Source organism: Astatotilapia calliptera, chromosome 10 (genome assembly GCF_964374335.1).
Source record: "Astatotilapia calliptera chromosome 10, fAstCal68.1, whole genome shotgun sequence".
NCBI lineage: Eukaryota > Metazoa > Chordata > Actinopteri > Cichliformes > Cichlidae > Astatotilapia > Astatotilapia calliptera.
The window spans coordinates 16,409,679-16,478,281 of record NC_137431.1 but is presented as its reverse complement, the minus strand read 5'-3'; the positions used below and the strand labels follow the sequence as shown (position 1 = coordinate 16,478,281).

At 40.6% G+C, this 68,603-nt stretch overlaps 7 protein-coding genes across 14 annotated transcripts in view; 3 read left to right on the top strand and 4 right to left on the bottom strand.

Moving 5' to 3' along the window:
* The window catches only part of pitpnab (phosphatidylinositol transfer protein, alpha b), a 16,222-nt gene extending 4,841 nt beyond the window's left edge, over positions 1–11,381 (top strand). Inside the window, exons 2-12 of the mRNA XM_026182439.2 lie at positions 725–755; positions 3,827–3,972; positions 5,036–5,127; positions 5,728–5,735; positions 6,228–6,302; positions 6,679–6,762; positions 6,876–6,953; positions 7,497–7,607; positions 8,455–8,577; positions 9,458–9,540; positions 10,924–11,381. Of these exons, the coding sequence (XP_026038224.1) occupies positions 725–755; positions 3,827–3,972; positions 5,036–5,127; positions 5,728–5,735; positions 6,228–6,302; positions 6,679–6,762; positions 6,876–6,953; positions 7,497–7,607; positions 8,455–8,577; positions 9,458–9,505 (796 nt within the window). The 3' untranslated portion in view covers positions 9,506–9,540; positions 10,924–11,381. The remainder of the gene's footprint in view (positions 1–724; positions 756–3,826; positions 3,973–5,035; positions 5,128–5,727; positions 5,736–6,227; positions 6,303–6,678; positions 6,763–6,875; positions 6,954–7,496; positions 7,608–8,454; positions 8,578–9,457; positions 9,541–10,923) is intronic.
* A 4,018-nt stretch (positions 11,382–15,399) lies between these two features.
* On the top strand, positions 15,400–23,231 carry inpp5kb (inositol polyphosphate-5-phosphatase Kb). 4 transcript variants are annotated; one of them, XM_026183240.2, is made up of 14 exons: positions 15,400–15,593; positions 16,982–17,024; positions 18,881–18,985; positions 19,211–19,319; positions 19,694–19,810; positions 20,123–20,298; positions 20,393–20,504; positions 20,577–20,686; positions 20,779–20,805; positions 21,719–21,932; positions 22,015–22,152; positions 22,254–22,337; positions 22,425–22,529; positions 22,746–23,231. In XM_026183240.2, the coding sequence occupies exons 2-14, from the start codon at positions 16,990–16,992 to the stop codon at positions 22,812–22,814; spliced, it is 1,401 nt and encodes a 466-aa protein (XP_026039025.2). In that variant the 5' UTR covers positions 15,400–15,593; positions 16,982–16,989; the 3' UTR covers positions 22,815–23,231. The 4 variants fall into 4 exon arrangements, with proteins under 4 accessions (XP_026039025.2, XP_080163224.1, XP_026039023.2 ...); XM_080307098.1 differs by lacking the exon at positions 20,779–20,805 and having other exon boundaries at positions 15,454–15,593; XM_026183238.2 differs by lacking the exons at positions 15,400–15,593; positions 16,982–17,024 and adding an exon at positions 18,122–18,513.
* Positions 23,232–26,276: 3,045 nt separating this feature from the next.
* On the top strand, positions 26,277–32,250 carry nle1 (notchless homolog 1 (Drosophila)). 2 transcript variants are annotated; one of them, XM_026182087.2, is made up of 13 exons: positions 26,277–26,443; positions 26,988–27,142; positions 27,295–27,515; positions 27,691–27,770; positions 27,860–27,936; positions 28,023–28,120; positions 28,927–29,119; positions 29,868–30,003; positions 30,343–30,389; positions 30,474–30,676; positions 30,815–30,974; positions 31,058–31,128; positions 31,240–32,250. In XM_026182087.2, exons 1-13 carry the CDS (start codon positions 26,290–26,292, stop codon positions 31,250–31,252), a joined length of 1,608 nt encoding a protein of 535 aa, XP_026037872.1. In that variant the 5' UTR covers positions 26,277–26,289; the 3' UTR covers positions 31,253–32,250. The 2 variants fall into 2 exon arrangements, with proteins under 2 accessions (XP_026037872.1, XP_026037873.1); XM_026182088.2 differs by lacking the exon at positions 26,277–26,443 and adding an exon at positions 26,510–26,648.
* A 1,071-nt stretch (positions 32,251–33,321) lies between these two features.
* On the bottom strand, positions 33,322–37,958 carry slc25a1a (solute carrier family 25 member 1a). Of its 2 annotated transcripts, XM_026182092.2 has the most exons (10): positions 37,578–37,958; positions 37,078–37,185; positions 36,902–37,001; positions 36,067–36,205; positions 35,902–35,986; positions 35,699–35,803; positions 35,458–35,573; positions 35,304–35,377; positions 35,081–35,204; positions 33,322–33,743 (listed from the first exon to the last, which is right to left on the bottom strand). In XM_026182092.2, exons 1-9 carry the CDS (start codon positions 37,807–37,809, stop codon positions 35,090–35,092), a joined length of 1,074 nt encoding a protein of 357 aa, XP_026037877.1. In that variant the 5' UTR covers positions 37,810–37,958; the 3' UTR covers positions 33,322–33,743; positions 35,081–35,089. The 2 variants fall into 2 exon arrangements, with proteins under 2 accessions (XP_026037877.1, XP_080163682.1); XM_080307556.1 differs by lacking the exon at positions 36,902–37,001 and having other exon boundaries at positions 33,322–35,204; positions 37,578–37,884.
* Positions 37,959–38,675: 717 nt separating this feature from the next.
* On the bottom strand, positions 38,676–44,066 carry LOC113030550 (F-box only protein 39). Of its 2 annotated transcripts, XM_026182089.2 has the most exons (7): positions 43,929–44,066; positions 41,406–41,942; positions 41,113–41,284; positions 40,167–40,475; positions 39,729–39,953; positions 38,963–39,142; positions 38,676–38,871 (listed from the first exon to the last, which is right to left on the bottom strand). In XM_026182089.2, exons 2-7 carry the CDS (start codon positions 41,849–41,851, stop codon positions 38,746–38,748), a joined length of 1,458 nt encoding a protein of 485 aa, XP_026037874.1. In that variant the 5' UTR covers positions 41,852–41,942; positions 43,929–44,066; the 3' UTR covers positions 38,676–38,745. The 2 variants fall into 2 exon arrangements, with proteins under 2 accessions (XP_026037874.1, XP_080163681.1); XM_080307555.1 differs by lacking the exon at positions 43,929–44,066 and having other exon boundaries at positions 41,406–41,975.
* A 540-nt stretch (positions 44,067–44,606) lies between these two features.
* LOC113031239 (uncharacterized) lies at positions 44,607–46,306 on the bottom strand. The gene is made up of 6 exons (XM_026183252.2): positions 46,170–46,306; positions 45,863–46,001; positions 45,573–45,732; positions 45,354–45,427; positions 44,882–45,112; positions 44,607–44,790 (listed from the first exon to the last, which is right to left on the bottom strand). Exons 1-6 carry the CDS (start codon positions 46,208–46,210, stop codon positions 44,746–44,748), a joined length of 690 nt encoding a protein of 229 aa, XP_026039037.1. The 5' UTR covers positions 46,211–46,306; the 3' UTR covers positions 44,607–44,745.
* Positions 46,307–57,788: 11,482 nt separating this feature from the next.
* On the bottom strand, positions 57,789–64,092 carry LOC113031208 (uncharacterized). Of its 2 annotated transcripts, none has more exons than XM_026183188.2 (2): positions 63,751–64,092; positions 57,789–61,540 (listed from the first exon to the last, which is right to left on the bottom strand). In XM_026183188.2, exon 2 carries the CDS (start codon positions 61,509–61,511, stop codon positions 59,481–59,483), a length of 2,031 nt encoding a protein of 676 aa, XP_026038973.1. In that variant the 5' UTR covers positions 61,512–61,540; positions 63,751–64,092; the 3' UTR covers positions 57,789–59,480. The 2 variants fall into 2 exon arrangements, with proteins under 2 accessions (XP_026038973.1, XP_026038974.1); XM_026183189.2 differs by lacking the exon at positions 63,751–64,092 and adding an exon at positions 62,420–62,918.
* Between the last annotated feature and the right edge of the window lie 4,511 nt (positions 64,093–68,603).

Below are 68,603 nucleotides of genomic sequence, written 5' to 3'. Positions count from 1 at the left end.
GCTGCTGTCACATACTTTGTATAGTTCAGTACTGCACATCCAGATAAAGACTATTATCCTTTGCTCACACGGCACAGCAAAAAGGGTGTGTATATGAGAAAAATTGGTATTCCAATAAATATTAAGTTGAATAGTTAAACATGGCTTCTCATGTTGTCAGCTTGACATTTTCACAGAGGAAGTTCATTTCCCGCCAAAGGCACAAGAAAACACCTTTCTGGGGATTTGTACTCAGACAAGTTCAGTGTGCTTTACAAGGGCAGTTAAAAAAAACTCAACAGAGATTCTGAGAAACTTGAATTGTTCCAATGTAGCATGAAAACAGCAAAAGATCTGACTTCACAATAGCAAAATTGTCCATTTCCTATGAGAAAACCCTATGAGGAAACCTGTGGTGACAGTGGGGAGGAAGAACTCACTTTTAAAAGAATGAGCCCAAGTCTCCAACATGCCCCTGAGTCTGTCAGGGGCATGTTGGAGACTTAAGCTTCAACTGTTACATCACAACCAAAAACATTTTGAGTTTTTAGCGCATTAAAAGAAGCATCTTAAACAGTTTAAACAGAATCATCTGGATTTTCATGTCTTTTTTTGTTCATCATATTTGGTGTGAATGGAACTGTGCTGCATGTCTGCCCATTGTTCAGTATACATTACAAGCACGAGTTCAGGAGTTTTAGTGTAACATTTTGAGTAATTTCACGTATTCTTCCCTCTTTTCCAGTCGAGTGATTCTTCCTATTTCCGTGGAAGAGGTAAGTGCTATCTCAGTATATTTCAATGTGTGTAAGTGTCTCTGTGTGTTAGCGAGATTTGCTCAAGGCTCAGCCTATGTTATCTGATTTTTTTTTTTTTTTTTTTAGCTCTGTTTCCTCAGAAGCTGTGTCAGTAAAGCTCCTCTTCTTTGGATTGTTTTGTGTGTTTACATTTTTGATGCCCACATGTTCTAACACATTTTTCATATATCCACACACATCCAGCCTGCATAGGAAAATCCAGCTTAAGAGAATCTCTTATCTTAGATAGACCATTGAATCCACACAGTATTTCACTGTCCTTACACTCTGTGTCTGTGTCCATCTGTCGTGTCTTGTCATCACTTCCATTGCAGTCTGCCTGTCTATTCAGGCCTGCATTGTAAATGAGTCACCTGAAACTGCTTCCATGACATCACGCTTACCCCCCACCTCCTTTTTCCTCTGCCTTTATATTTTTGGAAAATTAAAGCAGTCTAATCTACTTTTGCTAGAGACCTATGACTAATACTGCGCATTTATTACAAAATATTTAAATACATTTAAATCACTTAATCTTACTGTAGCTTAAAGCATCGGTGTGAAGCACCAGTGCGTGCTCAGACGCTGCAGTGTGCCACATAAACGCCAGATCAGTCACAGGAATTCAAGAATTCAAATCGGAGACTTGACCAAATCATACTGTTTCATATTTTCGTTTAAAATCAAAACCACGAAGCAGTGGAATGAGAAATAAGTAATGCTGATTTCCTCCGAAGGCGTTTTCAGATTTAAATGTTTCTTCTCTTAACTGTGTCTGTTTGTAGACATTATCTTATTATCTCCAATTATATCTCTTAATAATCAGGCAGATTTCCTCTAAAGCACAAGAAGTGGACACTGTGTCACAAGCAGATGCTGAAAAAGTACTGAAAAGGAAATATTTGAGTTAAATGTGACAAACCTAATCCTAAAGACAGTTAACCAACTGAATCACATCCCTCGAGCATGTCTGTTTCCTTCTCTAAATTCAGACTCTCTGAAACAGCAGTCTTCAGTTATTTGCCATTTCACTGAGTGAAACAGTGTTTTTTTTTTCAGTGAGACTACTGACTGTCAGAGCCTGGTGGTGGTAAAACCTCCCTGAAGAGTTTTGCTGAAATTGAATTTCCTGTCTGCTAACTTCTTGCCAAGGGCCACCGTTTAAGATAAAGCTTATCAGTACTTTATTTGCATGAAAAGTAGAAAGTTCTGGCGTAACTGGACAAAGACTGATCCCACAAGGCAAGGTCGAGTTATAATTGTCCAACGCTGTTACCCAGGAGGCTTTGCTGTTCCTGCATCCCGTTTTTTCCGTGGGTAGCTACAGTATCCATGCCTGTTCAGAGGGAACCGTCTCCAGTGTCCATTTGGCTTTCCAGTTTTTTTTGGTTTGTTTGTGTTTTTTCTCAGCAGATGTGTCTAGTCATTGAATAAACTCTAAGAAGCAATCATGGTCACACTCACTGCTTATTTAGAAAATGTAATAGTTTGCATATTTCAAGAAGGTCAATTAAACCTCTGTGGCTCATTTCATCTTTTTTTTTTATTGCGGCTGCTGTTGCAGAGTAATCCTTTTTTTCCAGATGAACAAAACCAACTTTCTGAAATCTAAAACATCTGGCAGTCACAACTCATCACTATGTTTTTGCACTGAACAGAGTGATCTGTGGGTACCTAAAGATGAATCCACCCCCACATGCTGGTCTTGTTACACTCAGCAGAACTAGTGCTGCGAGATGAACCAAACTTATCTTTAAACATTTGGCTTCCATTCACCATCCCCATTCATTTCATAGCTCCTGCTCTAATTATACGAGGTATCTAAAATTACTACCTAAGTCATGACTTGCCTAAGGCCTCTCACTGGACTACCAACACCAAATTTCAGAGAAGGCTCATCTTTGAGCTACAAAATGTACCGAAGACAGACAAATCATTTGATAAGGGAGAAAACTAAAAGTTGTTGACTACATAAAAATGTAATATAAAGTGCAATGTTTTAATGTTAAAAAGTCAATTTACTAAATTTACTATTTACTAGCTTTAGAGCCAGGCAGAGGCAGGAATTTTGCTGTTGATTTACTGTACACCAACATTCACTGCCTGAAAGTGAAGTGAGATCTTGTCTACCATGCTCACTTAAGGTTCATGGAGTGACAGGGGAGCATTAGATTACCACTTGACTCCATCGTGAGATGTTCTGTCAAGCTTAGTTATTTCTGTGCCCTATAAATGTATGTATATGTATACAAACGTGCCGTGGCAGGCGCAGCATATTTCTTCAGCCTAAGCATGAGTTTTTGTTGAGATTACCGCAGATTGTCAAATCCTCTTTGTTTCCTGCTTGCCAGGTTTTGCTGACCGCAAGAGAAACTTGCATTGTGTGTAAACACATAATCAGCGTTTTCATCATTTGAATTTAGTGAATGACACAGAAGTGCAGGAAGTCATACCTGGCAACGTCTGAATACAAAGAATAACTTTTATATGTCTCCTGTTAAAAGGTCAGAATACATAATAAATCAACTTGTCCCATCGTTGCGATGTTGTAAGCGTGTCTGCGTTCTGGTCCAGCTTTGTGCAGAGGTTATATGTGGATTAGAGGTGATTAAAAAATGAAAGAGCCATTGTCCTGTGCTTAAACAATCACATGCATACTTGGGATCAGGGAGAGGGGGGTGAGATGAAGACAGAGGCGTGAGACTGAGAAGTCGTGAAAGAGAAAAACAGTCGGGTGCGACATAAAAGTAGACAGGATGAAAATAAAATGTGGAGAGCAAGCATAAGTATATGGGAGATTATGAGAATTCAGGAAGAAGGAGAGGAATATGGAGCAATCAAGGAAAAGAGCCAAAGAAAAAGATGAAATGCACATGAAAAAATATACCTGTGTTTCACTGCGAAAGCGCTCTCATCTGGGTAATAATACATTGTAACTTCAGCATGTGTTCTTTTAAGGTAGACTTGAGAGGAAGTAGCTTTTTATTTGTCCCTTTAAGCCATGTTTTTACATCAATCCAACTATTTTTATATATTTTTGTTTTTTCCAGTACCAGGTTGGCCAGCTGTACTCTGTGGCTGAGGCCAGTAAGAATGAGACGGGTGGAGGAGAAGGAGTGGAGGTGCTAAAAAATGAACCCTATGAGAAAGATGGAGAGAAGGGACAGTACACACACAAAATATACCATTTGCAGAGGTAAGTATTTGTACAACAGGTTTGCAGTGTCAGACGATGCAGAAGAAGAATCTTGCATTCGATTCATTCATTTTTCTATTTCATATATTTGTACGTCTATTATCCCGTTACTTCAAAGTCTTAATTATATTTACTTCAGCTTCATTATATAAAGCAGCAGTTAACAACAAGGACACCATCAAGAGCCCTAATAATCTGATGATACCCTATGAGCAAACTCTTGGTGACAGTGGAGAGGAAAAATTCCCTTTTAGAAGGAAGAGCTGTCTGGCAGAACCAGACTTAGGGATCGATTGGAGAGGAAAGAGAGTGCATAAAATAGTAACACAGCATAGCATGCAAACTGGCAAATAAACACTTGGGCAGTGGAGACATAATCAGTCAATTATAGCAACACTTAGCACTTCCCACCCCAGAGAATATTTCTCGTGAATCCCAAGTGGGAGCTGGTTTCACAGGAGAGAAGCCTGATAGCTGAAGGCTCTGCTTCTTATTCTACCATAGTAAGCCTGCACTCTGACAGTGGGATGCTTTACTGGGATAATGTTTTACTATGAGGTCTTTAACATTTGGCATGATCATTCGGAACTTAGTTTGTTTAGAAGGAGAAATTTGATCTCTCATTCCAGTCCATGTTAGCACTGTCACTGCAGTGTTTTGGATCAGCTGAAGGCTTTCCAAGAAGCTTTTAGGAAAACCTGATAGTAAGGTTGGGGTTCTGGACTGTTTGTTAACCTACAAAGATCTAAATATGCTGATAGCACACTGATGCATGTAAATAAGCTACCAGAAGCAACCACATGTAGTTTCTGCCTATCAAGGTTTTAGTGCTTTTGTTGCTTTAGATCTTTATAGTGGGCATTCATATGTATTATAGCTATTCATGTTTATATTGCAAAGCTAAATCTAAAGCTTAATATAAAGGACTTGGTCAGGTAAAGGAAGGTTTTGCTGTGATGCTTAAGACCTCCAATATGAGAACTTATAATGAAGTTAAATAACTGAAATAAAAATGCTTTAAAATTAACTAGGCTTGTTTTCTCTTCACTCCTCTGCCCTGCAGTAAAGTGCCATCATTCGTCAGAATGTTGGCTCCAGCTTCAGCTCTCAATATCCACGAGAAAGCCTGGAACGCGTACCCATACTGTCGCACAGGTACGACACACATACACGCAGAGACACTTTATACCAGCACACAAAATGCTTAATCTCTGTGCTTTTGGTAATATTCATCACATAAAATACAGATTTGATTTGTGACATTTATCAGAATCACGTGTTTTTGTAGCTCAGGGATGCCTCGCTCAGTGGATTTTATTTGTGAAAGAAATATACCTTTTTTTTTGTTTAATAGGGGTTTAAGATAACTGATTTAAATAATGGCGCACACTCTTGCTAACTGTGTGTCTCTGGGTCTTTGTCACCTTGAAAGAGTAGCTGAATAATTTACTGTATGCCCAGAGAGAAGAGCCGTGCAATCACTCGAGCCTTTCAGGCTGAGATCACACACAGCCTGCCAGTTGCCAGACAGCCATCTGTCACACAAACACACAGAACAGGCAAAGGCACAACCTGTACCTACACACACACACACTGACAACTGGTGTTTAACAATTCCTCGTGACATCTGTACATTGTCCAATACTGTTAATGCGTATTGGTAGTGTTTCGTAGTGTTTTCAAATGTTCCTCAACTCAACTATTCTTGTGTTTCTCTCTGTCTGCTCCTGCGCTGTCTGCCATCGGGCTCTGCAGTCATCACTGTAAGTATGCGTGTTTACTTTGGAAATCGTGTGCGTTGACACAAAAGACACCTCAAACCTTGATGCTGAGAGAGAGAGAGCGAGTTAACCTGAAAGTTGAGAAAGACATGTGATCTATTTCAGTGGTGAAGCAGCAGGCGTAGTCAGACACCATTACTTTGTGTGTGCTTCATGTATTACTCAAGCTATGGGGACCTAAATCTGTTCACACAATATGGAGATGTGTTCTTCTATTGGGGCGGGGGGCTCCCTATTACAGAAATCATTAAAAACTTTGATGAGGACATTTTTGTTAAGGTTAAGTTTAGAAATGTTTAATTATGATTAAGGTGATTAGGGTTACAGTAAGTTAATGTAATGTCCTCTTAAGTCCTGGATACACAGCTGTATGCGCTGGTGTGTGTGTGTATGAGAACAGGAGTTAGGTGATATTTTAAGATCCTTTGCTTACTCTTCCTGTTTCACTCAATTTTACTTGTGTTTTCTCTGCAGAATGAGTATATGAAAGATAACTTCTTGATCAAGATTGAGACATGGCACAAACCTGACATGGGACACCTTGAAAATGTAATTATTAATGGCAATAATGACCTTTGGTGCTACATGCAGCAAGTTGAATGTCCATATTTTGAGTGGAAACAATGCAGATGGCACAAATGTGGTTGGGTTTTTTTTTACAAAATGTTTAATTTATCGATGGTGAGGTTTATAGTCTATTTTCCTCTCCTTGTGGTTGTGTTTTCTGTTGTTTAGTGGTTTCCTAATCAAAATCTGCTTCATAATTCTTATTTGAAATCCAAATTGCATCCCCCTTTTGTAGGTGCTCATATTTACTGGGACAGTGCTACTATACATGCATAAATGTAAATGTTATGTTATTAAAAAGCTATTTTATTGCCTTCAGACACAGTATCTAGTTTTGTTCTCTCTGTCTCTGTTTCAGGTACACGGTTTGGATGCCGAAACCTGGAAGAAAGTGGATGTAGTCTATATTGATATTGCAGACAGAAGCCAAGTGGAACCAAAGGTGAAAACATCACCTTAAAATCAATGAGACCATCACAGCATCTAGCTTTCATACTTACGTGTCACCTTATACATGTTGTTTATTGTTGGGGGGCTTTTGCCATTTTTCTTCAGGATTACAAGCCTGAAGAAGATCCTTGCAAGTTCAAGTCAGTGAAGACAGGACGAGGACCTCTAGGACCAGACTGGAAGGTGCAGCTTTTTTGTTGTAAACATCTCAGTAGGCAGAGGCACATTTTTCAACCACTTTAATGTTAATCACTGATGTGCAAAATACAAAATATATTTGCACTGATACTTGTTGCTTAGCAACTATGATGTTTAGCCAGTGATGCCTGATCTGTGCAGAACAAAATTTGGTCATATGCAGCAATATAATGTAGCCACAGCTGCTTCTAAGGACATTAGGGTCCTGTCTTTTATCAGTTTTTCCTGAGTGGTTTTATTTAGTTGAATGGTTTTAGAAGCCAGCCCTTATTTACAGTTAGTATATATTATAGTGGATTTTTTAATCAATACTTTTAGTTTTAGAGCCTTTTTATTATTGTCAAAAGGTGTTGGAGAAAATCAGGAGAAGTGATGACCTCTGGATTTCTAAAACATTATTTATAGCCCTCAGTGTATCTTTATTGATTAAATATTAGTTGAATAGAGGCAAAGGTCCAGACATACAGATGTGTTATGCCTGAGGAACATTTGGTAACGTAAAAAAAGAATGTGTTTATGTACTTGCAGAAGGAACTGCCTAACAAGAAAGACTGCCCACACATGTGTGCCTACAAGCTGGTCACTGTCAAATTCAAGTGGTGGGGCCTGCAAAATAAAGTGGAGAATTTCATTCAAAAGGTTTGTTGAGAGGTTTTTTGTTTTATTTGCTTTTTACCTTATTATCATTTTGACACAACCAGGAAGCTACAGGTGATGGCCTGCTACTGAGGAGGGTTTATTGATAAAAAAGTCATTTACATTGTTTATCCTGCGGGACATATCCTTTTTTTCCTTCCTTGACAATATCTGTTAATGGCTGTTGCACCACGGTGTGTTATCCTTTGCACACATACAGTAAATCCTGACCGCTTGAGGTAGTAATGGAAAAAGGCACCACTCACTATCATGTCTTGACGCATGCTCATTCATCCAGGTAAATAAATACCAAAAGACTGATTCTGTTCACCTTGATGAAGCATTTTTAGTGGGAGGAATGGTACTCCGTGAATTGTACTTATGGCCATTGATCCATGGTCATTGATCAGTGGAATTTGATCAGTGGTTGTCTGTGAAGGTTCTCAGTCAGAAGGTTGATCAGTGGTTGTTGATCAATGGTCATTACAATTTGCTTATTAATGATCAAGAAACTGACCTCACAGCCCATTGTTCCTTCAGTGGTGCTGGTTTCAGTCGTTATGCAAATGTACTGTTTATAAGATCAGGGAAACCTGGAGTCAGCTCAGACTGAAGAAGTCACTTGAATGAGTGATGAAATGTTTCTCCCAATGAAAACTCTACATCCAGATGAACAGAATCAACCTTTTGGGACTAACTATCATGTTCCACATGTAAGCTGCCAGGCTCTCCGCGATAAACGGGGTAAAAGATTGGAAACAGGATGAAATTACACATCTCTTACGTTAAGAAATCCAGCTCCTTTAACTAATCCATAACTTTTCTCTTTATTGTTTCTGTTGTCTCACAGCAAGAGAAGCGTTTGTTCACTAATTTTCACCGCCAGCTGTTCTGCTGGATTGACAAATGGATTGAACTGAACATGGAAGACATACGTCGCATGGAGGAGCAGACACGTAGGGAGCTGGATGAGGTAAGCCAGGCAAGATTAAATTGAACTTGATACAGTGTATCTTTTAATGTTTTCTACCACATACCAACAGTTCGTTTTCCCCTATCACCTCCTGCAATTCTTCTGTGGGGACACAGAAGCGTTCTTAGGGCAGCCATGAGACATGGTCGATCTGGCGTGTTCTGGGTCTGCTGCACAGTTTTCTTCTAATTGGGAAAAGACCTTGACTGTCTCTTTTCGATGTAGAGTTCCTCTACATGTAGTCTCTCTTAGTCCCTCTCATAGGATGATCACAGACACCCCTTAAAGCAAGCTAGTTTATGCTGCTTGTGTATTATTCTTTTGACCAGGATCAACCAGTAGATATGTAGCTTTGCATCCGTCATCAAAACAACAGACCTGTACAGCACTCAGCTGTTGTACTGGTGCTGTACCATATTTGCCTGTCATTCTGTCTCACTCATGAACAAGCCCAAGAGGTACTTGAACCCCTCCACTTAAGATGACACCTTAATCCCAATCTAGAACAGGAAACCCAATCTTTTCAGGCTGAAAACCATGACCTCAGTCTTAAAAGTGCTTATTCCCTGCTATTTAACACTTAGTACAGACCAGGTCAAGGCCATGCCACAGTTTGATGAAGCCAACACCATGTAAACACCTTGTTATAAGTAAGGCTATGATTGTAGTCCTTTGCAGACACACACACAGACAGCTGTGGAGCAGACAGACATACTTTATTATACTACTTCTGTCTGCTTGGAAGATGCAGTTCTTTCATATGCAGCAGCTCAACTTCTGCGTATTTCACACACATATTTCGTTGCCTTGAAATGTTGTGATTACTAGACACTAAAGCAAACAATTAAAAATTTATTGTGTGATTTTTCTCTTTTGTCAGATGAGAGTGAAGGACCCTGTGAAAGGGATGGTCGCTCTAGAGGACTGAGGCTGTATTGGACCGTGAATGCTGCTGCTCATCAGGTGAAGTTATTTTTGTCCTTTGTGTGATTGTAAATTAGTGCCATGACATGTTAATTGGAATACTGAATTTTTTTCCCCAGTCTAGCTGCTCATTGTAATTTCCCAAATCCAAGGTGATGTGTTCAAATTGTTTGCGTTGTTTGACCAGAAACCTCAGTGTTTTTTTTCTTCCGTAGTTAAGAAATTAATCAATTAGCAAAACCTTTGTCTTGTTTTAAGCTAAACCTTAGTGTCCAAGAGCCCTTTAAATGATCTCAGATATCAGTTACAGTGTATAAGTAACAAGAAATTGCAGCCAGTGAATGAAGTTATATGGTTATTAGGGATCACAAATGTTGGATTATTGAATCTAAAACAGCAGAATGTGACCTTAATAAGTCGCCAATTAACACATTTAACAGGCTTTTTTGTTGCTAAATTCTTCACTCTGATTATCGGCTAGTTCACATGCATGTTGTTGCTGGAAATGAGGTTCACAAGAGCAGGCACGCTTGAATTCTGAGTACATTTGAGAAAAGCATCCAACTAAATTTACATATATATTTAGTTACATGCTAACTAAATAGTATGCTTTTAGCATGCCACTAACTGCATGCAATTTATTTTAGCATGCAATAAACAATAAAGCAGAGGTGTGGACTCCAGTCACATGACTTGGACTTGAGTCAGACTCGAGTCATTACTTTTATGACTTTAGACTTGACTTGAAAAAATGTTCTAAGACTTGTGACTTGACTTGGACTTTTACACCAGTGACCTGGGACTTGAATTGGACTTGAACCGGTTTACTTGAAAAGGCTTGATATTTCACCCCAAATCTAAAATTTAACACGCATATTATGTAGAAAGTGTGCGCCATTAATTCAGTTCATTCATTCATTTATTCAAACCACACTCCATACGTATGTGTGCATGAGCTGTAGCACAGCCAATCAAATTAACCAGATTTTTTTTAAGAAGGAAAAAAAAACGCTCAAAAATGCTGCAAGGAGTTATTTTTTTTCAGGTACATAAATTATGAAGTAGTCAACACAAAACCGAAATGCAATATGCAAAACATGCAAGAAGAGAATCACAGAATCACAGACAGAGATGGAACAACTTCTTTTTTTTTTTAAAGACTCAAAAGGACTTGAAATTCAAAGTTTCAGACTTGTGACTTTACTCGGACTTTTACACCAGTGACTTGAGACTTGACTCTGACTTGCCTGACATTACTTGAGACTTGACTTGTGACTTGAGGATAAAGACTTGAGACTTACTTGAGACTTGCAAAACAATGACTTGGTCCCACCTCTGCAATAAAGGAAATTAATTGTTTTTTAGGCAATTAAAAAAAGCAGACAATGTAAGTGATGACTGTCTTTCTGTCTTCTCTTTTAGATCAGAATATCCAGACACCAGCGGATTCACATCCTCCTTTTGTCTCAACCAACGCAACATCCGACCGGCCGGTCCAAAGCCCACCTCTTGCAGTCCAATTTGGTTTCAGGGACCTGGACCCAGTAAACTTCCAGTTTTCAGCTGATGTTCTCCGTCCTTCCCTCCTCTCACACTCATCTGTACTTTTGGTTTCTTTTTTTGATCTAGTGTCCCCATGTTAATTGCTCTGAGGCCTCCAGTAGCAAAATTATAGATCTTGTCAGTCAGTCCTCTCTTTCTGTCTAAATTGTTCTAAACTACAGAGAATAGTGTCATTTATCTCTGCAATTTAGGATTTATTTCTATTTAGGATATCCCAGTAGTGTATATATAAAGTATATCGGAGAGTTGAATAATTGTACTGAAGTACATATATATGTGTATATACATATATATATATATATATTAAAAAAAAACAAGATTTTTAAAATGATTCAGTACATTTTCTGAGTGGATGTTTATTTTTTTCCAGATCAAGCCAAGCTGTATGCTCAGTGCTGTGTTGCTTGTTTGATCCTTTAATTTCTTCTTTTTTTGTCATTGTATCTCCTTTTCTCCATTTGTGTCATGCAGTGTTTCCCTTTCTTATTGAAATCGATTTGCAAATCTACAAATCCCAGCTGCAAGGTTGGGATTGTGCTAAGAGTTTTGTGTTATCTCTGCTATAAATCTGACCTAACAGATACGATTTTTGCCCCCGTAAAGATGTTGACAAGTTCATTAGCTTTTCTGCTGCTTTGTGAATGTGTGTTTGCATATATATATATATATATATGTGTGTGTGTGTGTGTGGTTGTGGCAGGGCTTAGTGGTGTGTGTCTTTGTAACATTGCTAGGTCACCAAGTTTTTCAGCTGTATTTTTCATGCCTCTTTCAGCAGATCCTCCCCAGTTTCATTTGGCTGTTCGGGGTGCTCGAAATTGCCGTAATTGAAGATTGTGTCTGAATAAGTATAGAGTAATGCATATAAATAGAAATACAGAGAGAGCAATAGCTGAGAGGGGTGCTGGTAAAATGTGTCACCCTGCAAAATAAAAAATATAGAGCAGACAACTGGAACAGTCATAAACAAGTGTAGGCCTGTGTCTTTTTTTATTCTTCTGTTGGTGACCTGTGCTGTCATTCTGCATCAGGTCTTGCCTTGTCATCCGTTGTGTCATCTTCAGTGGATAAATGGTGTTATCCAGCAATAGCAATAACTATCATGACACACTGGTCTCTCCTTGGTCATTGCAGTTTTAGTAAACTGGAGCGCCTCAACTCAAGAGGGCTCAAGTTGCTTACTCATCATTAAATTCCATGTTTATTGTCTTTGCATGGGTTGATTTCTCTTGTGGGATCTAAAGGTTGCTATTTAAATTTGTGTTTTGTTTTGGAGGGGATTTTTCTGGGTGTATGCATGAGTGTGAATGTGTCATGCAGGGTAGTGAGTGTCTTTGTAGAAAGTTGATCCTAGTTACAAACAAGGAACAAATTAAGCTACAGCGGGCACTATTTTGTTTTTCTTCTTGCTGGTGTTTGTTTGGCCTCCTTTGCCTTCCTTCCGTCCTGTCATCTACTTCACATCCTGCACATGTTTTAACAGTATGGAAAGCTTAAAGAGAAAGCAACAGGTAACGAGACAAGAAAATGATTATGGACATTTTGCACTAACAAGCTAATATTAGTTCATGTAAAATAATTTAGAAACTTTAAAATAATAGATAAATAAAGCCTATTTTTTGTAGTTTATGCACAATCATTACTAAAGTACAATAATGCATACTTACTGAATTTTGTAGTATAAATATCAATTTCACTATTGGGTTTTTCATTTGCAATTACTAAATAAACATGGTATCGATCAAGTACTGTCATCAGTCAAAATGACGTCTGTCCCAAGCATTGCAAGAATTATTTCTTCCATTGACTCTTTAATTAGGATAAGTTATTTGCAGAAATTCTTAAAAATGCAAAAGTTTTCTGGAAGACTTCCAGAAGTTACTCTCATGTTAAGCTACATTAATCTAAAGGACTATTACGCTGAATCTGGTTAGATTCAGGTTTTCAGTTTACAGGGAAACGTGGAGCTGAATTGGCTCAGCCCTAACCCTAATTAACAAGAAAGGTAAATGATTGACAGACATTTGAGCATTGTCTTTGAGCCTAATCTAATGTGCACACACATTACTGATGAATTATTAAAAGGGACTGTTCTGAGGATCATTATCAACCTTGTGAACTATAAATTTTAAAAGGATAATGTTTGATCTTTTTATGTTTGCATATGCCAGATTACTTGAATAAGGCCATCGTGGCAAACATTTTTCTGTTGCCTCCTCTTTGACTCCAAAACACTGGCCCTGGATATTCAATCCCTGCACCTCTGTGTCCATCAAGTGTCTCACTCAGTGTCTGTGATGGGGCTACCAACTGATTCATGGAGGTTTGTGGATGTACTGTATGTACTGACTTTGTAAATAGTAAATAAATTATTGTAGATGAACACATATATATAGATCAGACTGTCCTGCCAAAGCCAACAGCACACCTCTTAACACTTGATCCTCTTAATTAATCGCTATCTACTCAGCATTACACACCCCACGCTGGCCACAGGGTCAGAAAATGTTGAGTTCTAGTTGCTGAATTTAGTAGTGGTAAGACATTTTGAGGAATATTGTCAACTGTAGTCATAAAAAGGCATTCTTACATATTGTTATAGATGTTTAGGCTGCTCAAGTGAAGCAGAACTTCACATTTGGAGGAAAAAATAAGAAAAGAGCCTGTTTACTATTTCCTGTCTTTCATTATTCCCTCACAGGTACCACATCTCATTGGCAGGACAGTGTATAAATATATATTTTTGTTCTGAATGTTGTACCTCTGTTGTCAGTCTCTGAACTACACTGACTTCTCTCTGCAAAGGAACGGCAGCTTGGGTCACTTCATTGATCCACATAATTAGCTGATGGCGTCGGCCCTTCGTGACGCCGGGGCACGAGTTAGACTTTGCCCTCCTGTGGTTAGCAGTGGGGGAATCGAGGGGAAATTATTCTACATTTCGGAGCAGCTTCAACTGGGTGCTGGAGTGTTGGAGCTTAAAGCTACACATGAGAAAGGACAAAAATATGTGGTTGTTTGAGAACAGATACTGATGTTTTTAAAAGTCTGAACCTACAAACTTGTGAGAGAACGTGGTTTAACAGAGACAATCTCATAGTTATCTGTTGTTAGATTCCTCGATTTATAATCAGAGTATGAAACCAAATGATTCCATAATAATCCCAAACTGTTTTTAAATCGTTAAATCTCTCTTTCTCTCTCTTACTTTCTCTCTCTCTCTCACTCCTGTTAACTCGTCTCCTGTTTTTCTTTCTTTTATTGTGAATTTGTGCCTTTTTGTCATTTTATCTTCTAATAACACTACTGTACATTGGAGACATAAAGAACTAAATAAAAAGAAACAAAGCAACTGTACATAAGTTTGATGTGAATGCTTTTTTTAAAATTATTTTAATGGATGTCATCGGTGTGAGATTATTTAAACATGGAAGACAATGTATGTTTCCTAAATGCAAGGGAAAAGTGACAGACAGACAGACAGTCAAAAAACGGTTCAAATATAAGCTAAAAAATGAACTTTGACTTGCCTTGGCAAAATAAATCAAAACAGTTGTTGAAATCATCAAATGTTAATTAAAGCTACAAAGTATGACTTTTGAATATTATTCTTTGGTGCCCCTGGTGGACCTATAAAACACACAGACAGCAGACACCACACACATACAGACACAAACACTGTAGGCAGGGTAGAATTAATCAGGCTTTTTGTGGCAAAGATTACTTTAAATCCTGATTATGAGGCAGAGGATGGGCTGGGGCTGAGAGCTGCTACATATTTTGTTAGATGGTGATGAAACTACACAGTGTATGGATGTTTGAGAGGGAATATTTGACTTTACTAATGAACCACTGAGGATATTTTAGCTTATCAGTAAAAAGAAAACTGAGCTTACTAGTTGAAATATGAATGAAAAATTTATTTTGGTTCTTGAATCTAAAGATCAGAAAGTATTAATCAAGTTTTATGTTGTGATTTTGTTTGTTTTAATCTTTGTGTCTGTTCTGTTGATAACCTTTCTTCTTTCTTCCTATAGATGGCTTATTTATATCATGCACAACCATCCTGCAAGACCACAAAAATAACAGAATGAATCCCCGTAATTAAAGCATTACGCAGTCAATAAAATCCTTATAAAGTAGCATTTTAATGTGTAATGCAGAGCACCTTTCACATTCCATACTGTTAAGAAAATGAAGGATTGTTTCATACAAAGCAGGCTTTAGTGAAGCAAATGCCATGTCAATAAACAGACATGTCTATTCATAAACACTTTCTCACTGGGTTGTTAACCAACCTGGGATAATAGCTTGATCCGATGTTACGCTTAAGTCCAGCGTGGGCTGTGTGTGGGAATTTGCACCCAGGAGGGGAGCAGCTGAGAACAAAGTGAGGAAACCAAAAACAGTATCAAACAGTCAAACCAGCCTCACCACAGGAAAACAGATTCCCTTTGGACATCTCTGTCATCTGTGCACACAGCGTCTACTGCTTTTCCGGATACCACAAGACAGACACACAGACAAAGGTAATGGTTTAGTTAGACAGAGGGATGCTTTTGTTCTCATAAGGCAAAACGATCTCAGTAACTTGTTTGCGTGGGGTTTTTTGTTTTTTGGGTTTTTGTTACAGCACACTAGCAGTTGGCAAGTATGAATACGGCACAACAATCTGTTTCTCTTGCAATCACTGGTCAATTTAAAATACCAAAGTTAGGACTTCGTTACTTTTTCAAGGAGGGGCTTATAATAAGGGTAAAGAAAACAGAAGTTAGTAACATTGTTATAAAGAACAAAAAACTTGTCAGTGAAAAACAACTAACTTAATTGATGCATAATTAAAATTAAATAATATCGATAACAAAAGTTGACACTAGAATAGAAGACTAAATAAAATAATTTCTGCCTTTTAAATTGTATTTTTTTCTTCTTTGATAAAAATTTGCATATTGTCATAGCCTCGATTATTATATTGTGACAAGTTGTTATTGTGGTTAATATCTACACTGATATACGATGAAATTGACCTCACTAGCTAATTTGGCTAATGTTCTAAACAGTTAGCTAGGTAAGAAATTACATATTTTGCTGTGGATCTAAATTAAGAGCACAACAACAATAAAAGAGATAAAATGTAAAGACACTGGACTTACATATGTTATGTGGGTAGTCATATTGCCAGTTTAACAGTAGACTAATATCTATATCTATATGAACTACCATCAACTACTTTGCTAAAAGAGTGTTAGCCATAACAAATATGTTAGCGTGCAGCTTGTTGTGCACCTTGTTGCCCCCAAGTGGCCAAATGAAATTCAGTTGAATTTAATTTTAATGTGTCCAATCACAGCCATCAGCAAGGGTTGGTGGTGAGGAAGAAACCCAGAAAAACAAATAATCTAAGCTATCATAACAAAGCCACAGTTATTAGACAATTTTGACACAAACAGGACAAGGTGTTGCTGTTACAGTCTAGTCACAAGTCCAGGACATTGTTGTTGTTTTCTTTACTTACTTTAAAACTAGTTCAAAGGCCAGAGCAGCCAACGGCAACAAATATGCATTGCACCCACTATTTATAATTAGCTTTAAAAAGTCAAATAATTTCTACAGCATTTTTGATAAAGTTTTATTTAAAATATGTCCAAAAATGACTCTCAAGTCTTCCTGTGTTTACATGTGATCTTCAGGGCACTGTCACTTTAACACGGCCGAGGCTAACCATGATTAGACGTGATTAAAAAGCAATTTGAGAAATGACTCCGGGGCATCCCTGTCAGGTTTGGCTTTGTCTGTTTAGTTATTTTTGCCCGGCTCTGGTCTATGCTCCCAGCAAACTGAATGTAGTAAGGATAAAGCGTATGGCATTTCTATTTGCTTACATTTTTCCCAAGCCTGTGTGTATGTGTGCCTACAGGGGAGAAAATGAACACCGGCAGGGGTGGAACAGACAAGTGCAGGTAAGACCAGCACAATTCTGTCTTTGTCTCCTAATGTAAATGAAAGGATACAAAGTAGGTAGGAACAAAGTCAGAGATGGAAATAAATGTGAGGGAAAGCACAGATCACATGTAGAGATAGTAAAACAAAAGAAAGTAACCCTCCCAGCTTGCATTTCATAATCAGTTTCATAATCTTTATAAGTAACTTGTGGCTGCTGGATCTGAGTATTATTAGATCTGCGAGAAAACTTAAATAGTATTCTATTCATCATTTCTGACCAGTGGGCCCCTTGATTATCTACTTAACACCTCTGCTTGCTAAAGAATTTGCCCTAAGTCTTTGCATGTGACACTGTTACATGAACTGAAAGGGAGGATTGGGACACCAAGGATTATAAATACTTTTCTTTATTCCTGTCCCCATTTCTTCGTATTTTCCACAGGCATCCAAATATTTTATTATTTTTGCTTTACATCCATTAATAAACCATTCAGCTACATACACTTATTCAGTAACACACAACAATCAGCATGTTATTTTTTAGAATTTAATAGCAAATTAAAAGAAGAAGCCAAAGCTGATATTTTCTCTCGTCACCAGTGCATGGGTGTAATTGTGGGTCACATGCATTGTTCTATGTGCTCCGCTGATGAAGAATAGCGGTGATAAACCTCTTAGAAAAGCTGAAGGTTTGCCCAGGTCTTGCAGCAATACTGATGGAGGATCAGCCTCCTCTTACACTTTCTTTGGCTGCACACACTCACAGCAAAACACACGCACAAGTTCACATGCCTGTCTCCTGCCTGCGATTATACTCCAAATCTGACTCACTCTTGCCTGCTTTCCCGAGTCAACCCTACTGCTTTGTCAGTCGCTGCTCCATCGGAGCCAGATCACACAAGACTCTGCCAGAGAAAGGACTCCACCAGCAACCTTCACCCTCGGCGTTTCAGTTGTTCAACTTGGCTATTTTGGAGGACTTTAAAGAAGAACTGCCTGAAGCACATGCAGAGAGAGATTTGAGTAACTAGGAATCAGTTCATATTACTCTCAGTCGAGTGGACAAAGGGACCGGTGGCCTCTCGCATCAGATGGCTACAACTATCCCAACCACAGAAGTCTGAGGAGAAGTCAAGCCAAAGGTCTGTCTTCCGTAGGATTTTCCCTCTTTCTTTATGTTTATTTTAAGTAGTTACTTTCAATACTGCTGTGCACTGAAGAACCTCCTGAACTTTACTACGTCACATACACTGGGAAGACCCTTTTTTAAGGCATAACTTCAAAGATGGAACTTTTAACAGACAGTCCACGTGTGCGCTCAGACAGCACGAGCAGCTCGGCATCTCAGGGCTCAAAGTCGAAGACGGTTCTTCGCCAGCGTTTGTCCCAGCTGCTGACCTGCATCGAGGACATGAGCTCTGACGACGAAGCCAGTGAAGAGGTGTCACGCACGCTGGAAGAAGCATTTCAGCTCTGTGGACGCTTCATTCCCACAGATGCATTCAGGTTGACTTTAACACTTTGGGCTTTTAAAAAGCTTGTAAAAGAAAAATCACTTCAAACTTTGATTTATCATGAAGAAACAGGCATACCATAGCAACTAATATAGTTCATATCAAAAAGTGCAGAAATGATCAATAGGCTCTTAAAGTGGTATTTGTGAAAATAATATCTGTGGTTCTTAGTGGGTTCCACTTAACTTGTAAGATTACAAAAGTGTGTATTTTGGAAAAGTAAATGTTATCAAGGTTTGGGTTTTTTTTGTATTTTTATGGTATAAGTGTTGCTCTTTTTGAGGACACAAACTGTTGAGCATGCACAGTGTATAGCTTTGTAGCATTGTAAATAATATTTGGGAGTTTTTTCTCACAAGGATCCACATTGTGACCTGGAATGTGGCCACAGCAGAGCCTTCTGAAGATGCCACCTCTTTGCTCCAACTAGATGCCCAGCCGCCTCCAGATCTCTATGTGATTGGGTAAGAAATAACATTTTTGACAGTTGAGTTTCAAATGTTGCTAATAATCTATTTATATATATATATATATATATATATATATATATATATATATATATATATATATATATATATATATATATATATATATATATATATATATATACATTCATAATGAATCACAGGAGTGGAATCAAAGACATTAGGCTGTCATTACTTGTCTCTTTTTATTTTTCTGTGTGTTAGCCTTCAGGAGGTAAACGCCACCCCAGTGAGGTTCATCACAGACCTGATATCAGAAGACTCCTGGAGCCATGTCTTCACGAACTCACTGGCACCCAGAGGCTTTGTCAAGGTCGGAGAAGACAAAAGAAGGAAAAGGAGAAATATTTGTCTTCATGTGTCTCTTTAGTCTCCTGTATTTTTCTTTCATCCATAAAAGAGACATAAAATATATTATTACATACATTTTTATGCTGTTGCAGTTAAACTGTTTGAGATTCAAAGAGGAAAAGAAAAAGAAAAGAAACGCTGCATAATCTACAACATTTAATAATTTTATGATTCTTTTTCTTAACTCTTATCGTATCTCCCTATGTTTTTATTTCTTTTAATTATCCTAATTGTACAGCACCTTGGTCAACAGTTGTTGTTTTAAATGTGCTATATAAATAATTTGGACTTTGACTTTGACTTTAATACAATCTTACTGTCTCCATCTGTGTCTAGGTCACGTCAGTGAGGATGCAGGGTTTGCTGTTGCTGCTGTTTGCCAAACAGATTCATCTTCCCTACATCAGAAACATCCAGACCACCTACACTCGGACCGGCGTGTTTGGCTACTGGGTAGGAAATTAGAATGGGAGCTCTGGTTATCCCTGAACCTTGTAGACAACCACACTGTGTGCACACCAGGAATCCCATTGGCATCAGATGCTGTAGGGTTTAAACGCACCATGAAAGGTCCATTGTGTTTGTTTAGTGAAATGTGCAGCAGCTTTGACAGAAAGAAATCACAAACAAAGAACACTGAAAGCAGTCAGAACACTGGGATAGAAAACTTGTGTCTAATCCATAATCCAAGTTAAAAGAGATACTTTTTTTATAATTAGTCTTCTTCACAGACTGTATTTGTTCTCCTGTGTGTGTCTGTGTTAGGGTAACAAAGGAGGAGTGTCTGTGCGCTTTTCCTTCTATGGACACATGATTTGCTTCCTCAACTGCCACCTAGCTGCTCACATGAACAACGCTTTGCAGCGCGTTGACGAGTTTGAGTACATACTGGAGACGCAAGACTTTGACATCTATGACACCCCACAAATCCGGGACCACAAGTCAGGATTCCTTCACAGAGGCACACAAATACTATGCATATACGCAACATGGGCTGCTGTGCAAGTAAAATGTGGCTCTGCGGCTTTTTCACAGGGTGGTGTTCTGGTTTGGTGATCTGAACTTCCGCATCGCAGATCACGGTTTGCACTTTCTCCGCTCATCCATCAACAGCGGCCGGCTAAATTTGCTGTGGGGCAAAGACCAGGTATTGTACTAGTGTGAGGACACACACACACATAATAACGCACGCTTGCTCATTATTTTCATTTTCCTGCAGCTCATCATGATGAAGAAGAAGGAAGCTTTCCTGCAGGAATTTGAGGAGGGACCGTTAAATTTTAAACCCACCTACAAGTTTGACCGTAACTCCGACACCTATGACACCAGGTAACATGCTAAAAAATCTGTATTATACACACATGATCTGCAAATTTTGTAAGCCTTATTTGTGTCTTCGTTTCCATTTTAATTTTGCACAGCACTCCAAAGACATGGTTGGGTTTAAAGTAAGAATTATTTTGTGTTTTGCATCCCCCACATTCCTTTATCAGCTTTTGCCACCACATCTTTAGTTGTAGCAAAACGCTAAATGGAAGCTCAAAGCAGCCATGGCATCTATAAACCTGATTTATAGATGAACAAGGTAGCAGCTCTTTCTCCGACTCATATCCATTCTTGACACAAACAAGGCCCCTGCAGCTCTGTGGCACCACCCTCTTCTTGCTCCTCACGTCTCTCACCTGGGTGCTCCTCTCTGAATGGTTGGGGACCTGGTTCTGGATGCTAGATCTGCCTAGGTGGGTGTCTCGGTCCTGTGTATAGGATAGACACCTTGAGGGTTACTTAGATATAACCCACATTCACAAAGTGTATGGAGACACTGGCATAAGCAACAGGATTCAAATGGGTTTTGTAAGCATAATATGACTGATAAATGGCAGACATGTTCTGCATATTCATTAGACCAGAACTCCCTTCTGCACCCAGCACCCCACTGTTTGCACTCCTTCCTCTTTTTGTTCCGGTGTAATCCACATTTTGCTTTTCACAGCAAATTAGTGTGTGCATAAGCTGTAATACCCTGTTAATGGTACTATCTGCTACTTAGCATGTAACCTACATCATTTCTCATACGCATGCTACACTATAGGTATAGCCTTGTACTGCATGTGTATGTGTTTGGTTTGCATTCTTTAACAGCACTTGTTTTTTCATAAGAATTAGTATGTAGATTTGTATGGATAGACAAATGTAAATGTGTTAAAGGGTAAGCAATAGAGAAAAAAAATTTTTTTAGATAGAAGTTGTAAAATCAACAGCCATGTTCATTATGCTCGGCGTGGCGCACCCATAATTTCGATGTAGATATACAATGACAATAAAGAACTATTTTATTCTGTTCTTCTATTCTATTCTCAGTGGAAAGAAGAGGAAGCCGGCATGGACAGACCGGATCCTCTGGCGCATCAAACCCAAGCCCCTGCCATCAGAGGAAGATGATGAGAAGGCATCAACTTCCACAGATGAAGAACAGGATGAGTATCCAGTCCTGGTCACCCAGGATAAATACACCAGTGACATGAGCTATGGAGTCAGTGACCACAAGCCTGTCATTGCAACCTTCAGCCTGGAGGTGAGAGCAGATGCACTGCATAGACCTCTGCTTTTTCAAATGTTCTTTAAAAATATTTTCTTTTCTCTTATCTTTCCCGCAGCTGAGAAAAGTCTTTGACACACCACTGGTGCGAGTGTCTCCTGTGGGCATATGGAGCGCAGGCCAGGATGCACTTTTGACCTACTCTGTCCTGGAGGACTTTATGTCTTCTACGTGGGACTGGATTGGCCTGTACAAGGTACTAGGACTCATGTAAAAACAACAAAAATCAATAAACAAATCATTTAAACCTTATATATTATAATTGTGTGGATTTGGACTGACTGTCTTACGCTTCAGGTGGGATTTAAGACTGCGTCTGACTATGAAACCTTTGTTTGGGTTCGAGAAAATGAACTGCCAGAGATAAATGAAGTCATACAGGTAAAGTAGAAGTGCAGCGTTTATGTCATATTAACAGATTCTTTATGAATGCATTATTCATTAACATGCACATATGTGTTGTTGCAGATTTCTGTGGATAAAGGTCAGATTCCTCTGTTAGGTGGACAGTACGTTTTGGGGTACTACAGCACAAACATGCAAAGCATCACTGGCCTCAGTGATAGCTTCCAGGTAACTGCTTCACTATCATATCTGTAGTTTTATAGTTAGATATTTTTTTTAAACTCTTAAACATACAATTTAATGCATCCACGAAAGACTATTTAAATGTAGAATTTTGTTAATACAGGTGTACCTACATAAGAGATTACTGAGTGCATGCTGTGTTTGGAGAAGGAAGCAAGCATGGCAGTGTGCTTTATTTTGCTCTCTCTTTGGTTCTTACAGATCCTGGAGTCTAAGCGTGCTGTCATGGAAGGCCTGGTTCCCGAGGATATCAATGGAGTCAACAAATAAGAACAGATTCTCTGCAGTGCCACGTCTTATTCCTCTCCGCTGCAAAGTCACACAGATCTAAATCAGGCTATAAAATTGCCCCAAGGTTAACTCCTTAATCTACTGGATGAGCAGACTCTGTCATTCATGTTGGCCCCCACAATTTGTCATCATGTTAACTCCAGTTTGTTATTTCCTACTTTGCCTTTAAGGTTCAGGCTCACTCTTGCTGAAACAAGATCTCTAATAAAAAAAAAAAAAACTTTAATGAGTAGCCTCAGTCTATCCACAGACCCTGTTAGAGCAGATATACGGAGAACACATGTCAAACTGCACAGCAGCTTGAAAACAGAAACTGCATTTGAGTTTTGTTTCAAAGTTTTTTGTTTTGGCAGCTCATAGTAGCCAGTGCAGATTAATACAAAAGGTGGAAAACATCATTGTGTAGAAGAGTGTGCTCTTTTGTTTTATATGTGCTGTCTCAGTGAAGAAACATGCACCCTGCAACTGAAATTTCTTGCAATGGGTTGTCTGCAGAAACTGTTGAATATGAGAATCTTAGAGAGGAACATGACTAGGGATGGGTATCGTTTAGGTTTTATCCGATACCGGTGCCAAACCGGTACTTTTGAAACGGTGCCGGTGCTTAAACGGTGCTCAAACCGGTGCTTAAAGAATGGAGAACACAAAATTGGTCCAAAAACCTCCCATGTTCAGCTGTTTTTTTGTAAAAAGATAACAATGTTAGTCTTTTCTGCAGCTATAGGGGATTTATGGTATCACTCTTGGCTGGAAGCAGTGCTTAAACAATGGAAAAAACACAAACTTTGTCTAAAAACCTCTCATGTTTAACTGTTTTCCACTTTTTCTTTGGTCATTTTAGCCTTTTTGTCCAGGGTGAAGGGAGTATCTGCCATCAAACAAGGAGACAGCCGCATGTAGCTATGATGATGTTTGCTAGTTCACCTTACATGCATTAATGTAATAACGTGGTTAACCTACTCAACGTAAATTACACACAAACAACATTAAGCTACTCACGCAGAGAAGAACGGCTGCTGCTGCTGCATCATCATCCATCATCATTTCTGCTACACTGGCAGGGCTAGGGGCCAGGACTCTATTCTTCGGGTTTTTGGGGGATGTTGCTAACTCCGGGTCCGATAACTAGCAACCCACCCGCAGTAGATGTGCACGGTGTGAGGTCTCTCAGCAAGCTATCAAATACAGTGCATTTCTCACCTTTTAAAAAAAAAACGCTATGCGTCGCCAGGTGTTTCATCGGATTTGAGGTGTTACCTTCTTTGACAGTATCACAGTATCAGCTTAAAGCACTTGTTGCAGGCTGTTGAGTTTGCATATAAAGCACCGAAATGTGCGCTGCTTTTCGGTCTGGTTACTACCGTTTATGTCAGAACCGGTACCCATCCCTAAACATGACACAGAAAAATATCATCCTGGGAAAATGTATGTGTCATCGCAGTGGATTATCTTTAAAATGTAAATGCAGGTTGTCTGTTTTCCTCTTGATGAAAATATGTTATATCTCCCACACTGCATACATGAATCGTATCAGCACACTAAAAATATACTGCAAGACAAACTAAATATTTTTTGTGAATGTGTTTATTTAAAAAGATCCAGTATGTTTTCAGGATATGGATGTGTGACTAATCAGTGGAAAAAGATGGGCAGTGGGTCACTTTAATTATCAGTGATTAAAGGCCTGGAGGCTTGTAATCTGAGAGTGATCGCATTATTTTGCACTAACTCATATGCAAAGTCAAATTTGCTTTAACCAGCAAAGCAATAGTAATAAGCACAACACTGATTATGGTGATATTGTCCCGAGTGTACTCCAAAGAAAACATGGAACTGTCTACTCTCTGCATTGATAGATAACATATAGAACTGTAGGATACCCATTTATGCCATCTGAGTGTTATTAAAGATTTTATATATACATCATAGGTAGTAAAATTGGATAAGCTCTGCTAAGTTTCTCTTAGTATCTAATAAGCCAATCACAAGGCAGCAACTCAGTGCATTTAGGCATGTGGAATTAATCAAGATAGCCTTTTGAATTTCAAACTGATCATCAGAATGGAGAGGAAAGGTGATTTAAGTGACTTCGAATGTGGCATGATTGTTGGTGCAAGACTTGCTGATAGTCTGTCCAAAAATATTTATCTAGTGCAATTTTCCCACAAAACCTTCTCTAGGGTTTACAGAAAATGGTCCAGACAAGAGAAAATATCCAGTGAGCAGCAATTGTTTGTGTGAAAATGTCTTGTTGATGGCAGATGTCAGAGGAGAATGACCAGAAACTAGTAATTAAAAAAAACAAACAACAAACCCTAGTTAAAACCAACGTATACATAATAGCATCTCTGAACACACGTCAAATCTTGAAACAGACAGGCTACAGCAGCAGAAGACCACACTGGAAAACTAAAGCTGCAGTTTGCACAGCCTGACCAAAATTGGAAAGTCAGACTGGTTTCTTGAACTTGATGATGAGTTCAGTGTACTCAAAAGGCCTCCACAGCCACCAGATCTCAATCCAGCAGCACAACTTTGGATACAGAAGAGTCACATCATAAATATATTATTATTAGTATTAATAATAATAATAATAATAATAATAATAATAATAATAATAATAATAATAATAATAATAATAATAATAATAATAATGTGCCTCACCAGCTGAATTATACTGATACACTTTTCCAACTATAAGTTACACTAATTCACATAGTTTGGTACTGAAAAACTGAAACACCCATATCTCTCTTAAGTTATTACAGTGCAAGCTCAGTTTAACTACTAGGATCACCTTGCTTTAGTGATTCTGCAATTTGACTGCCATGGTAAACCAGCATTTCTTGGGAGGCCAGTGAGTGGACAGTCTTTGGATAGTCTTATTCAGGTCAGAATTTGGGAGGTACCCATCTTGCCTTGCAAAACTGAAAAGAGGTCATTCATCAAACTGTGCAGCTAGTTTTAAAAGCATGAGCCTACTCGAAAAGTGTACAACAAATGGAAATCTGTTGAGGACATCCTGCACTTACAGTCAGCTCCCTTAGTGTGTGGTGAGTTCATTGATCCACTTCTGCACCTGGAGATAATGTCTCTCCTGTTTGTCTCCTGCTTTGCATTTGCAGTTTAACACGCAGATGCTTTTCTACTGTCTCAAATCCTGGCTACATTTCTCCGAGTCTACACTACGTGTATAGTTGTAATTATGCATAAGGTGTGAGGGTGCAAGCATATTTTTTCATGTATTTATTTATTTATTTAAACTGAATAAATATGGATATTTTTCTATCCATTTTTTATATATCTAAATAAATATGGAATAAAAAGTTTGAGAACATTTGAGTAAATGCCCCCCTGTGAAAATTTGTTTCCTGTCCAGTTCATAAAATAGGACATTTAAGAAAGCTCGATCTTACAGAGACGTTATGAAAGTAAAGATGACTGGACTCCGTCTATGGAGAAGGAAGTAGCACGGCTACTTCCCATAATTCATTGCGTGAACCCGTTAACTGACGTGATCTTCGACGACTTCTTTACATATCTTTCATTTAAAGGCTCTGTGGTGGTACACACGTGGGAATCTTTATCTCGCCGCTACCGCTCTAAAGGTAAGGCTTTAGCACAGTTATTTTACAGTGTAATGTCGTATAAACCCGGACGCAGTTGTCCAAACAAGTTACAGTTATCGTACTGGCCTGGGCTCGGCTATGAAAGGATATAGATTGTTAAACTGTTGGCTAACGGCAAGCTAGCTCGGTTAGCTTGACAGACTGTAGTCAGCTAGCAAAACAGTAAACCAAAGCAAATATTCAGGTAGGACAATTCAGTTGAAGTTTTCGTAATAACTTTTTTAAATGGCTCTGCAACATGCTCCCTGTTGCTTCGTTTGTTTAAATTAGCTTGAATGAACTGATGTTAGACATTGTCTCGTTGACTTTAGCTAGCTGAAAAACTGAGGAGTGCTTTGTAATTAAACTACGTTTAGGGCGATGCACAGCGATATCAGTGTATGTTAGTAATGCAGCACCACTAAGACTTCCACATTTTGAAACATTGTTTGCGCGTTGTCTATCTGCATTTGGTATTTCTTCTGAAATGTTATTGTATTTTTGTAGAAATGTTAAACATTTTTAAAATATGGTCTCTTAACAGGTGGACCTGAAGCAGACATGTCGAGTGAGGACGTGGAGCGGCTTTTGATACAGTTTCAGGACGAGAATGGGGAGATTCTGGGTTCACCTTTCGATGTGCCTTTAGACATTACCCAAGACAAACTACAGCTCGTCTGCAATGCATTGCTTCAGAAGGTAATTATACAGCATAAGTATACAGTGTTTTGTGTAAATGTATAGCCCAGATTGAAATAATCAAATATGATGGTCATGATATCAATTTTGAATTGAATATCTAGTAAACATGCTTTTTCTTTTCTTTTTTTTCCTGCTGTCATCCACTCTAGGAGGAGCCAGTCCCGCTGGCATTCTTTGTGCAAGGGGAGATGGAGGTGGTGTCCAGCCTGGGGACATGCGTTAAGGCTCTTGGGGTTGAAACTGAACAAGTTCTGCCTGTGGTGTACCAGCCTCAAGCTCTGTTCAGGGTTCGGGCTGTGACACGCTGCACCAGCACACTGCAGGGACACACTGAGGCCGTCATCTCAGTCGCTTTCAGCCCCACTGGCAAGTGGGTACCTTTGACACAAAGTGAACAGATGTCAGCTTTTCTCTGCCAGTTTGTCATAATCTCTTGTACCTTTTGGGTTGGAGTTGTGTAACAGTATATGAAAATGGAATTATGTTGTGACATCACACCTCTAATTAGATTTAAACATTGATCCATTTGTCTGTTTTTATTTCAGATATCTGGCCAGTGGTTCAGGTGACACCACGGTGCGCTTCTGGGACTTGACAACTGAGACGCCCCACCACACATCCAGGGGTATAAAATAACATCTACAAGGCAGCATGATCTGATAATCATTGAACTTCAAGTGACTGATTGCTTTAATACACCATTGTTCATTTTAGGACACACACACTGGGTATTGAGCATCGCCTGGTCACCTGATGGAAAGAAGCTGGCTTCAGGATGCAAGAACAGTCAGGTGTGCTTCAAAAACAAACACATGTGATCCATAATTAGGTTTCAAAGATGCATTCATTAAACCTTTCTATTTTTCTCTTTCTCTAGATATGTCTGTGGGATCCAGTGACTGGTGCGCAGATAGGGAGGACTTTGACAGGACACACCAAATGGATCACTTGGCTCTGCTGGGAACCTCTTCATCTGTGAGCACTCGATCTATTTTTCACTTCCCTGAATTTCTCTGTTATTTGACTGCAGACCTCTCATTCAGACCCATTTTATATACGAAACTTTAAAAAATGTACAGTACTTTTACTCCTTTCTAAAAATTGAGTTTTTTAGGGAAAAAATAGTCTTTTGCGCTTCACATGGATCTGCATGCAGATAAATCCTGTGATTTGTGAACTACAGCTGGACTACAAATAAAAGCAAAACGACTTGAGCTACCAAAAATCTCTTCCCTTGCCTGATAATCTGTATGAATGTGTTTATAGAGATGGCAGTTAGTTGCATAGCAATTACAGAAACACTCCACTGAAATATTGCACTGTAAAATGAAACTGTAACACATGAATTCTGTTTCATAAGAAGCCAAACTTAATTTAAAAGCATTTTGTAATTTACAGTTATACAAATGATATTGTAGATCAGACTTGGACTCTTAAGTTATTCAGGAAGAGGCACATCCTTTGAGTCAGGCAGCCAATATATGTTCAGATATATCTAAACTACTTATTCAACAGCAGGATGGAGAGAGTGTCTGTTTTTTAGGCTGTTGGAAAAACAATACTGTGTTGGAAATGTGCTGTAATTGTCAGAGTAGTTTTGGCAAACAAATAAACACAAGGTTTCAGAAATGCCTTAAAGTTACAGACACAAGAAGTTAGTTTCCCTTAAATGTGAAGTCACTACATTGCAACTGTGCAGGTATTGATTATAATTTGATTATCATGTTGGACTAACTTAAACTTTGTGGTCTTATAGTTGTCTTTATTCTTATCCCTTTCAGTAATCCAGAGTGTCGGTACTTGGCCAGCAGCTCTAAGGACGGCTCAATACGTATCTGGGACACAGTGTTGGGACGATGTGAGAAGATCCTGACTGGGCACACTCAATCAGTGACATGCGTGAAATGGGGAGGAGATGGACTTCTGTACACTTCGTCCCAGGACAGGACTGTCAAAGTGTGGAGAGCAAAAGATGTAAGTCTGTGTGTGAAATATATGGTTTTAAAGGGTTATAAGAGTGATATGGTATGGGTTGTTTTTTTTTTTCATTAATATGTTAAACAATATTGGTGTGTATTCTTGTGCATGAAACATGAGTAATCCAGTTCACTGTTTTTATTTAGTTATTGTTTTTCTTTTGTTTGTTTTTTGTTCCTTGTGCATAAAAAATGTAGGCTAATAATGCTAATATAGACAAATGTTATGGCATCAGAAAGGCATTTTCACCCAGAGAGCTGCTGCTGCCAGCTGTGTGGGGAAAATCCCAGCAGATCTGCAGTTTCTGAAATACTTATATCAGCTCATTTGGCGCCAACGACCACCTTCAAACTCACCTTTCTTCCCCTTTATGATGTTTGTTTTTAACTTCAGCAGGTCGTTCTGGCCATGACTTCACATCTAAATGCCTAAACCCATTGAGCTTCTGCTGTGAAGTTGATGAGATATTTGTGGTAACATGCAGTTGAGCATGTGTACCTAACAAAATGGCTGGTTATTAAATTTCAAGTATATACATACTGTTAACATAAAAAAATTGTTGCTCTTAGAGAGCCCTTGTGCAGGTTAGTTGAAAGGTTTTATGATTAGACTTATTAACAGCATGTTCATGTGTGGCTGAGACACTAAAATCTTAATGGCCACAGAGAGGATGAGGATAAGAGCAAAGAGAAATCCGTGAAGTGTTTGGATGAAACGTGTGTTTAGTTTAATCTCTTTGATGCAGGGTGTCCAATGCAGGACTCTGCAGGGCCACGCCCACTGGGTCAACACCCTGGCTCTCAGCACTGACCATGTCCTGCGTACAGGAGCTTTTGAACCCGCAAATGCCACTGTCAACCCTCAGGATCTCACTGGATCATGTAAGACCCAAAACACTTGCATGTTCTTTAACATTCTGATTTTTAGTAACTGATCATTGCCATGTATGGTGAGTTTTTGTTTGTTTTTGTTTTGGGGGTTTTTTAGCATTTACTTTTTAATAGGTTTGACTCCAGAAAACAAAGTGTCACATATGCACCACATGGTCTGACATTTTACCATTTAGACAGGTTTTTTTAGTAGCAAAAAATGTGTGATATTAGAGTGTTTTGGCAGCACAGATACAGCTAGCATGGCTGCTGTGTGTTCGGTCACCTTTCTGGTCTCACAAAGTTAAAGGGGGTTGTTTTCATATAACAAGTTTTTCTTCTTCTCTCCAGTGGAAGAGCTGAAGGAGAAAGCCTTAGAGAGATATAATAAAGTCAGGGTAGGTACCCTTTGTTGAGATTTGTAAAAAGTCACATGTCCTTCCTCCCTGTTTTAGCGCCCTGACCTTTATCTTCTGCTGCAGGGCTCAGCTCCAGAGCGCTTGGTTTCCGGCTCAGATGATTTCACTTTGTTCTTGTGGAATCCTGCACAAGACAAAAAGCCTTTGGCCAGGATGACGGGCCACAGCGCTCTGGTCAATGAAGTGCTCTTCTCCCCAGACACCAGGCTTCTTGCTTCTGCCTCCTTCGATAAGTCTGTTAAAATCTGGGACGGACGCACTGGAAAGTAAGAGAATCACCATCACAAGGAATAATAAATTAATTTGCAAGTAATACAACTTTTGTCCAGGCGATGGTGCTGTACAGCCAAAGATGTACATCTTAGAGATTATGACTCTACCTGGTTGTGTCCTTTTGCCCACAGGTACTTAATGTCCCTGCGTGGCCATGTGGCATCAGTGTATCAAATAGCATGGTCAGCAGACAGCAGGCTGCTGGTCAGCGGCAGCAGCGACAGCACGCTTAAAGTGTGGGATATTAAGAGTGGGAAGCTCAACATGGACCTGCCAGGTCATGCTGATGAGGTGGGGGAAGGAAATTTGATATAAATACTTCCTTCTAAATGCTGATTACTGTTCCTGAATTACCTTAAGTCTTATCCGTGCAGGTTTACGCTGTGGACTGGAGTCCTGATGGGCAGAGAGTGGCCAGTGGCGGAAAAGACAAGTGTCTCAGAATGTGAGTATGATTCCAGTCAACCTGTCCATCCATCCATCTGTTTATCAGAGTTTCAGCATTTCCGCACACCTAAAACATCTACCTTGCGTTTTTTTTTCTTTCTTTCTTTAGATGGAGACGATAACCACAGTTCTCTTCTATTTCTGGACTTTGACAAAGGATTGTCACATCATTTCCTTCCAAACAGCTGACAGCTGGAACAAGGGCAGCTAGACTTTATCTAATTACCCATTTGACTTCATAAGTATCTGTCACTAGTGGGAGTGTCAGAGAATGCAAATGCAGTCACAATACAAATGCCCATGTGGGAATATTAACAGTGCAAGAGCTTAAAAGCAATCGGATGAACCAGAATGTAAAATCATCTGCCTCTTAAATTTATTGCAAGTAGATTGTAAGGTGTAGTATACCTTCTCCTATTATCGTCTCATCTTGGTATACAATTCAATTTTAGATCAGGCGCTCTGACATGGCTTCAGAAACGTACTCTGTTGCCATGCACATGTGGTTAAAAGCCAAACAAGGTTGTGCATCTATTGAAACCGATCCTGACACATGTTTATGGTTTCCTATTTTGGAGCAAGGAACTGCATATTTTCAGGACCATGTTTGCTACTTTGTCACCTTAGGCCTCACTAGATAAACTGTGAGTATCGGGTGGGGGCAGTGAAGCCTTCCTCTGTGATGTAAATGCAGATGGTGCTCGCCGTGCTCCTTCAGCCTTTAATCTCCTGTCAGCAAAGCTGCAATCTGCTGATTTTTCTGCCTCTGTGGTGAAGCCAAGTGTCACCAACTCTGTTTGAGTCACAGCCTGCACTGGAAATGCCAGGTTGACCATTTTTGTTACAGGAATGTAAGTATAAATCAGCATGTTTATATTAGTTTCCTGATCACACTCAAGAATCAGCTTAAAGTGTTCATCCACTTTAAGTGATCGTTTATTATAAAAGCACTGGTGGAAACCAGCATGTGAAATATATTCATTATTTACCTAAATGGGAAGTGTATTGAGCTCTGTTAGGTATGAACTCCACCGCCAATCATCAGATTTGTTTATAAAAGCAAGATTTCCAGAAATATGTAATGGCAGTTCTTACTGTATAAATAAATATTTTTAACTAATCAGTGAAAGCAGCAGTTTTGTGCCTTCAACAGAACCTTGTCAGGTTTTAAAGCCACTTCAAACTGTCCTGTGATGTAATTAGGCTGTTGGTTGTTTGCTGGAACTTGAACTTATTCAAACTACTGTGCAGTGACTCACTGTTTACATTATGACTGTTGATAAAAATATAAACAGTTGGATATTGTTGGGATTCAGCAGTGAAGGATGTTAACCTGGTTAACAAGCATTTTGCTGCTTGGATTCTTTCACCTGAACTTTAACACGTGCCAGCTCCACATCTGAAAACCATTTTTGTGTGGCACATTGAAGTATTGGACGACAATGATGACCGGACAGAAGCAGTGATTCTTTTTGGCATTTAAGAAATGTTTATTCTCAAGTGAGGCCAAATTTAAGGAAGGTGTTTTTTGTTGGTCCTGAAATCTGTGAATAAATGTTTGAGGATGAGTTCAAAAGGAAACTAAAGCCAACTGAATCAGCAGCAGGTTTTCCAGAATTTTCTTGGCAATCACTGAGCAGAGGTTTATACTGAGCTGGTGGATAACATCCTGAAAGCTTATCAGCTAATGAGTGCCAGTTTACTGAAGGGGCACTTTTTACATTCTCCACTTTTTCCACCAAATCTCTGTGATCAGCACGGGGAAAGATTTCATCAAGATATAACAGTGATGGAAGCTGATATCAGGGAAATTTTTAATCCTGAGCATGATTGGTAACTGCTGTTGGTTCTTGCAAAGTGAGATTGATGTGCAGTACAAACGGAAAAGCAAGTGCCTCAAACATGTTTTAGCACTCTGACCTCATATTATTTTGAGCTAAATCAGCAGAAATCTGCTTAAACACGACTCTGGTATCATCTTGTGGTTTGTTTTCAAAACAAATGGATCAAAGCATCTTTAGTGGGAAATTGAAACCCAGATATTGTGCTATTTTGAACTGTCGAAACATAAATTGGACAAGCTTTCTGTAATTATTTAAAATAAGTAGACGAAGATCTGGTCTGAAGTTCCCAGTAGCAAACGTTTCTTTTTTTTTTTTTTTGGTAGACCAGAGTAATCAAACTCACTCACTCATAATAATCACAAGTTTATTAGTAATATCTGGTTATATGCATCATACATGAGCATTGATGGTTTTCAACAGAAACACCAAACCTTTAATGTGCCCAGCAGGGATCAACAGTGACTGCCAAATCTCAAATGCTGTTTCCCCTACGTATGAAAAGCAGTAAACCTTAAACACAAAGTCCAAACAGTTTAAAAAAAAAAAAAAAAGTGCATTAATAAGTGAAAACGGTGGTAGAGACCTAAACAAACAATATTTTGCTGCTCATGGTTTAAAGATTTTCTGCTATTGAGGACGTTATGCTAGAGATCCTGCTGAAGCAGTTTGGCAAAGAGGACAAAGGCTTCTGTGGTGCCACCAGGTCAATCAAATCTGAGCCTCCCCCATTGATTGAGCTTCTGACATGGTACTGTGGAAGTTTCAGGCGCTGTAGATGTGATATGGAGGGAAAAAAAATATGTTTACTACATGTTGCAGATTAAAAATTATAAATTGTGCCAATATTTTGAAAACTTGTAGTACTGAAGTAAATTAGAGGAGCTAATTAGCAATTTTAGCAATCTTTAGCTTTTGAGATGCTTGACCTTCAGTTAAAGAATCTTAAAATTGCTTAATGTCCAATTAGTCCTTTTGATGAGTGAATCCATAAGCAGAACAGCTGAAGATTGAAGATTATTAAAGTAATATGGCTTATTTTCAGCTTGGCACAACCTTTCTTCCCCCCATGCTTCACGCCTGCATTTGCTTAAATGGTTCAGACTGAGGGTCAGAATAAAGCAATACGGATCAAATATTCCCAAATGAAGCCTTCATGTGCTGCTGTAGAGAATTCAAAGCTTTAAGAATCTTACCAGATTAGCAACCAAAAGCTCACCAAATCCCCGTGTAAAGACTGCGCTACATGCAGATTTGCTTCCTACATCACTAGATTAATCATCACTTCTGACAGGTTGAGACCCTGAAATGATCCGCTGGAGAGGCACAGGCTCCAGACCAGTTTGTGTAGCCTTGAGCAGCCTGCGAGCCACTGTCAGTGTGTTAGACTGATGCCACAGTAACATACATGCAGCAATACTTTGTACACAGCAGCGGCTGTAAAATGTTCATCTCAGAGTTCATCATAGAGACACAGAAAAGATATCCTGTGAATGTTACAGTGCGATGATGCCACAAGCACAGCAGGGTAAGCAACGGCAACGCTATGATGTGTTGAAACACTGCACAGATGTGTTAAAGCATCGCCCTCTCTGTCGTTCTCTGCTCAGTATAGTAAGTACTCAGTGAGTCAAAAGACACATTAATGGTTTCGTTACAAAGTGTTCACTCTACAACATGTAAGGTCACAACAGCCATCAAAAGCTAAAACAGTGGTCATGTGTTTTCTTCCCTTTTGTTCCCCTTCTAAATTTGGACCTTTGAGTCAAAACGTTTCCATTTGTTATATCATGTTTGTGATGATGAGATTTACAAAACCGAGCTTACAAGTTAGGTCAGGTGCACCGAACACGTCCTCCCCTCGTCTCGCCCTTCAAAATCAAATCATCTCCTGTTAGTCTGACATTGAACTATTTGGTGCAACTAACGTCTCTGCTTTTCCTTTTCAGTCACTTTGTTTAGAGTCTTTTAATTTATTTAGAATGTGTAACAGTGTGGAGACTGGCCGAGACGACATGTCATCTGCTCGTGGCCATCAAATTGATCAAGAACGAGATTAGAGGTGTTCAGTTGTGCATAGCATGAGGCACTGGTCTGTGCTCCCCCCACCTCTCCCGACTACTGGGTCTTCCACACGTTGTTAAGCAGTTTGACCACCTCCTCATAGATGACGAAGACTATGGCCACATCCAAGCACACGCGGCCAAGCCTGGGAACTGTCCCTTTATAAAACCTGCAGGAGGACGACAACAAGGCGAGATGAGGTTAGATGTAAGATTTTAAAAAAACAAACACGAAGACAAGCTAGAAAAGGAGGATATCAGTTACTGACGCTTGCGGTCCTTCTTGTTTCAAGATCTGGAAGGCACAGTCCATTGTGTTTTTGTAGCGGTGAGCCTCCAAACCCTACAAACCAGTAAAACAATGGTTTCCAAAAAGATAACCAGACGACAGCAAGAAATTCATTAGAACTTATGCTTCCCTACCTGCATCCTGGTCTTAACGACATCCAGAGGTGTATTTCCAAAAACGCTAGCCGCTCCCGCTGTTGCTCCAAACATGGCTGTGACGATTGGGTGCATTTCTTTCCTGGAATCATCCCCTTAGAGGTCAAATCCAAACATGCATTAATGTCCAACCCATGGGGAGGGAAGCCCATCAGTCAACTGTGACTGCTCTAACAGGCAGTACGCTTGCATGATATTGGAGCAAAGCACACTTTCTCACCTTTGTACCAATTGCGAAGTGCGTTCATGACATAAAATCGGATGGCCTGATTCGTTCCTTGTTTAAGCACGGTTGCCGTTAGGCCTTGATACGTCCCCCTCACGCCTGAACGGGTTAAAACAGTTTGACTCATTGTGAAACGCAAGCACACGTGCACATCTGTAGTTACAACCACTCGGCTGCTTTAGATTTCCCTCTCTTACCTTGCTCTCTGATAATTTCGCTGACTCCGTGAAAGAAGCCTCTGTAGCGAGGCCGGAGGGAGCACTGGTCGTGGATCAGCTTCACCTGCAAGATTTCATAAGACCAGTTTACTCACTGATGACACGACAGACCCGTGTAGTCACACACACGCTCCTCCAACGAACCTTGAGCGTCTCCATGGGGCAGACCACTATTATTGCCTCTGTTATTCCGGCGCCCAAACCACACAAGAGGCTCCGTGTGTTGTCTAGCCGCCCTGTCGCATCTCGCATTGGATTGCTGAGCATTTCAAACATGCCAAACCTGTAAGAAAGATTGGTTGCTTGACCGGGTCACCACCAGAGCAATACTGGCAAAAGTTATCAAAACAAATAAAGCGGCTGGTTTGAAATGCAATTTATCTATTTAGTTCAATTCCATTCCATTTATACAGTGCCAAATCACAACAACAGCTGCCTCAAGGCATTTATTATTGTAAGGTAAAGACCCTACAGTTACAGAGAAAAGCCCAACTATCAGGTGATCCCTGTGAGCAACCACTTTGGTGACAGTGGGAAGGAAAAACTTTCTTTTAACAGGAATAAACATCTGGCAGAACCAGGATTAGAGAGAGGCAGTCATCTGCTGCTACTGGTTGGGGGTGAGGGGGGAGACAGGACAAAAACGTTATCTAGAGTGAGTGTACACTGCTGCTTTTTCTTTATGGTCTCTTTTCATGTTTAAAAGCCCAGTTTGAAAAACATAGATGCTGGTTAGCTAAGTACTAAGAAATGCTGTGTCACTGATTTAACATCAGTCGGCTGCTTCATCAGTTTCAAGTTTGCAACCCAGCTCATCTGTGATTCTGCAAAACAAAAGGATGCAAGAGGCCCAAGTGCTTCCCTATCACAGCCACGCTTCTTTTATTCCTTTTGAATTGTTTCGAGTGTGTGTGTGTGTGGGGGGGGTTCTCACATAATCTTTATATTAAACTACTCTATATGATGCATGCATCTTCACCTGACTGCAGACTTGGGTATTGAGCCATACAGCAGGGAGCTGAGACCTCTATACAACCCCCTGAGCCCATGGTCTTGCACAGTCAGCTTCACGCAGTCACCTGTAAGTACACAGCATGCCCACGAGTGAGTAGACCAGCACAAGACCAACTTCACATGTATGTCCCAGTGACCTACCAATCCCTCTGTATCGCGGCGGGTTTACTCTTGCATCTAGCTGCAGCTGGGTCTTGACATACTCTGTAGGGAAGGTGATACAGATCTCGATTCCTCCTGCGATGCCACCTGAATGAGGAGACAAGGGGAGAGGGAGAATCGCTCACTGTGCACAACTCTTCTTGAATGTTCTTAGGGCAGCAAAGGGGGGAAAGAGACCTTGCCAGCATTTTCTACTTCCGCATGAAAGAAAAAAACAAAAAGATGAGATGGTTCTGCAGCACAATCCCTTCAGCATCCCTTACATCATTTTTAGATTACCTCAGAGGTGCATTAAAGACTAACACTAACGTGCAGCTACATCATGCAGTAGCATCACTGCAGCTTTGACCCAGTTCTGCATGGTCAGCCTTAATGGGCGACAGATTGAGATTAGTCTGCGCTGGTTGTGTGTGGCAAGCACTAAGCGGCTATGAGAGCAGGGGTGGGGATCTGCCGGCTGAATAGGTCGTAAAATCAACCTGCGAGGATGGCCTTTCCGGGATGTGTTATTTTCCTCCCTCCGATCGCGGCAGCCGCAAGGCTCCTCCTCGCCGCGTACGACCGCTGGTGTGCCGGCACAGCGCCCAGGCCCGCCGCCGAACGCTGGGATGGAGGCTGCCGATCCGGAGCCGAGCTCTGGCATCCTCTCCTCACACCGCAGCTCTCGCAAGGCCCCTCACACACCGAAAATGGCTTAAGCAGCGAGGACATTTTTCTTTCTCGATTTTACGACGGTCCCACTCAAACAATATCAGACAACAACAACAGCAGCAGCATGGGAAAGGCGTAGCAATGTGGCGGCAGGCAGAGCATCAATATTCAAACAGCGGTCAGGTGATTGGACATACCATCGGCTGATCCGCCGCGCTGCCTAATGTCATTATTTGGTCACGTGATCTACAGGGGGCGGAGGCTTTTGGCGACCAATCAGGTGAAGGATGATGTTTGCCTGATGTGCGGAGATAAATTTATATCATCCGACTATAAGCCTTTACTGAATAAATTATTGAATATAATATAAGAATCTGAAAGAGGGGTGAATTAACATTACTGTACAGATAAATACAGATATGGTGCTTGATGTTTCAAGTAACCAAATTAAAATACCCCAGCATTTAGATAAATGTTACATTAGCCCACATCCTTTTTTATGTACGAGCTCTATACGTAATAATAATGAGGTGAGGTGTAGTGGCACAGATAATGATAATAACAGAAAAAAATTAAACGAATATGACTGAAAGCCCACAATACACTTGACTTCATGTGCAGTTAGGCGTGAGCTGTGTAAGCAAGAGTTTGGTATGTTGCTGTTGCCTCCTGTTCCCTTAAATAGAGCTCTCCCACACACACATATGCATGCATGCACACACGTGCACACTCTGCTTCCCTCATCACCCTTCGCTGAGAAACTAGGTCAGTGTTTCCATGCACACCCCCCACTGCCACTCACACCACCCCAGAGAAAAACAGGCAAGAGACAGAGAGAGCGAGTGAGAGACAGCTAGTGGGCGGGCAATCCACATAAAAATGGCCAGTTATTACTCTTTTGGTTTGATTATTTGCAAAAAAGATGCTTTTTATGCTTCACTCATTTATTTGTTTTTTTGTTTGTCCTTTGCTGGTCGACAAATCCCCGTGAAAGTGTTATTCAAACGGGTAAATTATGGCAGAAAAACACAGATCAGGAGGAAGATGAAGGTAGGAAGACAGCATTTCCTCCAGTGCTTCTTCCTCCTCTCCAGCAGCTTCATTAAAGCTGCAGATTCTTACCTGCAAGATAAAATGTTTAAAAGCATTATTGTGAGGGTGTGTGTATCTTTATTGTGTGTGCAGTCAGGTTGACATTGCTGTTTCGTCTTACGTGGATCTCTTTGAGGGAGCTTTGAGTTAAACTCATGTCTAGCAGCCTTGCAACAGTTCGGATTTCCAAGAATGCGCAGATGCTCAGCTCCACCAGACGCTCACACACTTTAACCAGCTCCAACAGCTCCTCATCCAAAGATTCACCGAAGTTGTTTGCACCGAAGTCCAGGTTTAGATGCTGCAGGATAATGATTTTGATTCAGTAACTAGGTTCATGTTAAGCCAGTTCTCCATCAGGCAACTGCTGTTCTTTAATTCAACGCTTAGTTCTTTAAACATAGTGTGTTACTAAAGACTGTCTCAGCCAATCTCTTGTAAAGTTTGTGGGACGAGGCCACATGCCCTTCAGTTCCCTCTTCTTGAAGCATCATTTACACAGTACTCATGTGTTGTATCACATTAAATGATTTCGCAAAGAAAGGCACCAGCCAGCCAGTGGATTTGAACCTTCTTGGGGATTGTTTAAAAATCTAGTAACAATCCCATCAATAATCCACAATAAATGCCATAAACAATGACCAATAGGCAATGTTATTCCTGGTTGCAGATGTAATGACATTGCTTGTGACTAACCAAGCTTGTGGACATAAGTTGAGAGAACGTCTGTTAATTTCAACTTCAGAGCCTCTGCAGATCAAATTCAAATGAGCTGATGTAATATATATAGCATACAGTAATGTGCTGATTGTAATGAGCAGGCATTCATTTTAACATATCATATCTACACTCTGAACTCTGTAATGCTGCCTGCTCAGCACCCTGACCTGAATGGTGTGTCTGTACTGAGGCAGTATGTCGCTGAGGAGAGGCTTGGGACTCCAGTCTTCGTTGGGCGAGTAGGAAGCAGACATGCAGTATTCACTCAGGGGAATCTCGGGCAGCAGCATCCTGGCGAGGCGATCATTGTTAACAACTTGGTTCACTGAAATCTTGACTTTGAGGTCTGGGCAGCTTGATGCCAAAGTTGCCCATGAGCTTCCACAAATCAGCTTGACAGACAAAAAGAAGCGGAGATGGAAATTAGACCTGTGGGGGTATTTTAAACCCTGTCTTCCTACCCAGGATCTATACATCTGCCATTACATTGTGTCCAACCACAGAAGCAGTGAATCCAGTTTTTGTTGGGGATCACAGCTACATCATTCACACATCCCCACACAATAATAAAATAAGGCCACTTGAAAGGTTCGTTTCATGCTTACCTGTTGATGTGGTTCTTTAAGACAGCAGTGCAGTAAAAATGTTTGCAGGGTATTGCCATCTCTGCTGGACTTTCGCCTCCCTCCTCCGTGTCTTTGCTGGAGTGCCATTAGAAGCTCATCTGACAAACAGGAGTAACTCAGCCTCAGATCGGTGAGACGCTGCAACTGGCTCAGGTTGTCGGGCACGCTGGAGTTGAGGTAGACGTTCACCGAACCAGAAAAGAATGCTTCCAAATCCAAAGAGGAAATATAGCACCGGGGGTAGAAGCGCGTCTCATAATGTAATAAGGCAGAAAGCAGCTCCAAACCCTTGAAGTTAAAGGTTCAGAAACCATATAAAGATTAAGAAGACCACAATCAGTATAATAATCAATCTAGCCTAGAAAGCAAACATTGCCCAGTGAGAGGTCTTAGACTTTAAACTATCAGAAATCCATTTATGAAGTAATAAGGAGTGTTACAGCTCCACTGGGCTTGATATTTAGGAGTTTGTGATTGATGTGAACCCAAAAGTCAACATTTCTAGCTTGTGGTTGTCTGGCAGGAGAGGCTTTAAACACAAACTTACTGCAGCTTTATATGGAGACCTGCAAACTGGTAACTAAAATTGTGGCATTTATTATAAAACATTAAGGGAAGAATCAAGCATCACAAAGAAGATATTTGATTTAAATTAGAATATTAAACTACTTAGCTTCAATTCAGTTCAGTAATGTAGTCTTATGTCGCTGAATTTGAACATCTTTTAGTAACTTTTCACCAAAATTTAAGTTACTATTCCATATGAAGACTGATTAATTGACACACACAATACTTCGGCTCCAGTTCTCAGCTGATGAGATCTGTTCTGTGTTTTAAATAACTCTAGCACTGTAGTGAAGAGCTGGAAGTTGGGTGGTGATATATAGCTGCTGAAACATTATCTTAGGATGTGTGCTGTAGTCACCTGATGGATGCAGTTTCGCATCCCGCTCAGACAAATGGAGTTGAGTTTTGAGCTGCCTCTCTGGAGGAATGAAATCAGGCAGCCCACCACTGAGGCTCTGAGGCTTGAAGTCCAAGCGCGTCTGTCCAACTCCAGGTTCATGACGGCTAGCGAGCGCAGTGGGGCCCTCACCCTGTGGAGGTCGCAATGATAATAAGGTTGCAGTGTGAGTTTTTACTTATATTGCACAGGGTAACAGAGTGGGGCCCTAATTTGTGTAAAACCACGAGTTGGTTCAGACAGGCCTCTTTTACCTGATGAGCTCAGAAAACAGTTGAGTGATCGCTCCCTTCAGTCTCAGGGCTGCCTGGGTTTTCCTTGGAGGACACACAGTCACCTCCAACCTCTCCAAGTAGGCGCCCAGGTGGCTCACATAGGCAATGGTAGAGGAGTAATCTGGCTTCCTGAATTTGGAAATCCGACCACTGAAGTGAAAACGGCGGTGGCGCCAGAGAGAAGGTGAGCGCATGACGTTGTGCCACTGACGACAAACAAGAGCTGCTGTTTTGCGATCCCAGTCTGGCAGAAAACTGAATACACGCTCCAAGCACAGACGAGGAAGTGACAGCCACGTGATTTTCCTGTCTAAGATGCAGTCACAGCTGTCATCAGTGAAATATTCTCCTGTCTCTGGATCACTGTATTCCTGATCAATGCCATAATTCTCTTCTTCCCCAATGCTCTCCTCTAGGTTTTCCATGTTTTAATATTTGGATCACAAGGTTTCTGCAGCTTGTACTCTCACAGTGGACTTCAGTGAAAGTAGATGTGTGGGACACAGGCTAATCCCACTGTAGTTTAAAGAAAACATTGAAAAATGTTACATCAATATGTAAGGAATGACAGGGAGACTACCTACAGCCACAAGGAGTCCAACAGCCAATGAGATTCTAGAGGAATTTGGCACAGAATATTGTGACATCACAAGGAACCAGCTCAGTTTTCTGTTCAAGACATTCCATTCACTCCCTTTAAAACAGGCTGCTTTTATGAAGGGTTTATAAATTGTAACTAATCACGTTATAATGAATAGTAATTGACTCATTTTCATTTTAACATCAGTATATGGCCTCTTTTCACTCCCCACATGTATATACCACTTCTATGGAACGCCAGGACTGCCATAATGAATGAATTAAATACACCATTAAATAATTAATTAAATGTGGCAATAATTAATTAATTACATGTGTTATAACTATTTATTTAATTAATTAATTCCAATTTTAATTAATTATTGCCACATTTAATTAATTATTTAATGGTGTATTTAATTAATTCATTATGGCAGTCCTGGCGTTCCATACACTGCAGCATGCCATTAAACTTTATATCATCTCTTTCTAAGTCTGTGTTTTCTCTCCTCACCCACCAACCAGTCAGATGGCTGCCCCTCCTTGAGTCTGTTTGAGTCTGTTTGCTTGGGTTTTCTTCGGGTACTCCCTTATCTGCCTGAATTTCACACCGGACCATGTCACAGGCTGACTGACACAGATAGCTTCTCTTTAGTGTCTTGGTTTGTAAAGTAAACTAAGATAAAATTGCATAAAAGATGGACTTTGCACCAAAAAACAAGCCAATAGGTCACATTGTGACAGCAGTTCACAAAGACAAGGGAGTAAAGCTAAGATGGAAGTTGAAGAGCTGAGCCAGTGCAGTTTTTTCTTATGATTTAACATTTACATGACAGCAGATAAACTGAATGTGGAAAAACGGAAACTATGTTATTTTTTCACAATAGGGGGGATTTTGAGCTGTTTTTGAAACTTTTTTATGGGTTGTTATTGATCAGTTTTACTTTTTAGGCTCCCTTGACATCAGATTGGACTGCATGAGGTCAAAAACCTCAAATGAGTGTGATAAATCAAAGAAAAAAAGGAATTAGGGGAAATAAACAAAAGGGGATTTGTAGTAAAGATGAAATTTAAAAAATAGAGAAGTGGAAAGACAGAACATACTGAGATATACCCTACTTATAAACACTTATTAACTCATTAAGTCACGTATAAACCTGTCCAGTGCTAATGGTGAATTTATTGTCAGTGTATCCAACAGACAAGACATGTATATGATAATGCCCCTGATGAATATCCAATAAGAATGTTCTGCCTAAAGATCTTAAGTTAAAAAAATTTCTTAAAATAAAATAAGAATGTGAGTGCATATTTGCGCCATTTAGTCCATTTCTAACATTATTTATTGAAAAAATACAATTAAAAGATCTAAAAAATCTTAATTGACCCTGTGCACGAGAAAATGCTAACTTCCTGGTTTGAGACCGGACGTGGGGTTGTACATTTCCGGTAGCTTTACTTTGCGGTCAATCGCTACTGCGAAGATATACTCCAAAATCATGTCCAAAACTCGAAAACGGAAAGATCGCGTTAAGTTACAAAGAGCAGAAGGTGGGAACACTCACCACTGTTGTGTCATAAAAAATCTAATGATCAATTTTGAAGTTTAAAGAGTTTAGATCAATCAGTTGTTTACATCGCTCAATACAAGCAGAACCGCATTACTGCAGCAGAAGACACATCGTCCACATTCAGAAGCACATCTCTGTATAGTGACTGGTCTTATGACTTAAACAGGCAAATGTTCAGCATTCAAACTACAGGTGAAGAATAGTCAAACCAGATCTTTCCCGTTATGTCGATATCAGCTAGTCAAGTACACACCTACACAGCATGTTAACAAACCGTGAAAAAAGCCACACAAAAAATGAATGGTAAGAGTTTCTATACATTAGTATTTACGAAGGGTATGCTGTGACTTACCTTCAAAATTACAGTGGTCCCTCGCTAATAACGTGGTTCACCGTTCACCTCGCTGTTTCACAGATTTTTTTAGTGCAAGTTTGCACGTTTTTTTACGTCACATTGTGTCCTGCCACTGCAGAAGATCTCCTCCGTGACGATTGCTAGCAGTGTGAATCTGAAGTGCAGTACTGTATGTCCACGATGTCCACCAAACGTTTTGCACCGTCAAAAAATACAATTGGCTACTTGATTTCACCTATCGCTGGTTATTTTTACAACATAACACCCGCGATAAACGAGGGACAGCTGAGAAATATAACATTTGAATCCCTTTTCTCTTTTGTTCTGAGGCACAGGGAAAAAATATCGACAAGTCGATGAACATCATTTACAGATATATTGGGTAAATGCCCAAGACATCTATAGAAATGTAAATCGCCGCTTGATTCATTCATTTGCTTAACTTGTTTTGGACCGTAAACAGGGCGTGAACAGGACACCGGAAACAAACCTCCCCACAGGAGTTTCCGCACCGGAAGTAGCATATGCTAACGTGCACATGGTCATTTTTAACATAGGGATGTAGACCAGGAAAAGGAAGAGGATGACTTCACCTTGCTCAGTTAAAGTCACAGAAGTTCAACATTGAGTAAAAATAATAATATAATAATAAGTGAGGAATAGTGATGACAAAGCTTAAGTGTAATAAATAGATAGATATTTAATAGCACAAGCAGATACTGCACAACACTAACACGCTAAAGGCTTCCTGAGAATATTCTAATTTAGACAGCAGACACTATTTTTAATAACAAAAAAGAAACGTTTTCTTCATCTATTTGTTTGACTTCCTCAGATCTTCAAACAGCAGACACTTTGCCTGTGCAGACAGAAAGAAAGCAGAGTGACATAAACTGCGGTATCTTTAGTGATGATCTATTTATGTCTACGTGGGCTTAGCTTAGCCAAACCTCATGCCAGCGTAGTGTGTCAGGGGGCAAGTCCAGATGGCAGTGTGGACAGGTGTGTGTCTGATAGTGCACTTCCTGGTTTCTCTGTCCCCTGCAGGGCCCCTCGCTTCCCCACAGTGGGTGACACGGCGAGTGGGACGACCAAGCTACACCAAAGTGTGGCCGAGGGTCTGTTTGGTAGCTCACTTTTTGACCACTAGAGGGCAGCGGTGACGAATCAGAGTCGTCCTGCTGTTCAAGAAAAGCAGAGGTCTGCATTACAGTAGAGAAAAGAGCTGTGCACAGTGACTTCAGGCTTAAATTTAATTCGAGTCTTTAAAAATTACACAAAAAAATGCACAGCAATAACAAATCCTCTATTATTTTATATGTGTGTGTTACATTAGAGAAAACTAAATGAATGGGGAATGCATGAAGCATTTTCTCAACACTCCCTCTAATGGAAAATATATTTTGTCATGAATTTAAAAACCTGTTTTGTAGTTTCAGGGCGATACTCCGAGTCAAGAGACCTCAAGCAGTACCAGCAGGGTTCAGGTGGGTGATCTATAAAAACACAAATGGCAAAGAAAAGCACTTAAGCAGCATTGGCTCTAACCCATTTACATTTAAATAGTCTCACACAAGCAAGTGCTTTCAATAAATGCACCCTGCTGGCCCCATGCATCTGTCAGCTGTGAGTGTGACCTACTCTGTGTGTTAGAGGGATGAGATAACACAGAAATGGGGGACAACTCTTCTTCTGTCTGCAGGGAGGACGATGGGAGGCACCCAGTATCGTCCTGGGTGTCTGTGGCTACCAGGGTGCTGTCTGGTAACACTTCTGCACCGCTGCACTGATCGTCTGCACCCTTTATCAAGCACACAAACAAAATGACACGCTAAATGCTCATTTGCTGTTTCATATGAGTTGCACTGACTGTGATCGATAGAGGTTTTGTTTATATTATATTTCATTTATGTGGTTTTGTCTCATCTGACCTGGCTTGGCTCTCCATCTCCATCATAGTGTCCTCCATCAGTCTGGTCTTCCTCATCTGGTTCCTGGAGGCTTTGTGACTCATCGCTGTCCTTGCCACAACTCTGAGTCACTGTTTCGGCCTGAGTAAAAGTTATCCCACTGAAGTTTGAAAGAGAGACAGAAGAATTAAAAAACATGCCCTCCTAACCGCCTGACTACAAGGTTATCAGCCAATCAGTCACCAGCTGCCTTACAAGGGATCAGCCTCTATTGTTACAGTCAGGGCGACCTGATTAGTCGTAAACATTCATTCTCCCCTCGCCTTACCTTTCGATGCTCTGGCCCTTTTCCTCATTCTCTCCCTCCATCCCACCTCACGTGTGACCCTCCCAGGGTGACTGCTGGGTTTTTCTTCTTAATCCCACTTGGTCTATTTTATTTATTTATTTGTTTTAGCTTTTCCCTCTCTTCCACCGCTCTGTCTGCCTGCTCTCTCACTGCTCTCATCCCTCCCTCACTGTGTGTGAAACGGAAACTCCAGGCTTTCAATATTTGATGTGTCTGAATAGCTCACAAGCAGGTTTCTGTAAAGCATGATCAGGTGATTCTCTGAGTGTTGGAGTCGGCTTTGCCCCAACATCATCATCATATTGTAATTCCACTATTCCCCACGAGTAAACAACACAAAATAAGTTTATTTTCAAACATAAGGTCACTATCAATGAATAAATTAGCTGCTATTTGATCTTTGTCCGTCTGTATGATTTCTGCTTTGATAAATTATTCACTATGCTTCTCAGATTTGGCAGTTGACGGCTGATGAAATATCAGGTTAAATATTCACATATTCAGGTTTCAGATTGGCGTGTGGCTAATTAGACTGAGACCTGGTGAACGTGTAGAAAGATGGTGCAGGTGAGTGGGAAACATCATTGGGAGATGAACAGGTCATTCCCTACCTTACTTTCTACTGAGCAAGGTACTTGTAATCCACTTGGGTTCCTTCCATATGATAGCCTGTTATACAGTACTGTGCAAAAGTCTCAAGCAACTGCTCATTTTTTATATATTTTATTTCCAAGGAGCCAGACTTTTTAAAGTGGTCTTGACCAATAGTTCTCCAGGCTTTCTGAAAGTATTTCAGAGCTTTCCCTTGGACATTGCCTGTCTCTGAACACTGACCTATGAATCATTCAAGCATAAAAATGGAATTTAACTCAAGGGACGAACCAGACAATTTAGCATATAACCAATTTTAAATAATATCTATAGGCACTTTGTCACTGGATGCCTGTTGCAAAAATATAGACATTTGTTTGAATCTATGAAAAATGTCAAAGATATGTTTGACAGACATAAAATAGTATATCTGCACCCACAAGGTGAGAGAAGAGCTATTAGCTGAAAACATGACACATCTCAGGATGGAGTGCAGTGTATCCTAAACAATTTTGAGGAAACTGGACAAAGTCCCCATCCATCTATTCTCTTCTGCTTATCTTTGTCACTGTCGGAGGGCGGCTGGAGCCTATCCCAGTTGTCTTAGGGCGGGAGGCGGGGTACACTCTAGACAGGTCGCCAGTCTGTGGCAGGGCTAATCAAAATAGGTGGTCAGCCTAATATACTGTCTACAGATGAACAGTATCTGGAAGACATGTGCTTAAGAAATGCTAAAAAATTCAGATCCTCTGTGAGACATACCTGACAGAGGATCTGAGAGATGCATCTGACCTTTCAGTTGATCCATCTACTGTTCAATGAAGCTTTATCAGAAATGGCCACAGTGGAAGGATGGCTTTCAAGAAGACATTATTAAGGAATAAAACCAAATTCCACAAGAATTGGATCAAAAATCTGTGGTAACAGGACTTATTGAGTGATGAATCCAAAGGCGGAATTTTTGGTTTCGTCAGATGCGGATCCACCATGAAACACCATTCATTTTTCGGTGATCCCAAACACACTGCCAATGCAGTAAAAGCATACAGCCGAACTCAAGGATTGGCCTCCCCAGAGCCAAGACCTTATCATTATTTAAGCAGTGTGGGATCATCTTAATAGAGAAAAAGACAAGCAACATCCAAAGAAGATCTGTGAATATCCTCAAGAAGCCTTGGAGTACTATTCCTTAAATTAAAAGAGAGTTCAGGTTGCGTTGAAGAATAAAGGTGGTCATGCCAAATACAGGCGTTAAAGCTCATTAGAATTGTACAAACGGTGTTTTCTACAAACTGTCGTACCTATTTCCTATTTTCCTAGCAAAATATAAAGAAAACTGAAGTGTGGCTCAAGAATTTTGCACAGTACTGTACTTCTATAATATCACATTTCAGACAGAAACATTTTCCCATGCCATTTGAAAGCAGCCACTCTGGTCATTCATGAGTAATTAGAAGGATTCATTCTGGTAATAGAGTATTTTCACACAGCAGCACCATGACTGCATTGTAAAGCACTCAGTCCACCAGCAGATGGAGGAAGAGAATTTCATCTGTGGTTCATAAACCACAGGTAGACCAAAACCACATTATACTAAATCTTGGAATTTCTCCTACACATGTTTGCCTTCAATTTTATCCATTTTTATCCATATTTAATTTTGTGTCCCCCGGTCCTGGAGTATCTCTTGCATGAGCCTCTGTCTTTTTAGCTTTCAGATTCTGTGGGCTGGCGTCTTCATTTGACATGAATTCTCCTTTTAGAAATTCAAAGTAATCCGGTAAGGTATAAAAAGCAGCACACATGGGTGAAAGCCATTTCCAACCACCCTTATTAACTACACTATGTGACTTGGGTTTTAATTTCAGGCCTTTTTGTAAAGCTGTGGAATGTGTGTGTGTGTGTGTGTGTGTGTGTGTGTGTGCCTGTATGCATACTTGTATCTCTCAATTTTGCTTCTTGTATGCCAGCACTCTCACTTATGTGTGTGTGTCTGTGCGCGTCTTCCTGTAAATGCACGGCAGGTAATGTGAGTGTATTTCCTGTGTGTGTGTGTGTGTGTGTGTGTGTGTGTGTGTGTGTGTGTGTGTGTGTGTGTGTGTGTGTGTGTGTTTGTGGGAGGAGGGAGACAGGAACATAAGTGGAGATGACTCACCAGTCTTTTGTGACAGTGGTGCAGAGAGAGTGCTTTTCACCCATTTCTCTCCCTTGGGGCTTGCATACAAAACAAGAAATGGAGAGAGGGTAAAGAAGAAAAGGAGAGGAAGATTGGGTGTTAGGAAGCATTAGGGGGGATTTGGGGGAGGGGGGGGATAATTGAAGGAAAAAAAACTGGGAGAAGATGGCAAATGAGTGTAGAGAGCTGGACAAAGAGAAGCGAAGAAAAGATGAAAGGAGTGAGCAAAAAAAAAAAAAGACTAGGGTTGCAAAGATCATAAACAAAGGATGCCGTTTCACGGGAGAGGCACTGGCAGCTCTGCCTTTGTTGTCCTAATGGCTGGTGAAAGCATTGTTGATGGGCCATATTGTGTTCAGTGTAGGTAGTAACAGATGAATCAACAAAATAAAAGGGGGTCACAGTGACAAGATTCAGATTTAATTTGGAAAAAGCATTCAGGTCAGGAGTGTGTTAACCCTTTGAGCAGCTTTCCTGAATATCTGCCTACCTTTACTTATTTATCGGCAGCTTGCCTACTTGGAAATAATTCTGTCAAACACAAATGAAAGTCATGAAAATTTATTGTGCATGTTGATTTGTATTCACAGCATTTTAAGCTAATTTATGATAGCAGTAAGTTTATATATTTTTTTGTTTTTCTTCTGCTTTTTATTGCAGTGTTTGGATCCTCAGGACCTAAAAGGCCTGCTTATTGAATTTTAAGCTCAAGATGTTTCGAGCTCCGTGATGTAAATGTTCAGCTAGAGACCATTTAATGCAACAGGTTGATGATCAGATCCGTGAGTGTGGTGGTAACCAATACATTTAAAAAAAAACACACACACACCCCATAATTATAGTTCTGTTAGAAGGTGCTTAATGGTAACGCATTAAATGTACCATTTCTGCAGCAATGCCCTGATTGAGTCACCATCCCATATTTCCCTCGTGCTGCTGCGCAGGTTTTCAGTAACAACCCGTCAAATATAAAAGGCTGCAGACCTCACCAGGTCAGAAGAGGCATCCCATTAGGCCTTTGTTCTCTCAAACTCTGCAGCCATTCACAGTTACAAACGCAGCGACAAAGGTGTCATGTAACAGGATAAACTCTAATTAGCGGCATTTCTCAGTTTCAAAAGAGTTGTGGAAATCAGCAGCTTAATAGGAGTTTAAAAGCAACATGAGGCAGCTCACAGACCTCCAGCAATTTCACATCATCCCATGTTCGAATGTGACGATGATGAGAGATGAGATAGCCTTTATTTGTCAGTTGCTGTTGCCCACAACTGAGATGACAGACCTTGCCGACTGTACATACAATGCACAAACATCACATTGGGGACACAGGTCAGGCTAGGTAGCAAGGGAAAAAAAAAACATCGAAATGTGTAACACAAAAGGATAATACAGGAATGCACAGATATCAACACACCATAACACAATAAAACACAGACAAGCCGCATGGGAGAGTATTCTAGTGTGTACAGCTGATCTGGGACCGCTGCAGTCTTCGATTGCGCCTCCAGCTGATCCAGTGTCCACATCGGATGGAAGGTAAGCATGGGAGGAAGCGTTGGATTCGGGGGAGTGAGGGCGTATCAGTATCTGTGTACATGTTTAGTGCGTGTGTGTGTGTGTGTGTATCCCGTGTTCAGCTGAGAGAAAGTGTCACCACGCCCGGTTAAGCAAAGGTCAACAGTCTCCAGCGGACCAAGGTGGCCTTGAAGGAGGTACAAAGAGTTCTGATAACAGTCCTGTTATCATGGGAAGAATTTGTTGTTCCAGTCAGCTTCAACCTTGGCAGGCCTTCAGCTGGCGCCAGGGGGGCCGCATGAGTGAAGATGGTGAATGTTTGGGTTTAGTGGAACAACTGCATCCAATTTTTACAGTTGGTCTAATGTCCATCACTGGTCACCAATTATCTCAATTCCCGTTGTTCTTCTCCAAGATCTTTTCCATACTTCGTTCAAAACACAGTCTGAGTACTCACAGCCCTGCCAATTGTCTATCATGTCAGCCAGCCTTATAGGATTTTGAACAGCTGTAGCCGCTTCTTGTTCTTCGATAAGGTCCAAGCCAGCTCCAATCAGCCCGAACTCTGTTATCGTGGTTCCAGATTGGTAGATGTCGTTCAATGTCCTGCATCGAGAGTGTCGCCAGACACACGACGCAACCGACCATCGAGTATCTGGCAGCAAACGTCTCTGCAGGACAATCGGGCTCTCCCAAGCCCAGCAGGGTGTCAATTCCGTTACGGGACCAGTTGATCAAATCTTTAGGTTTTAGAGAACAAGACTGAGAAACTCTTTGAGGGTTAGAGTTAGACAAGACTAGACAAACACATAGAAGCAGGAGCAGGGAAGATAAGGGAGGGAGGGTGGGAAAGATGCGTCCGCCTCCTCCGAGAGCCAAAGAAGACCGTGAAGTCATATTGAGAAAGGTGAAATAGATGTTCAATGGGAATGCTGGTACAACCTGCAGCTTTTGTGCCTTTTAACTTAGTTAAAGCGGAATATAATCAGCTAAAATCCTTAATTTGTTTTTTATAATTAGGGCCACAGTTTGATGGCTAATGAAATGTTTATAGCTTTATAATTCAGCCTCTCTACAACCACAGTGGCTCTTAAATCGGATAATCAAGATGTGATGGAAGTGCAGAATTTCAGCTTTAATTCAAGGCGTTTAACAAAGTTTTTGCATGAGATGTTTTTGGATTTGCAGCCAATTTCATACATAGTGCCCCATTTTCAGAGGCTCAGAATTAATTGGATAATTAGGTCTGGTCCCTCCTTATTTAATGTCAAATGAAGCAGACATAATATATGGAGTTGATTCACAGTGTTGAAATTGAGTTTTAGAGCCTTTTTTTAAGTGTAGTTTTAAATATGAGACCCGAAGAGATGTCTGTGCAAGTGAGGGAGGCCATCATTAGACTAAATAAAATGAAATAAACACATTAGACAGACAAAAGCAAACTTAAGGCACGGCTGACTAAACAATCGACAACATTTTTAAAAATGAAGGAATGCAGTGGCTAGCTCAGCAACACCAAAATACCCTAAAAAACACAGAAAACAACTAAAGTGCACAGTGATAGAATTATTACCTTTGTTGATGTCCTTTTTCAGCTCTACAATCCAGGGAAATCTCGGTGAATAGAAATACAGATGGTTTTACAACATGGTGCAAACCACTGGTTACACTCAAGAACACTTTGGCAAGATTAGATACCTAAAAGAGCCGGCATTGTTGTAATTCTTAAACAGTTAATTAAAACCCCTTGAATTAAAGCTGAAAGTCGGCACTTCAGTCACTCATTGATCTTTTGATTTCTGGTGGTGTGTACAGAGGCAAAACTACAAAACAACTGTGTGTTTGTTTAACAAATTATGGACCTCACTGTAAGTACAGCCCCAGCATGAGTATGAGCAACGGGAGAAGAAAAATACATCAAAATAAGACATAGAAATATTTAATTGGCCCAAGAAGAAAACACAAACCATGTCCTGTTAGCAGCTTAATATCAGTGGTTGTAAAGGGGATTTGGTCATTAAAACACTATAGAGTTTAAGCCCTGCACCTCACATACATACATATCGTGAATTCTGTTTAGCTAATACCATGCTGACATCTTAAGTTAAAGGTGGGATCAAAGTCCGACTGTTATAGAAATTCCAGGAGCGTTATTTAATCAGATTTTGAAGGCTACTCAATATTTATATCACAGTGGCTGACATTTTTCCTCACATTTCTGCTTCTGTGAATGCATGGGCTTCTTGGGGCCATTGCTGATGAATTGTTGTGCTGTCAGACTCTTCCGTGCCAGGAGCTGGATGTATACCAAATTTTGTGCCTGTGAGAGTTGGAGCCTTTTGAAAGATTCAAATAGCATTTTAATTATAGCACACCCACCAGGCAACATATAAATGATTACTATAAGGACGTAATGTGATCTAAAGCTTGACACACAATTATCCCTTTGTGCTGGAAAAAAAAATGTAAATCGCGATTGTGTAGTATGTCACAGAAACATGAATGAGGGAATGTAAATAGCCACATCCCAACAATTCTCTTTTTGTCCGCCGCTTGGCAACAAGGTGGGAGAAGAGGACTTCATGGAAGCTTCCTTTTTTTCATAAGCTGCATCCTCTGCACAGACTTGACGCGTGATCAGAGCGGTCATGCTTAGTCACGTCGTCATGTGTCAGTTCTGAGAAACACTGAACTGGATTCACTCAGACATTGTAAATTATACATTATCACACCGACTTTATACAGCTGTTTGTCTGTATTAGGCAATTATTCCAATACGGGCCAGCATGTGTGGCAGTTATTATAGGCCATGCGTGTAGCGTTGCTAACTCACAGAGCCTTGAATTCTGATAGAGCAGTGTAAAACAAATGGGAACACAGAAGAAAATCACTGAGAGGATTAGCTGCCTTTATCAAGTTAGATTAAATTTGATTTGTGGAACGATCTTGCTGGACTTGGGCCACAGTTCCCAATTTAAAAATGCTACATGCTGATGTTTTTTAAAAAATGTCCTAATGACATCTTAAAGTGCCGTCCATAAAAACATGTACTTAAAAAAAACACTATACAGAAGACAGGACATCCCTCTTGGTTCTTTGCTAGATGTCATCAAATCGATCATTTAAAGGGCAGGGCTCTGGGGTCAGATCGACCCCGAGTGTCATGATGATGTCATCTTTCTGAATTAATTTACTTACTGTGCTGGTTATGAGGTGACCAGCATGCATCAGTGATCATACTGAAAAAATGATGTATTTGAATTTAATATTTGACATAACATTTTTTAAAAATTAACTCAAACTTGCACTGCAAATTTGACCTTTTTTACTGATCTCACTGAGGCCTCAGTACAGCCTCAGTACAGCCTCTGAGCATCTTTCAATCATCTTTCACATTCAAACGATGGCCGGGAATTTTTTTAAAATGTCCAAATCAGTCAGATGGGATATTAAACAGACTTTGCCCCTCCAGCATCTTGGTGCAAAGTCAGTGCAGTGGCCAGTCAAGCCCATGGTCTAGGTAACTGTGGAGAGAAATTACAGCGAGGGGGTGTCATGTGTCCTGCCAGTCCCCATATACTGCCCATTAGTATGAGTGAAACACTTAGGGCCTACTTCTATTGCCTAAATGCTTTATGACTGAAAGGAGTTAGTTAAGATGTCATGTGCCACAATTTTAGGGGTTTCTTCAAACTACTTACAAGCTTTGGAGTCTTCCTTTGAGAGCCTAATCACCCTTGAAAGTAGAACCGGGATGTCTGCTTCTGGCAGTTATAAGAAAATTATGACAAATAGCATTTGAAAATAGCAATCTAATAGCAGAAGGGAGACAGGCCCAGCTGTCATCCATATTTCTGTGTACTGTTTTTGTCCACTGGGCCCTGCGAGGGCCGTCTGACCCAGTGTTTTGAGTTTTCTTATATTTTGATGTTTATGGTTTATGTTTAAGATCATGTAGTTATCTTCAGCTCATTCTATTTTGCCTAGGTTGCCATTTTAGTTCAGTGTTTATTAGATTCCCCTTGTGTCTTCGACCCCAGTGTTTAGGTCTCCCTCACCCTTCATCCTGTCTCCTACTCGTTTACATGTTTTCCCTTTGTGACCCATTACTTCTGTCACGTGTGTTTCCCCCTAGCCATCATGCTCTGTTTGTGCTTAGTTGTGTCAGTGGCTCCTCCCCAGTCCCCTTTTCCCTCTGTATGTATTTATAGTGTGCATGTTCCTCGTTGGTTCGCCATGTTAAGTCTGCATGTCTTAATCTGTCATATATAGAAGAGCCACCTTGACATGCATCTAAAGGGCAAAGGTCACTCTTTCGACAATGCCATTGTTCACATATTGAACAGAGAGGACAGATGGTTTGAAAGAGGAGTGAAAGAAGCCATCTATGTTCACTGTGAACGGCCATCTTTGAACACAGGCGGTGGTTTACGACACCAACTGTCTGTCATCTATAATCCAGTTTTGAGATCCCTTCCCAGACGCCTTAACGCCCACTCACATCCTGGGCCATTTGACCTCAGGAAATCACATGGTAAGGTGAGGCTAAGTTTCACCTGAAACCTTGGCTGATTGTGACCCACACCCATTTTCACACCTTGGCTCATGTGATTAGGTAGAGGATCAATAGGGGGTCCATGACCCTCTTGGGGACACTCCCATAGGGCTTAAATCTGGGATTCTCCACCAGTTGCTCTTAGAACTGAAGAAGCTTCTCAGATGAGAGGTGAAACGTCTTCAAGGAATCTTAAAGAAGTCCAGACGCTTTTCTTTCCAACCTCCTTAGACTACAAGGCCCTTCACAGACAATCTGTTATATGTTTCATGTCTGCGTGTCCTATGTTGTCAAGTTTGTGTTGTCATGTCTGCGTCTCATCATGTTTCCTGTTTTATTTTGAAGAGGTCTGGTGTTCCATGTTTAGTGTGTTTAGTTTCACTTCCCCTGTGGTGTCATTATGTTCATTCTAATCAGCTGTTTTCTCATGTGTTTCCACTTCCCCATATCACCTCCTGTGTATATTTAGTCTGTGTGTTTTCATTCATTCCTTGTCTGTTCATCCTGCTGTGTGATTCCATCTTTCAAGGTCTATGAATTGATGCCAAACGTCAGGTTTCTATGTTCACGTTCCAGAGTTTTTTATGTTTAGACTTCGTTCTCCCAGTTTAGTCTATTGTTTCGTTTTGTCTCTGCCTTTTGTTTTTGTACTGTTTTACCAGCCTACAATAAACGACTCACAGTTTCAATCCAATCCAATTCAATCCTACTTTATTATAAAGTCCTTTCCAGTAAAAAATAACCCTTATTTAAGATCAAGTTTAGTTTTCGTGTGTCTGCAATTGGGTCCACCTCCTCTCTCCACACAGTCGGCTTCTCCGCTAACTGTGACACCCTCAGGTTAGAAACCAGTTTAAATGCCGGGTGGCCAGAAGCATCAACTGAATAATAGAGTTGCATTGTGTTTATCTGGGCTTATAAATAGGGAAATATCAGTTTAAAAGACAATATGTCAAGGTTGTGTTTAGTGTTTGTTTCTGCTGCCTCCAAGAAGCAGGTAGTTTACTGCTTAAACTACCTGCTTCTTCTTCTTTCGGCTGTCTCCATCTTATCCTATCCTGACTATGTCATACCAACCATCCTCCTTCCCAACATCCATGAATCTTTTTTGATGGACTTGCTCTTTTCCTCGTGCCTGGCAGCTCCATATTCATCATCCTTTGTCACCTACCCCGCCCCCCCTGTCAAAACCATCTCAGACTTCCTTCCATGTTGCTTTAAACTATGAGTTAAACTCATTCAAATCACATTTTACATTTAAATAAAACTAATCCATCTTAAAGTTGCTTAAAAGAGCACTCAACAAACAAACTGTCATTTTTCCTTGTATTCTTCACCAGCATCGCTATAATAATGTTTTTCACATGTGTCTAAACAGAAACTGACTGAAATGGTGAGAGACATAGCAGATCTCACACAGCTTTGTTTTATTCCCCGTGACCCGTAAATAAAAATATAGCGTGTAAAATGCATCATAAAAAAAGTGACTGTGATTTCTTCTTTATGTTTAGCCAAAATTAGAAAGGCAATAAACTCTTTAAAATGTGAAACTATTCTTTTGATATTCTTAAAGCCCCATGAAGCCCATTAGTGAGGTGCTGAACAGTTTCAGTGGCCCTCGCCATTGATTCTCCGGGACTCCTGATTTTCAGTCTTTAAGAGTCAGATGTTTTCTCATCTGCTGTTTTGGTGGTAGTGGTGGTGGTGGAGGGCCTGGCTAACATACTGGTTTACAATCTCATTGTCATATTTGCCAAAGAATTAAGTGACTCACTGATCCTCCCACATCATCCCAACCAACCAGCATGCCCACATCGCTCTCGCCACCACCGGGATCACCAAATCACCTCACTGCTAGGATCGAGGGTCCAAGGGTTTTTGTCTCTCTAGCACTGCTGCCTAAAGGCAAGTGGCTAAGTGACAAATGAAAACATAATTCCTGCAATCATTCTGTGAATATCTAGATAGAAACTACAAGCTGTAACCCAATGTCTGCATTCATGAAATGGTGTCCAAGAAACACCATGAAAGGCACTGTTCAAATAAACCGAGGCGCAAGCTCACAAGATAACACGTGATTAAAACATATTGACAACCTGCTAATCACTGTCACTGTTTGTACCGCTGACAGCATGCATAAAGTTTGTTTTGATGCCAAAAAAGCGGGCGACCAGAAGCACTTCAAGGGATTATACCAGAAGGGTATATTGCCTGTGTGATGTGAGAGTGAGGGGGAGGTGTGGAAACAAGATATGGCAGGAAACCTATCTACCAAACACCTTTCCACCGGCCGACTGGCAGCCTCGAGGCAGAAGCAAACATGACTCAATCTTTATCTTAAATGCCAGCAGCTAAATTACTATACAGCTCAAAGAGAATATGTATGTGTGTGTGTGTGTATGTGTGTGTGGTCCTGCGCAGTAAAGTGTACAGATGGATGACTCATCCACCAATCATGTGACTCATCAATCACTGCAGTTACCATTTCCCTGCCTTCTTCTGAAATTTTCCTTTTCTTTAGTTCTCTTTCATTCCCGTCTGGCTGTTGTTGCCTTTTCCCTCCCTGTTTTTTACTCTTCATTTTGATTTTTTTGAGATAGAATAAAGTCCCTCTATGGGTTTTTCTTTACTTGATTGATGTGGCTGTCACTGAGATTTACTGTCTTTCTCTTTAGTGTTTTATTTTTTGTTTTAAGCTAAAGAACCAAGTGTTCGTGCTGTTTTTGCTTCGGCACAAATACAACAGAGCACTCGCCAAAAAGCCATGAAAAAACTGAACTTTAATAAAATAATTGCTTTTATTTTTTATCATATAGCAAAACTAGTAATCATCATGCTGTTATTTACACATTGCACGGGCATATTTATTTCACACTGTACATCTTACAATGCTAAAGTGACATCAACAACAACACTCTCCTTTTACAAGACAGATGGCTTCACTGTGGACACAGTGGCCCTCTTCCTTTGAGATTTCTTTTTTTTTTATGTTCACAGTTTATTCAGAGAAGACAACCATTTTGAATTCTCCATACTGTTTTATTTTTTTCCTCTTTTTTTGTTCTTTTTTTTTGTTCATTTTTTAAGATGCAAGTAGAAAGACGTGCATTTAACGGTTTAAGCACAATCCCTGACTCCCCGGCCTGAAACTTTTCAATGAATTTCTTCTGAAAAATGAACAAAATGTTTTGTAGCCTCTTGGTGGAAATCAGTTGTTTTTTTGTTTTGTTTTAAAAAAAAAAGGCTGCAGAACAGATAGCGTGATTTCAAGTATTTTTTTTTCTTTTTAAAATAAAGGAAAAAAATAGATACAATACATATGACGCGTGTGCGTAAAACAAAGTAAATGTGAACTGGAGATGGACAATGAGAAAATGATCCAAAACATGAAGCACTCCTGCAGAGTCACGGAGCGCTGCATGGATGTGGCGACGGTGGATCTGCCGTAAATATGTTGACACAATAACTTCTGGATCCCAGAATGCTTGAAACCCCTTAGTCCACCAGGTTGGAAGTGTTTAGTGTTTAACTTTGTGCTTTTGGAGTCCACAGGGTTTCTACATTGGGATGATGAGAGAATTATGCAATATGATATTTCCCTTATAGAACCATGGTGCTTTGTAAGGCAAAAATCTGAATCTTGAGTTTGAAAAAAAAACAAAAAACGAACTGAAATGTGTGTATTTGGCACCTTTGCAAGTTGCAGCTGTTTAAGGTTGATCCAATCAGAAATGAGAAAGGCAACTACACACATCAAATACAACAAAAAGTATACTGTCAACATTTGACAATATCCGTGTTCTTTCTCTTTTTCTCTGTGTGCACGCATGTGTGTGTGTGTGTGTGTGTGTGTGTGTGTGTGTGTGTGTGTGTGTGTGTGTGTGTGTGTGTGTGTGTGTGTGTGTGTGTGTGTGTGTGGATAAGAAGTAATTGAACTACTTTAGTTTTGTAATGTGACGTGCAGAATATAAAACAAAAGATACAAAGTGATGTTGTAAACATGATTCTCTTACAATGGCCGCATCTGCTTGTGAATGTGTCACAATGTGATTCTATGTAAGTGTGTGTGTGTGTGTGTAGTGTGTGTGTTTGCGTGTGTCCTCTATAGATCTCTGAAATATGCAAGAACATCAGAGATTGACCTGAATGGAGGCAGACATACACCATGGTATGTTCTGTTTCAAAATGTAAACTGAGCAAGAGGCTGAACATGGTTACAGGGAGCTTAAACTAGGACACCTTCATCCTCTCCCTGACTGAGAAAATCAACAAAAATACAGTGATTAAACCAACATAAATCTAACTTTTTACTTCTGAAATTTCTCATCAGGCTCAAAACACACCTTCTCTGAATCTTTTTTTTCCCCACCTCTGCTTTAGCTTTTCTCCCACTACTGTATAACTATCCCACATCTGTGAGTCCCTCTGAGCGGACAGTGTCCAAAAAAGTCTCTCAATACATTCTGCGCTTCATGTAGATCCTCTCAATAAAGTTTTCTAGTTCCTCCTCACTGTCCAGCTGAGGCACCAGCCCATCTTCCTCATAGTCATCTCCCGGTGTGACTTGTGGATAGTAGTAGGGGGGTCGCCTGCCTCTCCTGGGTGTGGTTATCGGTTTGGGAGGGGGCAGGGGTTGGTAGGTCCGTGGGTGAGGAAGGATATAGTTAGAGATATAAGGGGTAAGAGGCAGGCGTGGTGGTGGCTGCTGCTTCCAGCCTTGTCCGCGGTTCTTAACCCCGCCCCTGTGTCTGCGTCTCGGGGCCTGGAGGTCAAGTTCCTGGGGGCCGAAGGTCTGGTCTCTGGAGGGGACGGGCTTCCCATAATATTGTGGTTTGGGATATGGGAAATAAACTGGGTAGTATGCTCGATATGGCTTTTGGTAATATGGATAAGAGGGGAAGGCTAAAAACTGTTTCTGGGGCTTATACCAGTAGTCAAGCTGCTTCTGAGGCTTATACCAATAGTCCTGCTTGTATGACTTGACTTTATCCTTGTGCCATTTCTTGTTGGACTTGTTGTACCTATAAGGGGCTTTCTTGGGGTTTTTTGAGGCTGTGTAGTGATAAACAGGTGGGGCAACCAGAGGAGGAGGTACCAGAGGCCTAAAGCGTGGGGCAACAGGGTTGCTGTTGGTTGGCAGCTGTTGTAACTCTTTCCTTTTTTTCTTCTTCTCCTCCACATCACTAATAATCTCAATCACATCATCGGCAGGCAGGTGCAGCTTGCTGCTGATCTCAATAAGCCTGTCAATCATCTGCTGGTCCAGGTCATCTTCATCAGGAAGGATCTCCTCTGAGCGTTTGTCCTCAGCCGTGTTGCCGGCGGCCCCCATGCTGCTTTTCTGCCGGGGCTTCATGTAGGACTGCTGCTTCCTCCCCATGTACTGCAGCAACATGTCAGAGGCGATGTCTGCCAGCCTCTGCTCTTCCTCTCTGGCTCGCTCGGCCTCCTCCTGCTGCCGGAGCACCTCCTGTTTCTCCGCCCGCGCTCTCGCCTCTTCCTCCATGTGGGAGAGGCTCTCCTCTTCTTCCTCAACCTCCTCCTCCAGCTCCTCTCCTTCATCCTCAAAGTCATCCATGAAGTTGCCCCCCTTCACAGGTCTGTTGCGGGACGGGTTCTCCTGCCAGTGCTGCTTCTTTCCTGCACGTGCTAACTGAGTGTTGTATGCTTTGTAGCCCTTCAGAGGAGGCAGGATCTCATTATCTTGGAGACCCAAGTCAATGTTCTGGAAGTAGCCTCTTATTTTGCGCTGCAGGGAAGGGTCATCTCCCTCTGAGGTGGAGCCTGGCATGGCCTCATCTAAGAAACTTTCTGAGTATTTTCCCTCCTCCTGCCCCTCTCCTTCGTCTTTCTTTTCGTCCTCCCTTACGCTATCTGTTCCCACATTCTTCACAGACCACCCTTGATCCTCCGACCTTGTGTTGTCATCCTCCTCCCCCTCCCTCTCCTTCAAGTCATCCCCCTGAGCAGCTGCCAAATGGCCTACATTTAGCTGTTCAATAGCCTTATCGGCCCCTCGCCCCTCCTTCTCCGCCTCCACCCCCCTCTCTCCCTGTGGCTGCTCTGTTCTCCTTATCTCACCACCCTCAGAGCCTTCAGCAGAGGGCAGCTCCGGACTCCGATCCCCTTCCCAGTCTCTGTTTTTGCTAGCCTGTTTTTCACTGTCCCCCAGGTGGTCCAGGGCCTCAAGCAGAACCGCAAGCACCTGCGCAGGGTCCGTCACTTTATCTAATTGGCTGTCTTGACCCGGGCCCCGACCCCAGTCTAGGGACACGTTGTCAGGGCTGGAGAGGCTCTGGGGCTGGGGTGAGTGAAAGGGGGCAAGGTTGTCCTCTTTACGATCTGTCCGGGTGCGCCCCTCCACCCCACCCTCCCCTGCCTCACCCCACACAGGGGCGGTGTCAGCTAACTGTGGAATGACAATGAGCAGGACCAATAGGATGAGGTGGGCTGTGGAAGGGGCGTGATGACAGGTCATGACCATGCAGAACTGGCAGGAGGGAGGTTAAGCACCTGAAGAAGGAGAGAAGGCAGAGAGAGAAGGACAGAAGAAGGATGAGAATTTATTCACATATCATTTCTTATCTCTGGAATCACAAATTTGCTTTTTTGTGTTGTTGTTACTTTATTTTCTTTATTGTTTTCTCCCAGTGGCAATGTGAGCATTGGTGTCATTTAAATAACATACAGCTTTGGTGAAAAAGCCAAAATGTAGAGAGGACTGACTGGTAAGAAATATTTCATTAAGTCCACAGCCTGCCATAAAGTTTCAAAGAAAATGTACCTGGAAAAATAACCAGTTTTTCAAACAAAACATTTTTACCACAAAGAGGCCACCATATAAAAAAACAAAAAACAAAAAACCGTTTTCCAGTTATTGTAGAAACCATTGAGGACAAAAGCAGGCAGGCGTAGCAGCAAAATGCAACAAATTCTCCTCTCTTTTATTTTCGATATAGAGCGTTTTTGACTGAAAAAAAAAGTGGTTTCTAACATTTCCAGCTCCAGTTGTGTCACTGCTGTGCAGCTTGGATACAACTGAAAACATGAAGATGAAGCTCTGAGAAACCAGGTCGTGAGTCGTTGAATTAACCTATAAAAACCGAGAAAAAGAAAAAAAATTGCGCATTTCTTTGAAGGGATGGGGGATAATCCGCACAAAGAAACTGCGTTTCGATTCTAAACATCGTGCCTTTTTTTTGTCTCGAGTCGCGCGTTAACCCACTCATTACCTACTCATTATCTTTAAGCCGCACGAATCACCTGGTTGGGAATAATACATTCCCTGGCGCATTTTGATTTAACTGAGCAAACTGTTTGCAACAGCAACGAAAATGCGCATCCGGTAACTGATTTGCGTCTTTTTTCTGGTATATGTTAAAAATGCCTCACCTCTTCCTCCAAGCCAACCCATCCAAATCGCGCGCACCTCCCATTTTCTAACGTCTAGTTCTTAAAAAAAAAAAGAAAGAAAGAAAGGAAATACTGAGAACAAAAACTGGTCCGAGCTCGCGTGTCCGTAATTGCTGTGATTTTGGTATTCCATGCGTCAAAGCGATGTCACCAAGACACTGGCACAGAAAGCTGCAAGCTCGGGGAAGTCATGCGTAAAGCCGGTGGCCACGGTTGAGTTATTTAACCCTACGGTTCCTGAGTGGTCCATCCAAATTGTAAATTAACCGGGCATTAAGTTTGAGAGGATAAAGCCTTTTTGCGCAAAGACAGGAGGGCGCAGCCAGTGAGGATGCAGGGCTTTGTCCTTGTGTGGCGTGAGCATGTTTCTCCTCACTGGCAGCGGTGGAATGCAGATAAGCGCAAATTTTTTGGCAGCACAACCCAATTTGATTTTTTTTTTTCATTTTATTAAATCAAGAGAAACGAAATTATTCGACTTATCAGGGCCAACTACCTACTCACAAATGGTTGGGATTCTAAATTATTTCGAATTAATAGCTGAAAACCGTCTGTTTAAATCGTGCTTGTTAAAAGAAAAAATACTGAAATCGTAAAAATGTGCACATTTTTTCAAATGTGCGAATTCTTCAAAGGTTTTTAAAAAACAATCTTGCGTGAAAATTTTCCCAAGATCTTCTGAGAGGCAGCTAGAAATGTTTATTAAATATTATTGTCTTCACATTGCAGAGATTCATTCTTAATTTATACTGAGTGAGTGAAATAAACAACATACAAAATTTGATATTTTACTGGGGATTTTTTTACACTGCATTTAATAATTATTATCATGCCTATACGTTCATAAGAACTGGGTTTGTTCGTAAATGTCACAATAATAACATTGTTTAAAAAAAAAAAAAGAAAATTAGAATGTATATATATGTGTATGTGTATATATATATATATATATATATATATATATATATATATATATATATATATATATATATATATATATATATTACTCGATTCCCTAGAATTGAAATCATACACAGTTTAGTCTAAATTTAAGCACCATATAGAAACGGCCACAGTTCATGTCTACTTCATAATCAGACGAGCAACAGTCGCACAAAGATTAATTCTAACGATGAAGATGCAAATTTAAAAGAAAAAAACACGAACTATTTCTCGTTATTTTTTAACAAAAAAAAAACGTAATTATGAACAGAGAATTATAACGAACTGAATAACAGTCAGAAATTGTCCTAATCTACCTGGTTAGTATGGTTTGTGAATGATGCAGAGACAGATTTCGTTCCACTTACCTGAAGTCCCACTGGGGGGTGGGGAAGTGGTGAAACTCGCAACGCACGGATAAAGCCAAGATTATTTCATGAATAGTGAAAGCACCTGAGAGAATTTCGGCTTTCCTCCCTCTCTCTTTCTCTCTCTCTCTCTCTCTCTTCAGCCTGTGACCAGCATCAAGGAAAAAAAATAACAATCAAAAAAGAATCTAACGTCTCTTTATTTATTTGTGAGGTGTTTGTATGGCGGCAGCACTGGTGCTAATGTACAATTGAGTGAATGTTTTCAGCACCACGGTCAGCGCAACTTTATTGTATATACCCTCGGCGGACCACGTGATCCTCCCCACCGCCACCCCCCAGCTGCAGGCAGTGCTGACGTCACTTCCATTGATAAGAATGTTGGTGTGGAGATGGCACTGTGAGTCTAGGCTGGCCCCAGCTGATGAATGAACGGAAATGGCATGAATGAAATAGTACTTTTCCTCAATGAAAGGAGCAAATTGTAGAGATAGAGCTGGTACACAGCCATTTTCCTTCTCACATATTAAAGGGTGGTGTGTTGCATCTTCCTCCCTTGTTGCTTCCTTCCTTTGCTCTGGCTTGTTTCAGAATCAGGAGAAGAGTGGGAGGGGAAAAAATAGAGTGACCTCTTTCACAGGCTATCAATTAGGATCATTTGGTGACATTCTCCCAAGAATCAATGACAAGAGGCCGATGTCTCGCCGCAGTTTGCTTGTTGGTTTTGGTCTTAGGTGGCCCCGGATCATCTGTAGCTCATGGGCTACGGCGGGAGCAGCCGCACTTTGCTGCTTGATTTCTTCTCAATTTTCAGGGATTGCACAATTTTCTACCCACCCCGTCATTTCTAGCCGCTCTCCATCTGTCAGCGGCTCAGTGTGCTCTTAATGTGGCCTCTCATCAGCATTGTTTTGCGCCACGGAGACACGAGCCAATGACCATTTGTACATAAATCAGTAACATTTCACGATAAGGGCAAACACGTGCTGAAGCAATATGTCATGATTATATGCATGAATGAATGCGGGATGTATCATGAATTCCTGCTGTTCACCATTTCAGGAATGATTAAGTGGCTGTGTGTTTATGTGATCAGGCAATTAACTTCATACATTAATTTAGTTGATACCGTTAAATTAGCTGGAATGCAGTCACATGCAACAAAAAAAGTGCATTTCAGACCCACGCGTCCAATGGGCCTCTGAAAGTGGAGCCCATATGCATTCTCATAAAAACACAAGGCTATTTTGTGACACTGAGAAGCGAAGACACCTACACGTTGCTGTAAGATCCGGCAGTCTTTGTTCACGTCACAGGATGCTGAGGTGTTTTAACGTGATATGTTTCTGTTGTTGAAGTGGAGCTTGCTCCAGCACATACAGCTAGTGCCAGTGGACAAATCGCTGTAGAATGGACAGACTTGGTTTTTGGGATGATGATTTAGTGAGATGGACCAATATCTTACAAAGAATGGAAGGAAATTGCTTAGTCCCAGGAATTCAGTACAGTTCAGAAATGGCTACAAAGTGCAGCCGTCACAAAGACAAGAGCAGTTTGACAAAGATGAAAAGAAGAACAGATATTTCTATACTCGATGTGTCCTGCATGGGCATGTTTTTCTCGTGGCATTCGCAAGATATAAATGTGCAAATTTCTCACTAGCACAACACCCCATGACAACACATAGTGCTCCGTTTGTGAGAAAATACAAAATGCAGTTTTTAAATGATGATTTTATTTCTTAAGAGAAAGAGATTTGTGCGAAAAAGTAATTCCATCTCCATACTTGTTAAACCAAGAATTAACTGTGATGAACCACTTTTCCCTCTCTCTTTTTTTTTCCACTTTTACTAACCACACCCAGGCCTGATTACTGCCAGCCCTGCTGAATTAAGAAATCACTTAAATAGAACATTTCTGACAAAGTGAAGAAGACTAAAAGATGTCAAGAAAGCAGCACATCAAGGTCGAAAGAAACTGGGGAACTTCCCATTCCAATCAGTATAGAAAGGGTTACAAAACCATTTCTAACCCATTAGGAATTCAGCAATCTGTAATGAGAGCCTTTTCCTTCGGGATCAATAATGTATTCTGATTCTGATTCATGGTGAATATTCCCAAGAGTGTCCAGCCTACCAGAATTACTCCAAGGGTGCATCCATGACACATCCAGGAGGTCACAAAAGAACCCAGAACAACATCCAAGGGACTGCAGACCTGACTTGCCTCAGTTAAGGTCACAGTTCATGATTCAACAGTAAGAAATGCACAAGGCTAAAATGGCCCAGTGTGGCTGAATTAAAACAATTCTGCCGAGAACACTGAGCAAAGACTCCTCCACAGCGATGTGATAGACTCATTCACAGTTACTGCAAATGCTTGGTTGCAGTTCTTGCTGCCTAAAATTAGTTTGATGATCTGAAACTTGTAAGTGTGACAAATATGCACATACACTAAGAAATCAGAAAGCCAAACCACTGTGCATACAACAGAAATCTCAAGATCATGTCAAAACAGAGTAAGTTTAAACACTACAGAAAATAAACATGTTTTTTTTACCACTAGCAACAATTTTCATCCACACAACTGTCATTGTGGAGGACTTGTGGTGAGAAAAATGTAACTCGAGATGTGTGCGCTGCTATATTTAGATGACCTGCGGCACAAAAATGCACAACACGAGGACTGATACCGCACTCTATTAGCAGCAATCAAGAAGGCAATCACAAGGAAGTGGTGTGAAGAGGACCACCCTACTCTGGGTAACTGACCGCACGTAGCTGAAAAGATGTACACTTTGAAGGACTCTCACTTGTTTTGTTTTTTGGGCCACTGTGAATCATGTGAAGTCTGCAGAAGTTACACTGATGCAGTTTGGCCTCTGCGCCAAAACAGTTTAGGGCTCTTCCTACTATAGGCGAGAGCACAGATCTGACAGGGGCCTTTTCAAAGTGTAACTGGATCCGGGCTAATTTGGTGGCATATGTATAAAGCAACATTCATTAACTGATGATTCATTCAAGGTTAACTAATCGCATAAACCTCTCAAAAGTGACCAACAGGGTGTCATGAGACAACCTGCATTAATGCACGACTTATTAAACGATAATGACTCATGCATTAGTTAAGCACACTGCACTCTTAGCAAAAAAGCTTTCCATTATCAATACTAAAACAAGAAGAGGCGTAGCATTGCAGCACTGTCCCTCAAAAGGTTTAAACCTCACTACCTCTGCCTGAAACATGAGGATAAGAATCAAAGCTCTGTTAGGGTAAACAACTCCAGGTGGTAGAGGAAATGTTTGTTCTTTTTTTCCAGCTTCCATTCGACTTTATTTATTACAGAAACAGCTTCCACTTCCACTGTCAACCAGTCATTCCCAAGGTCTGCCGTAATGGGGCATTTTTGTACATAATGACTCAAGGGCAGATAAATATAAAGTTATTTCTGGCATTCAGTTTTCCTGTTGTTTTGAAGGTAAAGGAAGACACTGCACTGCTATTACTAGCATTTATGTGCCGGATAACGTGGAAACAAGTTGATTCACAACGTTAAGCCAACCTCATTTCCATACACTTCATTTGTCTCTGACAAGCCCCTGCTCTGGCCTTGTGCGCCACTAAATTCAGCTGTCAGTCCTCGTACAGGTTGGGTTTTCACTGCATTAAGGCTTGTGCATGTGTTTATGGGTGTGTTTTCTTTGTATGTGTGTCTGATTCATCCTCGCGCTGTACGTTCAGTTAATCACAGACAGGGGTTTGGTATTTTCACTGATGTTTTGAGGTTAATTGGATATTAGCAGCAGATGTCACATGTGGCCAACTTTATCGAGCAATTATCGAGCTTCCTGATTCAAAATGTCTTCGTTATTTTTACAGACAGAGAATTGCAAATATTATTTAGAGTCTTGAAAGTCTTCAGTCCTGTAATTAGCTGAATTTTCTGCTCTTACTCAGAAATTAGTCCTGATCTCCTCCAGATATCTAAACTAATACGGCACAAACATTTTTACTTTTCATGTCTTTTTTTAACTAAGTGAGTAATTACTCACAGGGAAGGCTGGAAAAAATAAAGTCAGCGCTTGAATTTAGTAACTTGCCAAACCTCTGACATTTCCTGCATGTGCTTAGGGGGACTTATGAGTAGGGCTTTTGAATCACTCGTCACTAAAAAAAAAAAAAAGAAGCCTGTTTCACTTCCTGAATATTCCCAGCATCTCTTCATTAAACATCTCTGGTCAGGTTATATAAAACAATATCAAGCAGTTTGGTTACACTTTGAGTTTTTTCCCTAAGGTAGCAAACACCTGGCAGTCAGTAAGGTCCAGATCATTATGCTACCACCATGCTCACAGTTGGGATGAGGTTTTGGTGCTGGTATAAAGTGCAGTGTTTTATGAAATTTATGAAATTTGTGCAGCAAGTCTTTCTTTGCTTCCTCACATGCAGGGCCAGCCCATGGTTTTATGGGGCCTTGGGCAGAATTTGATTTTGGGCCTCCACCCCCAGCTAAACCCGTTGGCCACATCAACTATACTAGCACGCTTGATTATTTGTGTGTGTGTTGAAAAGGTGTCCAATAAACCAGGAGACAGTGGAACTTACAAACAAGTTAAAAGCAGGTTCAATAGGGTTGAAAGGTAAAGCAGGTCATCTGCTAATATTAAAGTTGATGGTTCAATCCCTGGAGGCTCCAGACTGCATCCTAAACATACTTGGGCAAAATACTAACCCCTAAGTTGCTCTCCGATGCATCCGTTGGTGTGTGAATGTTAGACATGTTGTATCAAGCACTTTGAGCGCTCAGGTAGAACAGGAAAGCACGTTATAAGAATCAGTCCATTTAAAGAGCA

Coding starts and splice junctions, on each gene's coding strand:
- nle1 (XM_026182087.2), top strand. CDS start 26,290: ATGGAGAAGGAAGTAGCACGGCTACTTCCCATAATTCATTGCGTGAAC. Junction 30,677..30,814: donor TGGGACGGACGCACTGGAAA/GTAAGAGAATCA, acceptor TTTTGCCCACAG/GTACTTAATGTCCCTGCGTG. Junction 30,975..31,057: donor TGCCAGGTCATGCTGATGAG/GTGGGGGAAGGA, acceptor TTATCCGTGCAG/GTTTACGCTGTGGACTGGAG.
- LOC113031208 (XM_026183188.2), bottom strand. CDS start 61,511: ATGGTCATGACCTGTCATCACGCCCCTTCCACAGCCCACCTCATCCTA.
- slc25a1a (XM_026182092.2), bottom strand. CDS start 37,809: ATGTCCTCGCTGCTTAAGCCATTTTCGGTGTGTGAGGGGCCTTGCGAG. Junction 37,002..37,077: donor GCCGCGATACAGAGGGATTG/GTAGGTCACTGG, acceptor GTGTACTTACAG/GTGACTGCGTGAAGCTGACT. Junction 35,205..35,303: donor AAACAAGAAGGACCGCAAGC/GTCAGTAACTGA, acceptor GTCCTCCTGCAG/GTTTTATAAAGGGACAGTTC.
- inpp5kb (XM_026183238.2), top strand. CDS start 18,293: ATGGAACTTTTAACAGACAGTCCACGTGTGCGCTCAGACAGCACGAGC. Junction 18,986..19,210: donor CCAGATCTCTATGTGATTGG/GTAAGAAATAAC, acceptor TCTGTGTGTTAG/CCTTCAGGAGGTAAACGCCA. Junction 21,933..22,014: donor TTGCAACCTTCAGCCTGGAG/GTGAGAGCAGAT, acceptor TCTTTCCCGCAG/CTGAGAAAAGTCTTTGACAC.
- LOC113031239 (XM_026183252.2), bottom strand. CDS start 46,210: ATGGAGGGAGAGAATGAGGAAAAGGGCCAGAGCATCGAAAG. Junction 46,002..46,169: donor AAGGGCCAGAGCATCGAAAG/GTAAGGCGAGGG, acceptor TTCAAACTTCAG/TGGGATAACTTTTACTCAGG. Junction 45,428..45,572: donor TCATCCCTCTAACACACAGA/GTAGGTCACACT, acceptor GTGTTTTTATAG/ATCACCCACCTGAACCCTGC.
- LOC113030550 (XM_026182089.2), bottom strand. CDS start 41,851: ATGGAAAACCTAGAGGAGAGCATTGGGGAAGAAGAGAATTATGGCATT. Junction 40,476..41,112: donor TGCGAAACTGCATCCATCAG/GTGACTACAGCA, acceptor TTTAACTTCAAG/GGTTTGGAGCTGCTTTCTGC. Junction 39,954..40,166: donor TTAAAGAACCACATCAACAG/GTAAGCATGAAA, acceptor TTGTCTGTCAAG/CTGATTTGTGGAAGCTCATG.